This window comes from Mizuhopecten yessoensis, unplaced genomic scaffold (assembly GCF_002113885.1).
Source record: "Mizuhopecten yessoensis strain PY_sf001 unplaced genomic scaffold, ASM211388v2 scaffold8071, whole genome shotgun sequence".
NCBI classification, from domain to species: domain Eukaryota; kingdom Metazoa; phylum Mollusca; class Bivalvia; order Pectinida; family Pectinidae; genus Mizuhopecten; species Mizuhopecten yessoensis.
In genome coordinates, this window is record NW_018407364.1 from 732,264 (window position 1) to 789,752 (window position 57,489).

At 37.0% G+C, this 57,489-nt stretch overlaps 2 protein-coding genes across 7 annotated transcripts; one reads left to right on the forward strand and one right to left on the reverse strand.

The window, feature by feature from the left end:
* Positions 1 to 2,206: 2,206 nt before the first annotated feature.
* LOC110454842 (trafficking protein particle complex subunit 2-like) lies at positions 2,207 to 10,754 on the reverse strand. Of its 2 annotated transcripts, none has more exons than XM_021504580.1 (5): positions 10,675 to 10,754; positions 5,931 to 6,061; positions 5,470 to 5,617; positions 4,579 to 4,664; positions 2,207 to 3,533 (listed from the first exon to the last, which is right to left on the reverse strand). In XM_021504580.1, the coding sequence occupies exons 2-5, from the start codon at positions 6,024 to 6,026 to the stop codon at positions 3,435 to 3,437; spliced, it is 429 nt and encodes a 142-aa protein (XP_021360255.1). In that variant the 5' UTR covers positions 6,027 to 6,061; positions 10,675 to 10,754; the 3' UTR covers positions 2,207 to 3,434. The 2 variants fall into 2 exon arrangements, with proteins under 2 accessions (XP_021360255.1, XP_021360254.1); XM_021504579.1 differs by lacking the exon at positions 10,675 to 10,754 and adding an exon at positions 10,363 to 10,539.
* Positions 10,755 to 11,166: 412 nt separating this feature from the next.
* Positions 11,167 to 54,178, forward strand: LOC110454796 (pericentriolar material 1 protein-like). Of its 5 annotated transcripts, none has more exons than XM_021504503.1 (38): positions 11,167 to 11,266; positions 13,510 to 13,670; positions 17,269 to 17,505; positions 18,158 to 18,286; positions 18,989 to 19,090; positions 22,374 to 22,466; positions 24,013 to 24,147; positions 24,434 to 24,646; positions 24,878 to 24,973; positions 25,470 to 25,566; positions 26,075 to 26,253; positions 26,826 to 27,036; positions 27,637 to 27,781; positions 28,013 to 28,171; positions 28,504 to 28,722; positions 29,311 to 29,511; positions 30,660 to 30,777; positions 31,156 to 31,309; positions 32,167 to 32,347; positions 33,008 to 33,123; positions 33,692 to 33,886; positions 34,181 to 34,245; positions 34,582 to 34,783; positions 35,073 to 35,628; positions 39,131 to 39,183; positions 40,131 to 40,344; positions 41,111 to 41,354; positions 43,193 to 43,288; positions 43,512 to 43,697; positions 44,852 to 45,022; positions 45,599 to 45,834; positions 46,047 to 46,188; positions 49,049 to 49,198; positions 49,895 to 50,022; positions 50,222 to 50,474; positions 51,383 to 51,445; positions 51,691 to 51,831; positions 52,159 to 54,178. In XM_021504503.1, the coding sequence occupies exons 2-38, from the start codon at positions 13,521 to 13,523 to the stop codon at positions 52,186 to 52,188; spliced, it is 6,060 nt and encodes a 2,019-aa protein (XP_021360178.1). In that variant the 5' UTR covers positions 11,167 to 11,266; positions 13,510 to 13,520; the 3' UTR covers positions 52,189 to 54,178. The 5 variants fall into 5 exon arrangements, with proteins under 5 accessions (XP_021360178.1, XP_021360177.1, XP_021360180.1 ...); XM_021504502.1 differs by lacking the exon at positions 22,374 to 22,466 and adding an exon at positions 22,763 to 22,855; XM_021504505.1 differs by lacking the exon at positions 22,374 to 22,466 and adding an exon at positions 22,763 to 22,855 and having other exon boundaries at positions 51,691 to 51,811.
* Positions 54,179 to 57,489: the final 3,311 nt, after the last annotated feature.

A 57,489-nucleotide genomic window follows, 5' to 3' on the forward strand; every position in this document is an offset into this window, starting at 1 on the left:
AAAGTTGTGAGTATGTACAATCATGACAATAGATTAATAGCATTTGGGACAACATTGGTTGATAGGTATTCTGATACTTAATAAGTCTGTCAAAGAATAAGAATCTCCCAAAAGTTGCAGTGCCATATAGACGAATATTGTCTTAAAAAAAAATCTTTTTTTTTTTTCTTCAGATTTACATTGAAATTGAGTGTTGATCAACAAAATTAGCCATTTTCTATTGGATAAGAATTATATAAAGATTCTACAGATATGGTAACTTCCCACAACTATACAGTAAATCTAAGTCATTGATTGGCCGAGGATTTTTTTTAACAATATTTATCATTCTAAACAGGTAAATAACTTTCTGGACACCATCGATGACCTTCTGTGTACCAACCGATATATTTTGAACATGGTCCTTTGTTGTTATAAGCTATAGAAATGAGTATTCATTTCAAGTGATCTGACTGAGTGCTAAGACCATGAACTGTGAACAAGTTCACTCAACAGTGCTGGGCATTGTTTATTCTAGGAACTTCAGTTTTGAACATAACTTGATTTAGTTCGAATGAGGTCGGTGTCTTTGAACAATTAAAAAGTCTGTTTCAATCCTGTTTTCCCCAGAACTGTTACATAATGTTGTTCAAAGGACAAAAGAACTTCTGAGTTATTGTGTATTTTGTACAGGTTGGCTAAGACAACATTTAGCTTAGACTTTTTTCTACACTATTGTATGATATTATTTCCATGTAATAATAAACTTACAACACACTCATTTGTTTGTTTTAATTGTATCTTTTTTTCAACTGTTCACCAACAAGTTGAACCGAAACTGAATAAATTACACAAAGACGAATTTCATACTATAACAAATTTTACTGACACACTATATAACATGAAATCCTACAAGGATCCTGGTGCCCACCATGAAAGGATCTTTAATAGATCTACAAACAAGAGGTCCAGAGGGCCTGTATCGCTCACCTGAATATGTTTAAAATAATTGGTATGAAGTAAAGGTATAGCACTCCATGGTAGGTGCTGTAAGTACATATAAAATTTCAGAAAGATTCATCCAGTACTTGAGATATAGCGAGAACAAACTTCAAACAGAGCCCCACCCCTATGCCCCTAGGCGGGTCATACCCACCAATTATAAAAAAAAATTGAGACCCCTTGGCCCCAAGGATGCTCCAGACTAAATTAGGATAAAATCCCTTAATCCCTATGGTAGAAGGATTTTAAAGGTTTTACCTCTATTTCCCCTATTGGGCCCCACCTCTCTGCCTCCAGGGGGGTTAGACAGACCATTTATACAAAATTGGTTCCCCTTCACCCAAGGATGCTTCTTACCAAATTTGGACAAAATCCTGTCATTCGTACAGAAGAAGGTATTTGAAGAATTTGCTATATTTCCCCTATTGAGCCCCCAGGAGGGCCAGACCCACTGTTTATACAAAATTGGTTCCCCTTGACCCAAGGATGCTCCACACCAAATATGGACCAAATCCTTTCATTCCTACAGAAGAAGAAAGATTTTAAAGAATAATTTGCTATGTTTCCCCTATTGGGCCCCACCCGTCAGGCCCCTAGCGGGCCACACCCACGGTTTATACAAAATTGGTGCCCCTTCCCCTAAGGATGGTTCTGACCAAATATGAAACAAATTCTTTCATTCCTACAGAAGAAGGATTTTAAAGAATTTGTTATATTCCCCCTATTGGGGCCAGCCACTCAGCCCCCTGGGGGACCAGACCCACCATTTATACAAAATTGAGTCCCCTTGGCCTAAGAATGCTCCAGACCAAATTTAGTCAAAATCTGCTTGGCCGTTCAGGACAAGTAGCGTTTTAAAGGAAAAGTTGACGGAAGACAGACGCTGCGGTATGGCATAAGCTCACCATGTTGAGCTAAAAATGATCTTTTGCCTTTTTTTGCTGTTCAGTTTCCTCACGGATACCATTACCCATTCCCATGCTGGAAATCCTAAAAGGGAATCTTGCACATTAACTTAAACCTCGCAATTCCATGTTATGCTACTACGGCAAATGTAACTGTAACAGGAGAAAGAGAAATGCAACAGCCAGACTGAGGTTCGAAATGGTAGACGGATGCTTTCCAAATGTTGACTGTCTCTCAGCAACACCAGTTACTAAATGGGTCCCTTTCTTGCAATACTTTTAAATATATTCTTACCAAAAAATAAAATTGCAACAACACATTTTACATTTGACACATTAATTTATTCAAATATATCTTACTTCAACTTATCATTCTCTTATGATACCTATTCTTGAATGTGTTGAGTAATAAGACTGCATGTCTTTACCTTGTCGTCATTGAACATAGAACTACTAGGCTGTCGGAGCAATGATAATAAATAACAAAACATTATCGAGACCACAAGTGACTACGGAAAATCCAAGCTTTCTTGCATTTGCTTAGTGTAGACTGAATAACAAAATGACCAGTTGAGAATGTAGACATGAATCTGTTTAGCTTATGTAAATTTGAATCTCGGTATAAACCTAGGACCTGCATTTGGTCAAAGCCTGATAACCTTTCGAGTCGTTTCAAAATGTGATTTATGAGATATATCTTGAAATTTACAACAACAAAAATTATATCGTTATCTTTATATAATCCCCTTTCATTTAGTGTCAGTTGTGAATTTTAATATTCTTATAAAATATGAAAATTTTACCTTATACAAAATGCATATGAATCACTATCTAGAATCGCTTTCCATTTAGTGTCAGTTTCAGTTTGGAATTTTAATATTCTTATAAATATGAAATTTACCTTCGGTTTTGTTTAGATAAGCAGGTCTATGAACAGATGTAACTTAATTTTCTAGCATTAGTGTGTATAGCCAGATGTACAATCGATAGCAAGCATGCAGCTAGGCATATTCAAACAGTAGCAGTGAACCTTTCAAAGTCACAATACTGTTTACATAAACCCCCACTTCAAATTCAATGGGATCCTTCCTTGATCATTTGGAATGATTATGTATGGTAGAATTCAAATATATGATTACACTCTGAAAAATGACTCGGGGGTGGGGGGTGGGGGTGGATCTCAAAAATAGCAAACTCAATTTTCCACTGGGAGACTTTCCCCCTATTGGCCTCCTACCAGGACCAGCTCACACTGGGGATCTACAGATAGAAATGTTCTTACTTGTCCTATGGAGATTGAGATTTGCTTCACCTTTATGCTATGCATCTCTCTAGTTTTCTTCACATGTATACAACATCAAATAATTTATACATGATCTAAAATGTAAACAAAACACCTCACAAAACATTTACACTCAGAATCATACCAAAATCAGAACAGTGTCAATCAATCGTAACATCCATTACACTCTCTAACCCACTATCGACCAGATCATTTACACCATTCTCATTAAAATGATTTTATTCAATTTTTCATTCACAAATCTCTTATCCAATTAAATATCGTCTTCCAAATAACTGGCATTTCTTTTCAAAAGCTGGCGACTCGATAGGCTTGTTTGTTTCGTAGAATGGATTCATGGAATGCTACAAAACAGAGAAACAACCATTAAATATTACAACATTTTTTTTTTAAATTTACCCATACAACCGACAACCCCTTCCCCACACACACACACCCAAACATGCCGTAGGCATATGCAATTTTATTTATTATAAATCATGCTTGGCCCCATGACAATCAGATTTTTTTTTCTTTCAATATTCGAGGCAATATGTCAATGTGCATGTACTGAATCATAATTTTAATTTTTTTTTTTCATCTTCATTTTACCTTATTGTTACAAGTATAGTCAACACTGTAATCAACCTCAAAAGCATTCTACCTCTTAATTAATATCAGGCCCCACTTTTGCTGGTACGAGTATTTCATCCCTTTATCATCATTTACCGACTTGTAAACATAAACAAACGGCCTTTATTGCTCACCTGGATATTTTACCAATCCTGGGAGAAATGTTCTCCATAAAAGTACTTTTGCAAATATTTCCATATATTGAGTCTCAATGGCTTAAGAATGTTCCAGATTAAATTGAACTTTATGCTACTCTATCCCAGGATGCTACTGGTCAAATATTTACATATTTGAACCCTGTGACCATGAAAGTAGGCTGAGGTCATTTATTTGAGGCAACTTTATTGCACTCTGTCCCTACTTGCCAAATATCATGGCCCTAGGTCCTCCATGTCTTAAGAAGTGGTTCAAAGAAAATGTTGAAGGACGACTGATAACACACCACACTACAAACTCAACTGACACTTTGAGCCAGGTTAACTAAAAAGGTGTCCATTACGGCTGTTGTACACATAATTTACCAAAACAGCTAAACATTCGGGGCATTTTTAGGCAGAATACAATGGTAAGAAATTGTTTCCACAAGATTCCTATAATTTTGTGACTGTTCATGAGCTTTACTTGTTGAAATTAGTGTTGCAAGCAAGGCTAATAGGGTGGGTTTTTTTTTTATTGAAATCTGCAAAACTATTGAAGTAACAATTTTAGTCAAGTAGTCCATGGCATACTATGACAACATGATGTTCATACCAATAAAAGAAAACTCTTACAACTTACTTTGATGTAAATCTCATACATTTCCGTAAAGAAATTTCGAATTCCATCTTCATTTTTCGTATCATGCAACATCATAAACCTCATCCCTGGTTTTACAGTCAAGGAACCAAAGCTATCACCATATAAGGTTTAACAGTCGACAGATATTGTTGGTGACCATCAGCAGGATCTTCATTATTTTTCTCCTAATTCTATGACCACGAAGCCTCATTAGTCAGTAACATTTCTTTAGAACAAATGAATAAATCAAAATTGTTCATGATTGAATTTATGTCAAGTTATTTGATTCGGTTTTCAAGTGGAAAGTAACAGTGATAAAATCACCGCAAAAACTTGAGTATCTTTCCAATGTTTCATATTTATATACAGTATACTCATTATCAGTTTAAAACATAATTTTTTTGGAAAGATTGCATGTACAAATGTATATATACAAATTCTAGTGTTTCTTATACATGCATGTACTGGCACCAAACTTTGTGATGTCACAATATTGTGCTGTTACACCGATAGTTATGTCACATAGACGTGTGATCTGATGCTACAAGTATTGTGCCGACAGGAGTTAATATATAGTTCCAATCTGTATGTAATTACCCAGCACATTTAGAAGTTAATAGAGCTCTTTTACTTTGAACAGATAATGCAAAAAAAATGTATGTGTTTCTTGTTTCTGCTTTAAAAAAATTAGGGTCTGTAATTATTTAATTTTTAAATATTTTTACTATGCTTATATAGAGTGCTTATCATTAAATGCCAATAAAACTTTAAGAGTAGGCACAAAAATCTAGGGTCAGTAGGGAAACCGGAAACACACATTGTTTTTGCCTAAGGCAATGTTGATATCTGTTGAGCATCAAATAACAACTTCATTTATCAACAAAAGGATACGACTTGCTGTGACGAAAGCCGAGACAAACCACTCATTGAATTTGTCTACAATTTTGAGGTACATATTGTTAGTGGTCCACATCTGTTCATCCACAAGGTCCAGGGCTTCATGGGCTACAAACTGGTTCAAATGACGATGGTCATCCTTCTACAAAAAACAATTGTCAGCAAAGTTATAACCATACTTAGCAAGAACACCCAATAATTATATCGACTTTTTTTTAATGATAATTAAGACAATTAAAATGGCAATAATTTATTTTAATAGAAAATCTCTGAGCTTTTAAGCAATAGATGAATTTAAAATCTCAATAACTCAATATTCATCAATTACTTAAATTATTCCATTAAAAAAGAGAAGTCTTTTAGTTTCATTTTTGTAGGGTGACACAAGTAGTTTATAAGAATAGATACATTTATTTCACCAGTTAATCTGTTGGCCAGTTTATCAAACAACAAACCTTGGGTTCATTGGCTCTGCTTTGAGGAACGAAATCCATTTCAAACACAGGGTTGTCATGGTGACCAACAACCACAAAGTAATAGTTTCCTGCCATTTCTGTACGTTTTCACTCGGGTTTTTGGAATAAATCTAAAATGTAGGAATCATTATTAGTCAACAGCAATCATTATATACTGGTATATTCAAACATAATAGAGAAATAAAGGAATCTCAACACCAGAGGGACGTTTTGTGTGATTTACTGTCTACATGTCTCGACCTGCTATGCGGCCATCGTCAGGACAAAGGTATATTGTGGCTAAAGACTAAGGTACAGAAATGTGGTACAAACAGATTTATATAATGGTAAGTTACATTCATTATGACGACATAATAGCTATGACTTAAGTAGTGTTAAACAGTTCCTGGTAACGTTGCTTCTGGAATATTCCGTACACAGCTGAATGGTTCGACTCCCTCGTTAAACTCTTTTTGGGGTTGTGGTCTGTGGTCAATTGCCTCCAAGTATCGGTGAGTTCTGTTGTTCAAAATGTCTGTTCGGCCATACTTTGGCGCAGTATATGGGATAGAGTGGATCCGGAAGGATGCAAGGGATAGGACAAATTAAGGTATATTGCAGTTTAAGCTTAGCTATGGTACAGAAAAGGGTACAAAAACATTTAACATATTGGTAAGTTACATTATGATGATATAATATAGTTACGACTTAAGTAGTGTAAAACATATTTTCATTTTGCTTCTGGAATATTCCTTATATGGCTGAATTGTTTGACTCCCTCCTTAAACTACTTTCTGGGGATCTGAAGGATCGAAGAATAATAAATAATAGGTGATCCTACTGATCCAACACTCCTCATATGTAGAACTATGCCGTAGCGTCCTAGGGTGGATCCGTGAGTGGATTCTATAGAGTTCCTTACAGTAATATGGTATATTAAAAGTATCAAGAGACCCATAGGCATTAACATCAACCGAGTTAAAATGTGACAAGTAATATAATCAAATATAACCAAAATTATCTTTCTTACTGTGGATTAGCTTTTACAAAATGATGTTAGAGAGTGACCAACGTTTCTATAGGGCTAGTAAATATCAGTAAAATGATAAAATAATACTGCAATAAAGTAAAATTTACATTTAAAGGGGTTATAGTTACACAGCAATCCTATGATAAGGATTCAAATTAAGTTTGAATTATTTCCCACTGAAATTAACAAAATATACCCAATAATATGAATTCCCTATAAAAAAAAACCACCATAGTAACATTACCTCCTGCCATGGGAAGAATGTGGGGAATATGCAACCCGGGGTTTTGAAATTCACACTTTTGATGAAGAACATTTGGATCTTTCCATCCAAAAGCAGGATTTGATTCTTGCAATTTGAGTCTAAAGAAGACTATTGAGAAAGCCAATTTGACCTCTTTTGGCTCTGCCACTTACACTTGAGTGTAAATTCTGATCCCCATCTCCCCAGAATGATTATTACCACAAAGTTTCATCTAAATATGACAAAGACTGGAAAAAAAGTCAAAAATATTATTGTTTCAGGTTTTGCACTAAGTGACCGACCGCCTATGAGCCCCCTGAAAGTCAGCCCCTCTATTCTTTAGTATAAATTTCAGACCCATCTGGAGTATAATTCTGATCCCCCACAGGCTGATGATTTATACCATCAAAAATCAAGTCTCATTAAAATCTGGCAAATAATTTCTGAAGAATATGTAACCCCCTATGAACCCCCGTGGGAGTCAGTCCCTTCTCCAGTATAAATACTAATCCCGGCCCATCATCAAAGCAAGGATCTTTCTATAAAAAATGAGGTCCATTGGACCTGTATCGCTCACCTGGTTTTATATTTAATTCATTTCAACTGATTGCATTAGTACATCTTTAAATGAAATTTCCTCAAATCCAGACAAGATCTATGTCCTTACCCAACTGGGACCGCAATATCTGACTTTCACCTAATCAGGGGCCTCCATTGAGTTGCCATGTTAACAAATTTTGAAATAAGTAATATGTCATATTACAGGGTGTAATTAGACAATACTTTAATTTTCATTCAACTATAAGCTTTTATAAACCTAGAAACCAATTTTTAACAATTTATAAAAACTACACCATAGAATATGATAATCTTGCTGTACCATTTCTTAGGACCGCAGGGGTCAAATCAACCTCATTCAATTAAGAAATGTTTGCAGGCAATTAGGGGATATTAGCGTCTTAAAGCAAAATATTAGATAATTTTCCTCTTTGGGGCCCGGTCTTCCTAGCCCCAGGGGTCGAACCAGTCTCATTTATTTAGGAAATGATTGCCCTCCCCCAATGAAGTTTCAGAGCAAATTTGGTTGAAATCTTCTCTGGCGTTTAGGAGGAGATGCATTTTAAAGCAAATTTAGCTAAGTTCCTCTTCAGGGCCCCGCTCCCTGGCCTGAGGGGTTGAACCAACCTCAATTATTTAGAAATGATTGCCCTCCCCTAGTGATGCTTCAGACTAAATTTGGTTGAAATCCTCGTTGGCGTTTAGGAGGGGATAGGTTTTAAAGAAAAAGTTGATGACAGACGCTGCGCCACGGCATAAGCTCACTTGCACTTCGGGCAGGCGAGTTAAAAATATATATCAAAAAAAAGGAAGTTTTAGAGAAGTTTTTTGATGGTTTTGCACTCTGTGGGCCCTTATGACCTTGCTCCTCAGACCCTTATGGGGGAAGGGGGCATCTTCAGTATAAATTATGATCCCCACCTTAGACTGATTATTTAACACCATTGGTGGTGGTGGTGGGATTGGGTTGGGGTGGTCAGCCTCATCTTTAATTGATTATTTACACAAATGCACAACGACTGACGAAATGCAATCAAATACCAGAGTGACAGGTGACCTTAAAATCTGCTGTATCACCTATGCAATGCACCTGTTTAGTTGTTATAATTGTCAGAAATAAGAGCAATAATACATTAGTACACTGTTGTAAATTACTATAATCAATCATATAATATTGTTGGCAGCTTAAGCAACATTTGAACAGGTATGATAAGGTATCTGTCTCAAGAAAATAGGGGAGGGGGGCAGGGGGGGCGGGACTCCTTATATTATACATAGTTTAGATCTGTCCCCCATTTTTCTCGAGGACGATACTTGCGCCTTATCATTACTTTTGTATCAAGTTAGCTTTTCCAGCAATGCAGTAATAACACTGGGACTTGCTCACTAGATCAGCAATGTTCAGCGACAGCATGGTCAGTGGCTGGGCGAGTGCCCACCCGTGCATTAAATTTGGTGGCAGCATTCAAATAGTGACTTTTGTGATACCTTGCAAGTTATAAGCAGGTCCAGTACACTCTGCCGATTGAGCTATATAGCTATAAAGACATATATAGCTATATAAACCTATAAATTATAGCTGTATTGAGCTATATTTTCTCAGATTTCAAATTTCATTAAATTAAAGCAAAGTCGCATTAAACATTAAGGTTTATGGTAATGTTGACTACAAAGAGCATACAGTTAGATGTTTATTTTCATTTTTCATAAATGTAAAATTTCCGATTTTTTTACACCATTATTTTTTTAAAAGAATACTTGTATTTAATGTCTTTTGTTATCAACCTAATGATACAATCTTCTTTTAAAAGCGACTTTGTTTCGTTTTCTTTAAAAAAAGAAAATCACTTGGAAATAGGTCAAAAGACCTATTTCAGATAGGTCAATAGAGCTATTATAGGTATTTACAGCTATATAGCTCAATCGGCAGAGTGTACTGGACCTGATAAGGCCAGTTCCAGATGGGTTGGGAAGATGCATTGGAGTGACACAGACAGACAGTGGAGAGTGCACTCAGCAGATGCCTTTTAACAGAAATGCCAGTGCCTGGATTCTCTTATCAGTAATTTGATGTGTAAAGATATGGGGTCACCTATGCCTGCCATAACTTCTCTTAGTCCCACATTGAGCATCATGAGTTTGCCTGTGGATTTTTCTGTTTTGTTTTGCTAGAAGATCAAGCTTCCAATATATAGTGTCTTTTATATAGTACCATATCACATGAATAATACAGCATAGACATTGTAATTATATATACACCACACACAGACATTTCAAAACCAAACCCGAATGTAAAACCCCCTCGAGCTCCCTGCTACAACAATGAATGGGTAAGATTCTTGCTCAAGGATGCAACGTACACAACGCTAAAACAACCAGTCTCGAACCACCGACCCGACAGTCCCCTACCAGTCGGTAGCCCAAGTCACCATCCTCTCTGATAAAGAGTCCAAACCATACAAAAAAGCATTCATCATTTTGCCAGTCAGTCTCACCAGGATAAGTCATAAGAGGGTGTGGTGTAAAATATAAACACCAACTGGGTCAACAAAATGAAATAGCATTTATGTATTACACAATGAAATCGTTATAAAACCTACATTATTATCCTTTTTTGAAGCATACAGGTCACATAACACTGCTCCTTTTCCTATAAAAATGTTGAAACAGGTAAGGAATTATCAGCAATAATTATGTCCCTCTTGACAGGTGTCGGCTGCTGCTTCTGGGCCGCTCTCATTTAAAACCTTCCAACCGATATGAACAGTTTTGTCATAATCATTATTTAAAATCATTATGAACCTAGTCCTTTAAGTTTCTGGCTGTTTCTGGCAACCTGAACATACATACATTGCTATATATAGTTAAGTATATTTATCTATGTTATATTCATTCACAAAAAAAAATATTACCAGTAGGTCCCTCTGCATAAATGAATAGCCCCAAACCGTTGAATGACAGGCTAGTTCGTGTAGGATGTCGTTAATATTTTTTCCATATATTACCTATTCAATTCAACAAATAATTAAAGCTTATGTTATGCATAGTTTTGTTTTCAACATAACATATTATCATCATTTTAATGTGTTAAATTAACGGTAAATCGGGTAAAAATCGGCGAAAATCTGTGATGCTGAATTCGTTGTGGATCATCGAACGCACCTTGAATGCTGTCTGCCAATGATTGACGGTCTAACATCTAACGTGCGCGGCGGATTGTGGGCAACGAACGCAATGAAAATAAATCCCTACGTTTTGTCTTGGATCTAACAAGTGTTTCTGTAATTTATTTTATTCTTCGTATAATCTAACAAATAATTATATGATGCTATACTGAAACTCTTTATAATTTACTTAACTGATGTTTTACGAAAAGTAACTCAAAATCGACAGACGGGATATTAATACGCGGCGTCAATATGGCCGCTGTGGAATGTTTTTAGAGAACGCTGACACTTTGCAGACGAGCCAAAAATCGGAAGTTTTCAGCTATTTAGAGTTCTGGTAGATTTCTAAATTTTCCAAGCACAGTTTTTAACCTAATAACAATGTTCACATTTGTGTATTGCCAGGTTGCATCATGTAACAAATTAGAAAAGTTTCCCGTTTTTACTGTGACAAGATTATTTGATGTTAAATGTGAAACTAAGGACAGTGAAAACTATGAATCATCGGGTTTTTTATTTGATTTTGTGGCATCCCTAGTTATTTTTGTGCAACAGTTTAATATATAAGTGTTTAATGTTGCAATGACAGCTTCTGCGTTGCTAATGTCGGCATTTCATTGGTGCAACCCCCCACCCCCCATCCTCTATATTCGCCCAGCATTTTTGCCGGTCAAGTCATAAGCAAGTGTACGCCCAGAGCACAGGGGCACGCAACTACTATTAACATTCATCTTGTTTTAAACTTGTGTCCAGAGTGAACAGTTTTAAATAGTTCACATGTCCTTTCCACAAGTCAATGTCTTTTCAGTTAAACAAAGCAGCATAAAAGAATTGTTTTTAAAAAGAACATCACTGACAAGTTCTAGCTGTATTATGTATGTTGTAGTTTACCTACCAATGTAATTACATTAATTTCCTTTTTTGACCTAGCAACTTAAGTGTTGACAGAATTGTTAAATATGTGGCAAAAACAAATATGTACACTTGTTGATTTGGTTGCATCAATTTGACTGGTGTATGTCTCATTAGGACCGTAATCCATCTCTTACAATTATTGAATTTGGCATGCAAGTAACCTTATTGGATGGCGAAGTGTCACATACTGAAGTTGTGTCCCATGCCAAACAATATACAGAGTTATGACCCTTTGTTCACCATAAATCATTGTCTAGTGTATACTACATGTATTCGGTGCCACCAGCAGTTGGCACATTTTCATACATGTGATATCTCCTGGGGCCTGTTCGTTTATGCGGAACAACCGGTTTGACCGTTTATAAATGTAACAATTTCAGGTATAAATTCTGGCAGACCTGCAAATGTGTATGCAGGCCTTGCAAGGCTTTCTCGAGGCTCGCCTGAAAGCAGCATCAGATTACTAGGTCCGACCTTGTTTAATAAACGAACAACAGTGGTCCGATCGGTTTGACCGTTTAAACGAAAACGGCCCTGGTTTCAACCATCAAAACACGATCTCCTGTTTTGACATTGATAATAATGAATTCCCATTACTCCTTTTATCGCCCAAAACTTGAGATAATTTTTAATGCTACAGGGCAAAATTTGTCACCACTGAACCACTGACACGAGTAATTGGCCGTGCTAATGAGATAACATGCTAACCTGACCAGTGCTATAATCTAGGTGTTTCAAACGCTTTGTTATCTCAATGATGATACATAATTCAAACGCACGAGAAACACAGACTAATCAAAGGTGATCACGTCACACATGGATTCAGTGTAGCCTAAGCTAAGAGATGTTTTAGATCACTGTTCAGTAATTATTATTTATAAAAGAAGGTGAAGTTATCATCTGAATTATTTTGACACATGTAGCTGAAATTAACACTTCTCTCTGATACAGATATGGAATCAAGATCGGGAAATCACAAGAATTATATCTTCAATTAATTTTATGCAATATTTTTTTCTTGTTATATCTTTATAAGTGATTCCCTGAAACATGATAATACTTGGCAGATTTTTTAATGGAAACTGGACTCATGATCATCAGAAAGACAACAAGATTATGTTTAATGAACTATGTTTAACAGACTTTTAAATATATATACGTAATTACTTTTATTTATAATTAGAAAAAAGTCTGCTAAGTGTCGGCTATATTTACCTACATTTATCATAAGATCTGACTGATTTCATATTATAATGAATGATGTTTAATTTGTGATGAGTATAGAGTAACTGCCATATCTGTTGGATAATAAACTAAAACTGATATTACCTTTGCTCTCTATTATATCTAATTTATTGCAAAAAGACACCATTGTTTTGATGAGTTTTTGATAGTTTAATAGAAGATTTGAAAACATGCACATTGTTCTTTTCCTGAAAATATGGTAAAAATTCATAAATAATAAAGAAATGATGTTATGCCTTAATGCAGTGAAAAATTATCCCTACTTAAAATTCAATCTCTCTACTTCAAAATACAGATCTCCTTACTTAGTGTTCCAACGGCATCACATGTATGCAAATCAAATGGTTCTTTTTTTCATAACATAAATACAAAGGTGTAGAAATGATAAACTCATATTTTGTTATTTGCTTGCAATTGTAGAATTCGCAAACATGGCAACCGGCGGTGGTCGCCAATTTATGAAATCGGCATCCACTGATCCAAAACCAAGAAAAGCATGGCAGAGGTCAACAAGTGCATCAGATAAAGATGATAACATCAGTATACACAGTATTCCAAATGATCTGCGACCAAACAATTGGGTAAGTGAAGTAGATGTCCTGTAGCTGGATTGACCGATATGGTATACATTGTTTTATATAGAACTTGTGATAAACGTTATGCCTTGTTCAAACTCATAAGCTGAAAAAATGAGTGTGTTTAGAACTGACAACTGAAATACAGGGTCTCGGGGTAAACATATGAAGGGCTAGAAAATAAGGGTAGCCGGCTAGTCTCCAGCTAGACTATTGGTTCTTAATACTACAGGTCAAAACTTGATATTACTTATCCAATAATATTGGGTTAGTGTAATTTGCACATAAAGGGCAAGCATGCTCATTCTATTATAAATCAATTCGATTATAAATCAATCACCACCGGGTCCTCTTAGCATGATCAATTTGAGGAAACAACTGTAAGACTTGAAAAACAAACACTTGACACTGCTATTATAAATGAATTTACTCACATCTGATTGCATATGACAACGCTGAAACAGCGTGTGTATTCAGTGAGCGATGGTCGCCAACTTGGGTTGTGTAAAGTACAAAATGGACTGAAAATCTGGATTTAAAATTTTTATCGGAAGAAGGGCCCAAATAAAAAAGCTGTTACACCTTTCATTTAATTTTTTTTTTTTTTTTAATTATAATATATATATCTAACAGTTATATTGCTGAAAATCTACATAAAGAACATATTTTGTTTGTTATCTTTTGTTCTTTATCTTTTGTTTTAAAATTCACTAAAGTTTGGTAAATAAAAGAACTTACTTAAAGAGATATAAATTAAGGGACACATACATTATGACCTCTCCCCCCTAAATTTGATATGGTATTGTTAAAAAATTCTGGAAGAACCTTTTAGCCCAATTCTATATTTTACGTTAGAGTTTGTGAAAATTTTCAATATATGAATGTATTAACATGACCAGTAAATTTTCCAAGTCTCATATGGTCCATCTTGATTGTGTAAATTTGATTCTGATATACCATAGGTATGTATAGGGTTATGTTTACTGAAATGTAATTAGAAGAAGTAAAACAATAAAAGAAAAATTAACTCCCACCTGTCCTTTGTTTTGAAAGTGATGAAACTTGAAATACGGCTGAAATGAAAGGCCCGCACCAACCTTTTTGTTTTAAAATAAGATGCTAATAATTATAAATAGATGTTTGAGTTAGTATTGCATCATATGATCTCTAGATTAAAAAATTTAAACTAGAAATCTTCCTCAATCCAACCTGAGGTTCCCTACAGGACAGGTGAAATAAGGAAATATATAAATTAACTTTCAAGTCAGAGACATTGGATGAAATTTAGTGTGTAAAATGATGTCATCAGTTCTTTCTGTTCTTTGTTTTTGGAGGTACACCTATTGCTTCAGTGTGCTTATGACATTGAATATGGTATAAATAGTTGTTTGTGAATATGAGTGTAACCTTTTGAAAGTAACTTTCTGACATTTGTAATTTTTCCTTGCAATATTCTATTTGCCATTACCTTGTACTAAAGTTTACACATTTTCTTCAGAATTCAGATATACATGTATGTATTGTATATACTCTCTCTCAGCATATATATTTTATTGTACATCATGGAAATCCAGATTTGAAATGATGATCTGTGATGTATTGTTTCATATTTATTATTATGGTAATAGCCCACAGATTTTTGAAGCAATAACCTGATAGTAGTTATTAAAAACAAAATTCATAAGCCCTGACATCAAACTTACCTCTGGGCATTGGGCTATTGTACACCCCTGGTATAATAAATCTAAAATATATATATATATATACTGAATATGTAAATTGATGTGTATGTAAATTAGTTCATTAAATTTAACCTAGAAGAAAATAAGAATGAAATCTTAACTGGGAGTTTGCATGAGATCGAATTCAAACAGAAGATAGCAACTGTCACTGGACTGTTCAAGTTGATATTTGAGTTGAATGTAGCTTTTGACTTCGACAATTATAATTATACCAATACTGTTACAACATGCATTATTTCTAGATACAAAAGGTTTGTAGATCTATACCGCAGTATTCCTGTAGTTCACTGTATTTCCTGTAAGCACATGTAACTCTTATATATGTGTAATTACTGCCAATCTTTTGTAACACTTGTGTCCTGTTACTCTACGTAATTAGTAATGTATGGTGGCTCTCTAAATATTCACTTGGGGCTGTTCCACTTCCAGCATTAACTACATGGAATGGATGGGAGGCCCTTATTTATGGACCCTCCCTATCATAAACTGATTCTTTATGTATATATGTAACGGTAGGCAGCTGTGGATTAACCCCACTACTCCTATAATATTAAATGCTAACTATGGAACAACCCTTATGACAATTTTTGGATATTTTAGGAATCAAGATTGGGAAAAAGTTCTGTACCATTAAAATATTACTGCATGTAGTGGAATTGGTATGGTATTGGCCTAAAGTATTGTTAGAACTTAGATTGTATATATAATACTGATATCAAATTCTATTTTTTTTTCAAAATTATATATCCACAAACTGACATTTAAAAGGACAACTTGCTTTTTGGAAACAAACTTAAGCACATTTTTTTTTAAGTGGATGTATTTTTTTCCTCTGGAAGAAATACATTACGTGTATGAATTGAAAGTAAGTTCTAACCATATTCTTTTTCTTTCTCATAGCTTTTCATTATTAACATCATTTCCATACATGTGCCTGTATGTAAAATTCAACATCCAGATATCGATGACCGTAGGTGCTTAACATACCAGTCTGTATCTAAAATGAAATCATTGCTCTCTCTGTAGGTAGTATTTACCTGCTAGTCATTCAGTGTGTGTTAACACATAGTGTTACAATAATTTCATACCGCAGCTTGTTTTCATATTAACAATGAAGAAACAACATGATTACATTTACATGTAGCATTTTACAATTGTTTACAAGTCTGGAAAGGAAAGAAGTCTAGAAAGGAAAGGATTTTTTCCAGGTACACTGGCATGCATAAATCATACAGTAAAACCTGCCATAGAGCTACATGTTCTACCTGTCTATGACTGTTTTGAAATGGTCTTAAGTATTCTTACATAGATAACATCATGGTATGGTGTATGTCCACCTGCTCAAAACAATCAATGATTGGTGTTCTTGGTCCCATAGGCAGTCTTCAGTATAGTGTTGTTGTTTTTTGCTAAAATATTGGCAAAATTTATGCTCTAACTACCAAATGTGTCACATCATGACACATTTTTTTTTTAATTTGTTCAATTGCACGGGGGTCATTGGTCACAATTCAATATTCTGAGGTGAGCATCCATATATGTATGTAAGATTTATAATTCACACAGTGGTAATAAATCAATATCAGTTACGTTTAGGCAGGATCTATGTTTTTGTTTATCTTACAATTGCTGTGGATGAAATATTATTATGAGAGGAAGTTACGACATTGCATGTTGTTCATAATCATTATTTGTTTATAAATTGTAAAAGCTGTGTGCATTGACATTTATTTCTGTTAATATTCATCCTTTTTGTGGTTTTCACTTTTAATGCAGATTGACATTTTCTAATTAAAACTAACTGGTGTGATGATTTGGTGTGAATTTTTCCTTACTTTTTCCTGGTTCTGTCTAACCTGTAGGATTTTTCTGGCTGGAAACCTAATCCTGGTGTAGATAATACTAAGCGTCGGAAGAAAGGCAATCCAGAGAGAGAAAGAGAACAGTCCCTATCATTGGACTCTCCGCCCCCATCTGAACGTCAGCAGCGCACCCCTTCAACCTTTCCTCGCACTCGCATAACCCCAAGTACACCCACTTCTCAAAGAGTTGCGCTAGAAAAACTCCGCCAGCACATGACATTTAGTGATTTAGAAGATGTAAGCATATGTAAATATTACTGCATCAAATTTAAATTTTCAGCTTTAAACCTGAATAATGGTTTGTAATTTAGGTGGTAAATCTCACTCCCTCATGATCAAAAATTTCCATTCTAGAATTTCACATACCTGGTAGTAAATTTCTTCCTCTGTAGATGAAAATCATTTCTAATTTTGTCTTTCAGTATACCATGGGAAAATTTCACCTAAGCTACTCAAAAAGTATTGCATTTAATTAAACAGCCTTTCTACTATTGTGAATTATCTTATTGGAATGAATGAAATATAATTTATGATATCATTTTCATTTATTATTTATTGAAACCAATTTTCTTCAATGAAAACTTGTTCTTATTTGAAGCAGAAGGTGAAATATTTCTTAAGTGTACATAATCATTTCTAAGGCTTGTAGTTTTTATCCTCATATACACCAGTCATCTCATTCATATTCATTAATGATATTCGATCATTCAATCACTCCGTGCTACTAGTAATATTTCATATTGGTCAGTTATCTTAATTAAAAAAATAATGTTTGATGTAATTTTTCTTCCTTTTCTTAATATATGTTAGGTTTTCTTTGAGATGCCCAAAGTTTTGTCATTTAAATCAAGTAATTGACTGGAGATGGATTCCTGTGGTCTTATTATAGGGAAGTAATGATGGCGAGAGAAACAATGAAAGAAATGTTCTTGCACGTCGAGGCAAGCTGGAAAACTTCACCCGGCAAGACACTTCTAGTACATCAGAAGGGGCTACAGCAGGGAAAGTGCCAGAGCTGGTATGTGTGATGTACCCTTGATATATGAGTTTAGGGAGAGTGTATGCCCTGAACATGTTTCTAAATATTAAGCTGCCAGAATATTTCTTATTCATAGTCCAGATAATTTTTTATGAATGCTGCAATATTTGCATACCAAAAAACAAATTGGCAGTGACATTGTCCCCTTCACAAAGGTTTCCTTCAGCCACAGGACTGACATATATTGTTATTGTTGACACTTGACACTAGGAGTATGATTTGTTCTCCTATGGATATTCTTAAAGGACATTAAACTTCATCTCTATTGAAACAGAATAATATACTAGTCAAATTGAAAGCATCATTTGAAATATTATTTTATTGTGCGTATTTATGAGAAAACTGGATATAGCAGCATGGTAGGAAAATATGGAACATAGTACATGATGCTTGAGGAGAACATGTGGGTAACACATCCAGCTTATCAGCTTCCTATAATGTTTTACTTGTAATGTGTACATTATGGTATTCACTATTGCAGAGATTTGTCATGTACAGCTGTTATGTGTATTGATTGTGATACAACATTACAATGTAGAGAAGAGTACACCAATCAAACAACATTGAAACCTACCTGCTAAAAAGCTGAAAGATTATTGGCCAATCAAAGCAAGTTGGTAAAGTCGCCAATACAACTTTCAGAAAATTGTTTCTGATTTTCTGATATTTTTTCCCCCACAGCAGGGAGAACATGGTCATATTGTCAGTCGACTGATGCAGATCCGGGAGTACATTAAACAGGCCAACACAATGAAGGAAGCTTTGTCCAAGTCTGGATCTCCTGTAAGTTTGGTGTTCAAAATCTGTACATGACTCTCCTGTCAGTCTACTACTATCTCCTGCTAATCTTTTATTGAAACTCTGTCAGCCAAATGTAGTAATCCAGTTGATAGTCTACTGCTAATTTGTTACGTGACTTCTGTCAGTCTTGTTGTTGATAGTCCACTGCTAATCTGTTACGTGACTACTGTCAGTCTTGTTGTTGATAGTCCACTGCTAATCTGTTACATGACTTCTGTCATTCTTGTTGTTGATAGTCCACTGCTAATCTGTTACATGACTTCTGTCAGTCTACTGTTGTTGATAGTCTACTGCTAATCTGTTATGTGACTTCTGTCAGTCTACTGTTGATAGTCTACTGCTAATCTGTTACGTGACTTAGTCAGTCTACTGTTGATAGTCTACTGCTAATCTGTTATGTGACTACTGTCAGTCTACTGTTGATAGTCTACTGCCTATCTGTTACGTGACTTAGTCAGTCTACGGTTGATAGTCTCCTGCTTATCTGTTACATGACTTAGTCAGTCTACTGTTGATAGTCTACTGCTAATCTGTTACGTGACTACTGTCAGTCTTGATGTTGATAGTCCACTGCTAATCTGTTACATGACTTCTGTCATTCTTGTTGTTGATAGTCCACTGCTAATCTGTTACATGACTTCTGTCAGTCTACTGTTGTTGATAGTCTACTGCTAATCTGTTATGTGACTTCTGTCAGTCTACTGTTGATAGTCTACTGCTAATCTGTTACGTGACTACTGTCAGTCTTGATGTTGATAGTCCACTGCTAATCTGTTACATGACTTCTGTCATTCTTGTTGTTGATAGTCCACTGCTAATCTGTTACGTGACTACTGTCAGTCTACTGTTGATAGTCTACTGCCTATCTGTTACGTGACTTAGTCAGTCTACGGTTGATAGTCTACTGCTAATGTGTTACGTGACTTAGTCAGTCTACTGTTGATAGTCTACTGCTAATCTGTTACGTGACTACTGTCAGTCTTGATGTTGATAGTCCACTGCTAATCTGTTACATGACTTCTGTCATTCTTGTTGTTGATAGTCCACTGCTAATCTGTTACCTGCCTTCTGTCAGTCTTGTTGTTGATAGTCCACTGCTAATCTGTTACATGACTTCTGTCAGTCTTGTTGTTTATAGTCCACTGCTAATCTGTTACATGACTTCTGTCATTCTTGTTGTTGATAGTCCACTGCTAATCTGTTACCTGCCTTCTGTCAGTCTTGTTGTTGATAGTCCACTGCTAATCTGTTACGTGACTACTGTCATTCTTGTTGTTGATAGTCCACTGCTAATCTGTTACATGACTTCTGTCATTCTTGTTGTTGATAGTCCACTGCTAATCTGTTACATGACTTCTGTCAGTATTGTTGTTGATAGTTCTTTGCTAATCTGTTACATGACTTCTGTCAGTCTTGTTGTTGATAGACCACTGCTAATCTGTTACATGACTTCTGTCAGTATTGTTGTTGATAGTTCTTTGCTAATCTGTTACATGACTTCTGTCAGTCTTGTTGTTGATAGACCACTGCTAATCTGTTACATGACTTCTGTCAGTCTACTGTTGATAGTCTGCTGCTAATCTGTTACATGACTACTGTCAGTCTACTGTTGATAGTCTACTGCTTATCTGTTACGTGACTTAGTCAGTCTACGGTTGATAGTCTACTGCTTATCTGTTACATGACTTAGTCAGTCTACGGTTGATAGGCTACTGCTAATCTGTTATGTGGCTACTGTCAGTCTACTGTTGATAGTCTACTGCCTATCTGTTACGTGACTTAGTCAGTCTACTGTTGATAGTCTACTGCCTATCTGTTACGTGACTTAGTCAGTCTACGGTAGATAGTCTACTGCTTATCTGTTACATGACTTAGTCAGTCTACTGTCGATAGTCTACTGCTAATCTGTTACGTGACTACCGGCAGTCTACTGTTGATAGTCTACTGCTAATTTGTTACCTGACTACTGTCAGTCTACTGTTGATAGTCTACTGCTAATCGGTTACGTGACTTAGTCAGTCTACGGTAGATAGTCTACTGCTTATCTGTTACGTGACTTAGGCAGTCTACGGTTGATAGTCTACTGCTTATCTGTTACATGTCTTAGTCAGTCTACTGTTGATAGTCTACTGCTAAGCTGTTACATGACTACTGTCTGTCAACTGTTGATAGTCTCCTGCTAATCTGTTACATGACTACTGTCTGTCAACTGTTGATAGGCTACTGCTAATCTGTTATGTGGCTACTGTCAGTCTACTGTTGATAGTCTACTGCTAAGCTGTTACATGACTACTGTCTGTCAACTGTTGATAGTCTACTGCTAATCTGTTACGTGACTTAGTGAGTCTACTGTTGATAGTCTACTGCTAATCTGTTACGTGACTTAGTCAGTCTACGGTTGATAGTCTACTGCTAATCTGTTACGTGACTACCGGCAGTCTACTGTTGATAGTCTACTGCTAATCTGTTACGTGACTACTGTCAGTCTACGGTTGATAGTCTACTGCTAATCTGTTATGTGACTACTGTCTGTCAACTGTTGATAGTCTACTGCTAATCTGTTACATGACTACTGTCTGTCAACTGTTGTATACTGTTAATCTGTCGACAACTCCCCTGAAAGTCAGCTGTTTATAGCCTACTGTAAATAACCTACTGTAACAGTGATAGTCTGTTATAGTCTTCTTTAATAACCTACATTTAATCTGTTTGGTTGCTCCCCCCAAAGTCTGTAATTAAATATGTAAGTCTGTTTATTGTTTCGTGGCTCTCTTCATAGTATGCAGTGTTCATAGCCTACTGTTAATTCCACCAATGGCTCTTCTGTACTTCTGTTTATGGCTTTTGTGTACATGTCTCGTGCTAATCCGTTGAATTTTCTGTAAAACTCCTCATAGAAATCACAAAAATAGTTGTTTCAAATGTTTGAAAATGGCCAGTTTTAAAATTTGAAAATTAAACTCAAAGTGAAATGGATCCTTAAACTAAAGTTCGGATTTATGTGTATAATGGTATATATATATAGTTGAATAATGCCAGTTATGTATATAATAACAGTAATTAATGAAAGAGGATCCTGTGAGTGTACATATCACATGTGTCATTATTTCCTTATAAAATTATTTCTTGTAACATTTTCTATGCCATCATAAAGAACTATCCATTTTTGATGTATTGTTAGATTAATGTCAATGTGAAATTACAGCTGAGTAAGCAATCTAGGAAAGCAAGAAAATCATTAGAAATGACAACTTTACCGTTTTAGACGGGTCATCGAAAAGCGAGTAAATTAGGACAGGTGATTGCATCTCTGCGAGAACAAGAGGCTTGCTTCATGGACATTCTGCAAGACTTCTGGGTCAGTTACAATGGACAACTGTGTAAACCCTTCTTCACATATTGTACCACTGTTCACATACACAAATAACACCTTTGGTAAGACAACAGAATTGGAGATGTAATCTGTCATGCCAAAAAGAAAAAACAAATTTGGAAGTCCTAACTTTCTTGGATTTAGTAATTGTGTCACATTCAGTATGTTGTTTGGTGCATCCGTCAATATCTCCAATTGCAGTTGTCTCCCCATATTTGAAAAAAAATATGTTTTTGTTCAATTATTTTTTTCTTCTATGTGATCTGGTGCTTCTCTCACAGCAAAATAAAGAAGACTATGAGAGAGTATCAAAACTTGTCGCAAGTCTTGAGGAACAGGAAAAAGGCTATGTAACTTTTTTGGCGCAATATTTGGTGAGTAGTGAACATGACACATGTATTCAATGATAAAATAGACTGTCTATTACTATCTAGCATGTGTGTTCTCATCTGCTTTATTCTGTCATGGGTTACTGATCTTTTCATACAAAAATAAAATTGATAACATTTCAATATGCATCTGGTGTTTGAAAATTTTAAGACTTTCCGGTTTTAAACTTTGAAGTATAAACAAAATAATTTGCTGCCATTTTGATTTTATTTAAATATTTAAATTTCCATTTATTATATGTAAATTGATGAAATAATGATGTTCTACTTAAAAGAGTCAGTTGTAATTGGTTTCATCATTGGATTTGTATATTTTTTACCTTTTGTGAATAACAAAAGCATATTTTTTACCTTTTGTGAATAACAAAAGCAGTATGTCCGTGTCTTTATCAGTATCATCTTTAATGCATGGCACAAAGTGTGAATAAACTTACTTGTAAACATGTATAAAGGTTAACCCATTGATTTACTGTAGAGGCAAGTAAACATCTATGTATACCCTTTCATTTACTGTTGATGAAAGTGCCAGGTCACATCTTGTTGATTTATTCTGCATGGCATTCATTTCATTGTGAACGTCTTTCGATTACATTTTTTGCACATGTTTGGGCTGTGTAGTATTGATGTATGGTGGCTATGTGGTTCCTTCTAAACTCCATATTAAGTCTGTTCCAAAATTAACCATATTTTGGGTGAGCTGAGAGGCACTTTATCAGAGACCCCCATCACCATTAAAAATTAAAACTTGATTTCATATATGTAATATTAGGTGGAGCTGGAACCAACTCCACCAACCATAACTATTAAATACAAGTGTCCCTACCACAACTTCCATATGGAATCAATTACAGAATAGCCCAAACTTTGTTATTGAAAAGACTGATTTTTTTTTAAAACATCAAGTTGGCAAAACAATTTGCTTACAAGTAGAATTTAAGCTATATTTATATTTATCATTGTCTCATTGATGAATTGTAAATATTGCATGACTGGTTCTGTGTTTGGACTGTGTTGTTCCCGTGTGTTGTGTGTAATGGTTATTTTGTTCTAAATTTCATATTTAATATTTATCTGTATGTATCTTTCCTACAATGCTCCTACAAGGCTATTAAGAAACTAATCTTTGGTTTGGTTATTACCAGTCATTGAAAGAGGACAGTACAGCACCCGACTGGAGCAACCAGGGTCAAGAGACCCCCTTGGTCATGGAGTCTGCCGATGAGGAAGCAGGCTCTGTAGACCTGGAAGTGCAGTCAGAGACATCCGAAGCTACTACAGTATGTACTCCAATAAAACAGGATGTTTCTGTTTTAATACTTAGTTTTGTAATGAACATTTGTGAATACCACATTAATCCAGATGTGTAAACTTAGTGACAAGGTAGTGGGGAGAAAAAGTCAAATGAAAATTAAATTACATTTATCAGTGTTAGACTAATATGAACATGTTTGTATTATTTCAATGACTAACTCTGTTTTAGTGGAATCAATGAACGTGTTAAGACAGATAATCTGATTAAACTCAAATTACAATAATTTTTGTTGTATTTTGGACTGTTCACAGCAAGATAATGAGACCAGCCCATTAGCTTGGCGTCCACGTATCGAGGACAAGCTAGGACTTACCGACGGAGATGAAGACGAGAATAACGACAACACGGAACGTACAGGTGGCGATGGCTCCCCAGGGCCAGACATGATGGATAACACACTGACTGCAATTACAGACAACCTTGGTGGGGACTGGGACTACATGCATGAGGACTTTGAGCATGAGGTCAGTGCCCCATCCACTAGGTCCATACACCTCTGTGTACCCAGGGCATATGTAGTACTATCAAGTGTCTTTAGAATTACTGAGCAGGAGAACATTATACAAAAAGCAAATATTGAAAGAAATTGCCCCCAACTCATCTACAAGTCGTGGCTAAGCTATTGTATTTTACTGTCTTTAAAGAAATGTTTTTACTGTCTGGCTGAGATTACTTGATCTTGTTAAATGTTTTAGGCAAGAATGGAAGTGGAAGAGATGAGAAAGAATGAGGTCAAATCTCTACGCCAACAACAAGAACTCCTTAAGAAGCTTGTTCACCAGCAGGAACAGGTGAGTGCTTACACTACAGATGTTTATCAGGGTTCTTTTTCCAAATTCACCCCTTTAAAATTCTAATTTGAGAAATCTGAAGAAGTAATGTGTAAAATTTAAATGACTAACCAAGTTTTCAACATGCAGCATATATAAGAAGGACAGACTGATCAAGTTGTGACAAAGATTGGTCTAAATAAAACTTAAACTGTCTAACTTCATGGATTCAGAAATGTTATAATGATCATCCAATTTCACATAATGGTTCTTATGTCAATATTTTTTCTTCCCAAATTCATCCCAGGTGAGGGTCTGCTTCCCAAAGGCCCTTACAAACTATCAAAATACAGCATTTTTTTGGAGTTGAAGCCATTTTCTTATGTAAAGGAAAACAGAAACTTTCAATATATTCAAATGTAACTAATATTAAAAAGTTTTGTGCATTTGATATATTCCAAAACAATGTATATACAACCACTATTGTGATGTTGATCCTAGATTTTTGTACGTACAGATGAAGGCATTAAAGGGAAGACAGACTGCATTATTAGCCCTGCAACAAAATGCGGAGTTAAAATTAGCTGAAGCGAAAGCGGGTGAACGTTTAAGAGGTTTGTCTTTCTAAAGTTCATTTTGTCCTTTAAACGTCCCTTCCTTTTTACTACAGTAACAATACTGAAGATTGTTTCCTGTCTACTTCAGAAAAATTGGTAAAACTGTAGACTTTTTCCATTCCTTCCTACTTGGGGAATCAATAAATTTAAATCACAAATAGAATAAATGTATTTCATTTTAGAGGAACTTAATAATTCAATTCGATCTGAATAAATTCATTTCAAAACTGTTCATTCCTGTCAGATTTTTTATCATCATTTATCCACACACAGGCACAAATATAAAAAAAAAATTAAATTCTGACTTGAGATTTTCATGCATTTGAAAGGCCTTTGCAATTTATTCAAATTTGAAACTTTAAATATCTTTTTTTTTTTGTCTTGATTTTTTTCCCAATTTGAAGTTGAGGTCCGTTACCCCAACAGCTTGATAATTGTCTGTATTACAGTGTTTTGATACTAATCTTATTTACTATAGCAACATTACATATTGTTGTGTTTCTAGCTTTATCAGCACCTGCAACCAATACCAGTCAGAATCATATGTCTGCGAGCCAAAAGCCTGTGAGCCAAGCCGTGGACAACAATCCTCAGGCATCCAGGAACACCACAGAAGGGCTTCCCGGCGAACTACAGGAGATCAGGCAGCATCTCAACTACCTACGGAATGAACTCAAGGAACAGGTGCAGAATACATCAGAATCATTATCAGACTTCAGTGGTGTAAACTTAACTATTTTGAGCACTTTCAAAACTATCCCCAAGACGTACATTCATGCAATGATAAGTTAAATAGCCCACAGCACTTTTGAGGAAAAAAATCTTTAATGTTTTAAATCTGTGTCAATTTTATTTATAGATAATCCAATGTCATGATAGGCATACAGATCCCAGGTTCATTGTTATTTCCTCTACAGTTGACAGCAAGTTTGTTGCTATAAAAGTTACATGATCACAGCTCACTCAGCAATCAATATATGTCACAAATTAGGATTTTGCAATTATGGTATAAGTGCACGCAGTTTATACATTTTACCATTTTTAACTTCGTAGGTGCAGGCAAAATCTTAATTTTTCACCTTTTTAAAGGATGGCATACGTTAAATGTAACTTGAATTCTTATAGATCCGAAATATTAGTTGCTTTTTATGTCTTAAAATAATTTCCGACATAGAAACCAATATGGTTCACTGAATAAATAAAGATTTGATGTAAAGTGAAAAAAATAAAATGTTGTACTAATTGCTGTATGACAGACACCAGAAACTGCTGAGAGACAAAGTAATCCCGAGTTGGAGGCAGCTACTAATGCTGCTGCCCTGGAGGATAACCGACGCCAGCTACAGGACAAACTACTGGACCTTCAGTCCAAAAAACAGCGCATGGACACCTTGCTACAGGAGCTACAGAATCTGCGATCACAGCGATTTGATGCTACTCTCAATAACATGCCTCCACTGGAGCCAGGTGAGTTATTGAATTGATGGCGATACAGAAATTAAGTTAAAGTCTGTGTAAGGTTATGACATTGTTTCACCTTTAGATGTCAATAGACCAAATTAATTGTGGTTTCTTTTGATAGATACTGTTATGTTTTTATTTCTATGAAAAAGAAACACTGTAGTTCTGATATCGTTTGATTTTAAGGATTTAAAACAAATTACAAGATTGAAGCTGAAGTGTTTTGGTAATCCAGGTGTATTGGTAATAATTTTGTGCATAAATGGTATCCGTGCTATTCCATAATTTATTGTATGGGGGAGGTGGGAAACACCAGTATTAATGTATTATAGGTAGTGGTGTTAAAACCAGATCTGCCTACTATTCCTTATATTAAATCACTTTTAAGATTTTATGGGTGGTGGGGGTCTCTGAAAAAGTGCATCCCCCCACCACGGCCACCCCAACATTTAAAAGTTAACAATAATGCTGAAATCACAAAAAATATGTATGACCTCATGCTTGTGTGAGGTCTCTTTTATCTATATACATTACTGTCTTCGTATATTGCCCTGTGAGAACGTAAAATCTCAAACAATCAACCAATTAATATGTGATGTGTTGTAGAAATACCTGTTGCCGTGGCAGCCCCCGCACCCAACACCGCATTGGCCATGTTAGAGGAGAGTAAGACGGCTCTGGATGAGGCAGGGAATACAGAATCCAATGCACAGGAAATCCTTGACATTCTGGATGCACAGGAAAAACTAAGGTTGGTGTTTCCTGATTTAAGGACAGGAGTGTAAGGTTTTCTTCAGATTTATAGATTGCTCTAAAAGTATGAAAATAAAATGCTTTTTTATACCCTTTAACTGCTACATTTATGCCCAGACTTCATGGAAATCTTGTTTTCTGGATTATTTTATATTAAATGGAACTTCACATAGATCAAGGAGAATGCTAAGCATGATCTTAAGTGATTATGTCTTTATCTGTACTACAGAAAACTGCAAGAAGTGAAACAGAGGTTGAATCAGCTGCGGTCCCTGGTACAATACTACCAGAGTGAGACGACAGAAGGAGCATCAGAGGAGAACACTGCCTTAGCCTTTCGGGCACAACTTGACCTCATGGAAGAGATGCACAACTTGGGAGTTTCTGGGTAATTGTTTTATCTGTAATGGAAACCTGTTTAGTACCATCATGTAGATCATGAAAGGCGGGCAGGTTACCTATCAAAACAGTTAATGATATAATTTCACTGTTTTCCTTACAAACTCATTATACTATCTCCAATTCATTTTCCTATAGGTTTGTTATGTCAAGTATATATTTGCATCTCGGTTTGCTTTTGTTTTAAGTGGCACATGATACCATTCCCTTTATGTACAATTCTGTGCTATGTTGACATTTAATCAATTCTGTGAAACCTGCAGCCTTTGGAGACCACTGCTTGTGTCAAATGTTGACTTTTACCGGTTGCACTGTTTGTAGTCTGGCTGAAGGTGAGCCAGAGAGTCAACCATTAGAACCTCCCTCTAGGAAACCCTACAGTATGGCACCATCAGCAGGAGCTGCTGCTGCTGCAGCTGCTGCTCAGTTGAAGTCAGATGAGGACAATCGCTCAGAGGACAGCAGATCTTCCGAGTCGGAGTCCCACCTGTCCAGTCTCGGACCTTGGGGAGATGATCCTGAAATTCAGGAAAAAGTCCAGTAAGAATGGGGAAATCAGCAAAATACTTTGGCATTTATCATTACCATTAAAACAATATTGCAAAATATGCAAAATGATTGGACATTGGACTTAATGTGAATGGAGTTCAAAATGAAAATCTTCATTAAAGATTAATAGTATTTCATTGCATTTTCTGACTATATTGATGTACCTTAATATGAATGTACATCATTAGATGATCCAGTTCTATGTGTCAAGTTTCAAACAATCCAGAGAAAATTGTTCTAATTGTTCATAATAAATTCTTGTTAAATTCCATTTGAAAATCATTATAAACTCTTGGTAAAGTCCTTTTGAAAAGTCATTATAAACTCTTGGTAAAGTCCTTTTGAAAAGTCATCAAAAACTCTTGGTAAAATCCATTTAAAAGTCATTATAAACTTTTGGTAAAGTCCATTTGAAAATCATCATAAACTCTTGGTAAAGTCCATTTGAAAAGTCATTATAAACTCTTGGTAAAGTCTATTTGAAAGTCATTATAAACTCTTGGTAAAGTCTATTTGAAAGTCATTATAAACTCTTGGTAAAGTCTATTTGAAAGTCATTATAAACTATCTGAATTACAGAAAATTAAAGGAAGCAAAAGAAAAGCTGCGTCAGTTACAGGACCTGGTGTCTATTGTTCAGCAGTCACCAGATGGGGCTAGAGGTCTCCCGGACAGCTTGGCTGAACTTGCTGCCAGTCTGGAATGTGATGAGCCTCCCCCTGCTGAGCCTGAAGACCACCTGCTCTCTGACGGCGAGGTCCCAATGTCTCAGACAGAAAGGTGAACTTTGGTGAAGGCAGAGATTTACAGAGTTTTATAAACATTGATAACTATGAAACAGTTTTGTATACCAGATTTTTACCATTTGTAAACAAATTTACATTTTCAAAAATATCCACTTTTCTCATTGATGAGCAATATTTATCACGATGTTGACATTCGACACACAAGGTTTGCCCTCATTAGAATGGTGTTTACAATTCAAAATGGATCTAACATAGTGATGTCATGGACAGTAGATGATCAATGATGTCTTGATTATAAAGGTACAGTTTGGCAGAATTTAGTCACTGGTATCCTTGTAGATGTGTATAAGTATACATAATGAATCCCAATAAATAAACAAGACATCAATAATACTTCTTTAACTGATCGTTGCCAATCAAAGGCATCGCTCTCTTTACTTAGGTCCATTTTGAATTGTAAACTCTGTTCTGATGATGGCACACCTAGTGTGTCAAACATGTCAATATTGTAATAGATATTGCCCATCACCTTCAAGTGGATGTTGTCCAGTCATCCTTACTTCAAGTTTTGATTACTCCTTGTGCTAGACTACTGAATTCTGTTAGGAATTCATCCACAGAAGGCTATCGAATGTTTGAAACTGATGGAACATGGGTGTTGGAGTTCATTTGCTTTGTATTTTCCAAAATAGGGATGTCAATCAGAGATGAGAAAAAGTCGATGAGACAACTGCATCATGTATGGAACAGTTTAGCTTCTCATTATATTTACCTTATTAACTGTCATTAAAAGAACAAATGCAGCAGCCACATCGTTTTGTATTGAAAGTGAGTGTGTGAACGGTGCAAAAACGAGAGAGGAAAAATCAACGATATGAAAGGAACCCTGAAGTGATCAAAAGGAGCTGGCTGATTGACATGTACATTTTGATGATATTTAAAAATGATGAGAAAGAAGAGTAGGGTGTATGGGGATTGGATTACAGAGGGAGACCTTACTACTTGACAAAGAAAACAAGGGCCAACACTTTATAGCATCCATTTGATGGAGTACTGAGTTTAGAGGACCAAAGATATTGATAGGTTGTTAAGCTTTGTCTTGTGTAAGACACAGATAAGCATATACGGTGACAGTTAAACCTGTAAAAATCTAGATTTAAATGATTGATTTCAACATTCCAGAGATTCATTGGAAGAAGCCAAGAACCAGTTAAGAGAATTGGAGGCATTGAAGGATGAACGAAGACGACTTCTCACCATTCAACAGGAACTCCAGGCTCTACAGGGACACTTTGCTGGGGTGAGAAACAGTCTTCTCTTTATTTAAGATCTGGTAGCAAAATTTGAAGAATCGTTGTATAAGAAATTGGAAAAAAAAGTTAGGAGGAGCCGATTTTAGCTTGGGGAGCCAAGGTTCCCATTGGGGGATATCTTTAGATATTTCATTCTTGCTATTTGTTTTTCCATTGATTGAATATATTTTGACTTGAAACTTCAGAACATCTTCTTGAAAACATAATACTGTGAGATTATTGTATTTTTGAGCAATTTTATTTCACTTGATTTTAAGCTCTGCTGTCTGCGTATGTGTTTTTCATAATACATACTGTAGCTTAACAGTTTTCAAAAAAAAAATAAGTGTGTTTGGAGTAATGCAAGTAGTGTCTTGTATATTTAGGTATCTGAGAAAGGTGAGGATGATGAAGAAGATGGGAAAACTGAAATGAAAGAAATATCTGACCCAGCTGCTGAACAGGATGACGATGAAGAGGAAGATGAAGAGGATAAAGAAAACCAACGACCAATTAGACTTAGTGCTCCTGTTGTCAAATGTAAGACTTATGACTGGACTAAAATCAACCAGCAACAATACTTGGTGAAGTTCTTAATAATGTAAATATACTGACTTAATAATGTAAATATACTGACTTAATAATGTAAATATACTGACTTAATAATGTTTGTTTGTAGTAGAAAATCAAAATAATGTGCAAGCAAAAAATATGTGGAAGAATGCTGTTTAAAGGAAGAATTACTGTGTATTTTGAAAGTATTGCTCACCCAGTCATATAATCCTTTGTCACGTGGAAATATCACCCCAGTATTACTCCTGTCTGTCCTATGGAAATACTATGTTAAATAATTTGTGTACTAATAATCTTTGATGTCATTATTTCAGTAAATGGCAAAAGATGAACCATTTAGAACATTTCTCTGTATATGGTATTTAATAAAGCTACATTGTGTAAAAAAAGATTCCATAAATTCAAATTGAATTCAGAATTTGTGGGGAAAAAAGTTCTTTGTCAGACAGGCATAGAAATATATATATTATTATTATCTTGTCACATGTCCCATTCGATTTCTGAGCTATTACAGTAAATTTAAATAAAAGTACCTCCACACAAGGCTCTGAAATAAACAACTTCTGTCTTTGTTTGGGTTTCCTGCCTTTTTACCTCTATGCAAATTAAGAATTATATTTGATGACATATACAAAGAAAGCGTAGAGTCCAGGGGTGGGATAGGTGTTTTACTGTAATAGTCCTTAATGTGATGCCTACTCACCAGTTTCCAAATACATGACATTGTTTATAATATTGCGCTACTCCTACTTATGTTTCATAAACATTGTATTGACATGCAAGTTTCTTCACTGTTTCTGTAAGAAATCCACAATATTTTGCAGTCTCTTCGAATGATGAAGTGTATGGAAAGATGAGGAAGCAGAGGATGATGAGAGAAGAACTTCGGCAGAAGAAGCGAGAGCTGGAGGCTATCATGAAGAAGGACAATGGCAACAAGAAACATTACTCTAAAAACCAGGACAATCAAAGTGACACAGTTTCCTACTCTACAGATATGTATGGGTAAGTCAAACAGTAGTGGTCTTCTACAGTAGCAGTGTACAGTAGCGTACGGTGGCCATGGTGATATTTTTGTACAATGAATAACCCCAGTGTAATATTACATGTATCAAAAGTTCAAAAAAAAATCAGCTCTAAAATTGACATACATGATGAATTGGACTATGTGGGCTTCACATTTAAAAAAAAATAGAATTTGGCTTGAGGCTACATTTTTGGCCATTTTACGAATCTGTGTCTACACAACAAAAGCTAGCTTTTCATGTAGTCTATTTTTGTACTCGGCACATGTGTAAATATTGTGAAAAGTGTACAGTTTGGGGTTTTGTGACAAATAAATTATAAAAGAATTAAAAACTGTTTGTGTTTCTTTCACATCTGTACTAAATTTTATGACATGTGCTAAAGTAGATATGTGAATAGACCTTCTTTTGGGTAGAAGTAATGAAAAATTACCATAGCACTTTGGCAAGGCATGTCCGGACCCCTTCAAATGTATTCACATGCCATATTTTCCAGAGATCCGCCTACATTCAGATCTGTGCTTGCTGTTTTCTGTCGGGGTTCAAATGAATGAAACAGCTGAAGCAGATATAAGAAAGTGTCCTATCAGCTGTTTAGTGTAAAAATAGTATATATTTGTGACTCTAATGTGTTTTACAGAGCCAGTATGAGTGCTGATGCTACGATGGCCACCTGGGGGGGATCTACAGTAGACAACCTGGAGAGTATCACCGAGGACAACGATCGACTGGACAGGGAGGAGGAAGATGATGATGGTATGAACAGATGATAAATTTTCAACAGTAGTGCATTTTATTTTAATAAACAATATGCAAACCTACACAATATTTATTTACATAATAGTTAAATGCCATATTGAGTGTTATTCACTTCAACATTCTGTGAAACAATTCAATCACAAAATGAACAGTTGAGTCGGACAAGACTCATTTTTGCTACAAATATTTGCAACTGATACAATTTTTTTAATCAAGTTACACAAAAATAAGCACCTTACAAGTTGTTAGTGGTTGACAGTCCCAATGTACAATTTTGTAACCGAAATTGTATTCAGCCTCAGTGAACCTTTTCTCACATAGTCATTTCCTATCAAGATCTGCAAAGCAGTGAGTCGTGCCATGTAAAAAATCTTTTCTTCAATTCTTTCAACATCCAACATAGTGTTGTGAGGTTTATTTATATACAATATAATTTAAAAAAAATTACAAGTAAGGGAAATTTCATGAGCAACAAAGTTGTGAAGGAATAAAATGTCAATATATGTATCTATTTCATACATAAAAAAAAAAATTGATAAATAAAAATGAAAGTTTTCTGTCTTAGCTTACCCCAGTGATGGAATCATCCAGGTAGAGGAGGAGGAAGAGGAGAATGATTCTGACAACAACACGTACACAATAGAGGAGGACGTAAGACAGCGACGAGAAGCACGTACGCAGAGACATGTGGCCACGGGGGCGTCACGGGCACAGGACAAGAAACGGCGCACATTTCCAAGGGCTCGAAAAGATCCAAAAGGTACATACTCGCAAGATTACAAGCAGAATTCAAAATTCATCATTCACTGGTAAACAGCTTAAATGACTAAGTGAAGATGTTGACTTTCATGAGTTTTTCATGGCTGAAAATTTGAAAATATATACTGATATTAATACATAATACTAATTTAATTTCCAGGTAAGACAATATCAAATCAAGGTATACCCCATGTGTCCATTGAAATCCACTTAAAATGACGTGAAATTGCCACAATGCCTTAAACATATTAAAAATCAAATATTATAGATATATTTCTCTTTAATTGCTTCGTAGATGGAGCAAGACCTAAACAAGGAAGCTGGTCAAAGAAGGCCAAACAAGGAAGGGTCAAACAGGAGGTCAGTACAATAAGTAAATTTAGATAGTATTTTATTCTCATTAAGCTTTGTTTTGATTTTCCTGATGAATGCTTTATCAGAGGTTTGAATATATATTAACAAGAAAGTGACTTGGACAAATCAGGGCACAAGTTTGTCCCAATTTTCATTGTAAGCAAGGGAAAATCCTCTTCTAGATTATTTAGATTAATCTATTCCTGTTTCTCCATCAGGCAATTGTAAATTTGACAAAAAATCATGACGAAATTCATATAAATAGTTTGTGTCAAGGAAAATATTCCCTTTTTTATGAAAGTGTTGAGACATTACAGTGAGAGACCTGTGCTTTACTTGTAGAACTTCCGTTCCCCCCAGGAGTTAATGCAGGACGACTCCCCAGATGGCAGTAAGCTGCTGGACACATCAGGCAGTCAGTACGAAGCCCTACAGTTACAGCTACAGAGGACAGCCTCAATGTGTCAGACACTGATGGGTGTGGACCAAAGTCAGAATCTCCCCGGTATGGGACTGCTGCAGACCAGTGCCATGCCTTCTCCAGGTAACACTGGTTTAAACACATACGCTGTGAATTGTGTCCGGGATTTATTACTGATATTTTATGATTTAAAAGCGGCCATGGGCATAGGTAGAACAAAAATATGCCATCCGCTAAACCAAACTTTGTAAAATTCAACTCTTAATACATTTGTTTTTCTGTAAATGACCATCTAGTGTAGAAATCTTATCATTTGATTTACAAATTTCATCAATTTTAGTGGTTGCATGTAGCTACTATGGCTGGTAACCAAGAGATGTGTATATATGCTGTATCTCGTTTCTGTTTGCAGGCTTTGGTTACAGGGCAGGTGCAATGCCTGACTTGTTTCAGCAGCAAATGCAGCAGCAGCAGTTGATGATGAACATGAGCCAGTGTCTACAACAGATGTCTATGCAGCAGATGGAGATCCAGAATCTCCAGAGGCAAATCCAAGGCTTCACACCAGACGAGCTCCGTCTGCGTTCTCTCACTTCGCTCTCTGCACCTGTAGATAGTCGTGGTCTGTCACCTAACATTGGAGCGCTGCCTCGACCAGACAGCTTCAGTCAACCCCCACTAAGTTTTCTCCAGCGAAACAGCATGGATAATCTTCTCTCTGGGCAGATGTTGAGTGAGGACAATGTGTTTGAATCTGACAGACGTTTAGGTGATGGCCTGACTCCGGGAGAACAGAACGAGAGGAGCAGGTCTTTAGGAAGGTCTTTCAGTACACAGAGCACTGGAAGTAAGCAGAGGGCACACACAGAGCGTCTGATGTCACGCAGGAATGAATCTCTACAACAGACTAGCAGAGTTAACGAGTCAATACCCTCACATCCAATCTCTCAGGCTAGAAAGAAGAAAAAGTGAGCAACACATCATGAAATACGATTCAATATATATCCTAAATCAAGAGTTTAGCAAAACACATTTACAATACAAACTGCAACATGTATAGCACTTAATAATTTCATTGGAATTTATTTTCGCTTGGAATAGAAACTTGCATAAATGTTGGAAATTTTGTTCAAGAAAAACAACAAAACATAAAATTTGACTTTGCAAAACTGAAGTGCTGTTAATTATCCCCTCGCAACGAAAGTTCGAGAGGATATAGGATTCCGTATGTATGTTACACTCTTTGTCATCACTCTAGCGACTTCATTCCTCAACGGAACTTTATGAAACTTAATACAAGTGTGAAGTATGACAATACCTTGAACAAGTTCGCGTTTCAGGTTTCTAAGGTGAAAGCCAAGGTCGACTTTTTCTTCTCAAGAACCAGTGGATGGAATTTTTTCAAACTTGGTCAGAATCGTCCTTGGTAGATGAGGCTACAAAACTGTAAAATTGGGATTCCTACCCCAATCCCAGGGGCCAGGGTGGGCTCCAAAGGGAAAATTAACCAATATTTCAAAAATCATCTTAGGACTCCAGACGCAGATGTACTACAGTCAATTTCTCTGCATGTATGGAAAGACCATCATGGGCTTTGTTTAAATTGTAAATTTCAGTACCCCCAGGTTATCCGTTTTACTTTAGGGAGGGGATAACATTTACTATAATTTATATAGGGAAATAACACTTTTGAGTATATTTTGTCCATTTTCAGCAGGAAATTATTCAAACTTGGTTGGAATGATTATGATGCCAGATGGCAATTAGATGGTATGAGAAAATAAGATCCTGCCCCATCCCGAGGGGCTGGAGGGGTGGAGGCCCAAATGGGGATTATGGTTAAAAGTTTAGATAAAATCTTCATCAGACTCAGTTACCTTAATTACCTTAATTGTAAATTTCATTATCCCCCAATAATCACTTTTTTCATATCGGTCTGTCGTCGATTAATGTCAGAACTCCGACCCTCTATAATATGCGGGAAATATGTGACCCGCGCCCGAAGCGCACTTCAAACTGATATTTTGGAAACAAATCGTCACTTTCACACACATGTCGCACATGGATCGAAAGATCCAATAGATTCTCAATAGCCAAATAATTTATTTGAATAGTTTTTAACTCACCTGGCCCGAAGGGCGAAGGGCCAAGTGAGCTTATCCCATGGTGCAGCATCCAGCGTCCGTCAACTTTTTCCTTTAAAATGCTACTTGTCCTGAATGGCTCAGAGGATTTTGACCAAATTTGGTCAGGAGCATCATTGGCCAAAGGGTTCTCAGTTTTGTATAAACGGAGGGTATAACCCCCCCTGGGGGCAGAGGGGCGGGGCCAAATAGGGGGAAAATAGGTAAATCTTTAAAAATCTTCTTCTTCTCAACCAATAGAAGAATTTTGACCAAATTTGTCCTAGAGCATCTTTGGACAAAGGAGACTCAAGTTTGTATAAACGGAGGGTGTGGCCTCTTTGGGGGCAGAGGGGCAGGGCCAAATAGGGGAAGTAGAGGATTTTTTTCTCTCCTACTATACAAGTGAAGGGATTTAAACCAAATGCAGTCTGAAGCATGCTTAGGGACAAAAGAATCAATTTTGTATAAACTGAGGTGTGTGGGTCCCCTTCTAGGGGCAGATTGGTGGGGCCCATTAGGGGAAATAGAGGAAAACATCCAAGATCCTTCTCCTTTTGTACTGATGAAGGGATTTCAACCAAATTTGGTCTGGAGCATCATGGGCCAAAGGGTTCTCAGGTTTGTATAAACGGAGGGTATGGTCCCCATGGGGGCAGAAGGGTGGGGCCAAATAGGGGGAAATTAGGTAAATCTTTAAAAAAAATCTTGTTGTCAACCAAAAGAATGATTTTGACCAAATTTGTTTTAGAGCATCTTTGAACAAAGGGGTTTCAAGTTTGTATAAACGGAGGGTGTGGCCCCACTGGGGGCGGCAGTGGAGCATGTCTTAATAGGGAAAATAGAGGACATTTTCTCTTACTCTACAAGAGAAGGGATTTAAACCATATGCAGTCTGGAGCATGCTTAGAGACAAAGGAATTAATTTGGATTTATTTTTAGGGGGCGGGGGGACAGATGGGGGGGCATTAGGGGAAATAGAGGAAAACAGTCTCGTTCTGTACAGTACAAATGAATGGATTTAAAACAAGTGTGGTTAAAAGCATGTTTATGGTAAAAAGATGCATTTTTTTATAAACTAAGGGCTCATAAAATCTATGTTAATTACTTTAAAATGTAAATGGCAAGATGTGCTCATACACGTAAATATACTTTGTCCGGAAATCTTTTAACGTTTCGGAGTCGTTCGTTATCGTAGCATTGAATCCAGGTGTTTTCAATGATTGCATCAAAGCCGAGACTTTCAAACATACTTAATAATCTTTGTCATCAACTTTTCCTTTAAAATGAATTTATCCAAACAACACTTGTTCAAGTATGCTGAAACAAAGCAAATTTAACAATGCACATACCAAGCCATCCTGTTGCCTTTCATTTGCCCCACGCTACCCGATCAATGTATCATCAAAACTTTGAATACTTATAATTATTATAACAAACCAACAACTGCCTTATTCCCCATCAAAAAAACCTTTAGCAAAATTCTTACAAATACTAACATGTATACACCACTCTTTGCCCAATACCTACGTATATATAACTCTCTACATTGATTCTCATTATAAACTTCTCCCCAGTTTTCAAACTTATATAAACTGACAATACATGTACATTATTATATTTACTGCACTCTCATATGTATATCCAGGGTTTTCAGTTACTTTTTGCATAGGTGGTTAAAAATCTATAATAACTAATTAAAAGCCAAAGACCCCGGCCAAAGCACTGGAACAAGTTTGCCCTCCTCTCATGATCATCACTAATTTTATACACGATATTCATGAACAAAACTAAACATATTTTAACTATACAATAATCCCAGGTGAGCTATTAAGGCCCCTGGGCCTCTTGTTTAAGTTCTTATCCTTTGGTGACATGACAAGTATTGTATTTCACTTTGTTTACATGTTGTTTTCCACATTTTGTACACCTCAACAATGGAATTGAGCCACTAGAACTTATAATATAACTCAGGTGACCGCTAAATAAGGCCCTTGGGCCTCTTGTTAGAAAAAACTTTGTCATCGCTCTAGCGACTTCATTTCATGCGAGGGGATTTGTATCACTTGTGATGCCTTGTTTAGTTTTAAAAGACTGAATTTAATAAGAACTCATTTGTTAAACTCATGACTGAAGTTAACTTTCATTACAATGAACAGTACAAGAGAATGCATCTAAACAGGAGTTTCTGGAGTTTTGTTGTTAGTTTGAAGGAATAAAAATGATAAAAGCTGATTTTACAAGACTTCTTTTAAAATTGGAATGGTAGGTAGTTATGTTATGTAAAACGTTGGACTAAAGAGATGTCAAATTTTGCTTTATGTATGTAATATTTTGTGTGTTTCAGACCAGCCAGTAACCAAAGAGAGTGGTCACAAGCCTCGGGTAGTAAAGATGGAGGTTTGTTATCATTGCTACATCACACACATTTGCCCTCTGTCATTTGTTCCCTACCACTATCAAGTCTAACTTTTTACTGTGTCAATGAACCAAGCTGTTGCAAAGACAAAAAACCAAAGCCAAACAGACCCTGTAATTTTCCACTCCTTGAGGATATTCTGATGAAAATAGGTGTACATACACTTGTCAAATGCTCAAAGTACACACTTTCAGACCTGAAGTTAATTATGAAAAAATGTGTAACGTGCAGGCAGTCACCCATCCAACTACTGACCACGCTCGACGTTGCTGAACTAGTGAGCGGGTCCCTGGGGATACCACATCGTTGGAAAAGCTAGCTTGCCAATATATAAAGGCATTTTTTTCCCCTCAAATTCCTTTATTGCTGTTACAAATGATTAAATTAAATCATATCTTTATTCTATATTCTAATTATCAAGTTTTATACTCACAACTACTGCAGAGGGAATTTGAAATTGTTGTTGAAATCATGGATGTGTAAAATATATTTGAAATGTTCCATTTACAATTCAAAAAAGATCCAGCATTACTGGTCTTGCAGGACAGGTATTTCTGAAATAACTTAAAAAAAAAAAAAATTACCAAGAAAACCTTTTTGTGAATATGTTGTACATTTAGGACATTTGCTTTCATACTTGAGTCATTAATTCTGTTGTTTCAAAAACTTGTGGTAAAGTGATGTTTGTCTGCCTAAGTTTTACAACATGAATTTGGGAAAATGGAGCATTCTTATTGAAATTGGGAAGACACTGTTGATTTTTTCTTCTTTTTTGGGAAAATCAAACACTTTTTTTGGTATGAGAAGCAGCTGTATTTGGGTGTAAAACTTGACCAAAATAATCACAGTAATTTTGACTTTCTTTTTATGGGCACCTCAGTTTATTTTTAAAAGTAACATGAATTTAATGTGTTTCATTACTTTGTAGGTGCTGCACTATACACAGGCAACACTTCCGATATCCTCAACTCTCTAACACAGCGAGTGAGGCCAACTGGCCAAAGAGCGAGTCAGCTCGGGGAGAGACCAGGCCTCAGTGCCGGGATCAGTGGGGCAGGCTTTGGGGACGAGGGCAGTATTGCCAGTACCCTTTCCAATAGACCGCAACGAGAGGCAGCTGCTGGTCGCAAGAAAGAGTCCAGGTGAAATACAAACTTCTCGGCTAGATAGTAGCAATCTCCGTACATAGTGAACTATTTCAATATTTGCATGTTCTGTTGTCTTGGATCATAACTTTCTCCTGAGGTTTTAATATAAAAGGAAAATTGCATTAATCTAACTTTTACTAGGAGCTGTTCATACATGAATCGACAATAATAATATAGAAAATACAGAAAACAAGTTCTGGGAAAGTGAGGCATTGACGCCAACGGTATAAACATTTTGTTTGTGTCGCCGCCAGTTAGTTTCATTGAAAGTATCAGTGATAGACCAACCAAACTTGCACCATAGATGCATCTGAGGTAGTACATCTCAACCCATGCATCAAATGCTACCTTTCATGGTCCACTGACTTTGTCAGCATCTTCTTCATCAACATTAAGTTTTTGCGTTTAAGTTAGTTTCTCTGAAACCAACAAAACTTGACATGTGCATCGATGATCAAAGCTGGGTACAGACGAGACATATCAATCCAAATGGCTTGTTCCATGTTTATATCCACTTATAAGAAATTATGTATCAACATAAACTATACCAAACTTTGAAGAATTTTTAAAAGAGGCATAAAGGCAAGTGACCAATAATTTAATGTTGATATCAAAAGAATATAATGATTGACAGTTTGATATTGGGAAGGAATATTTTAGCTCCCTTGGGTTTCTTATGTAGATATTTTCCCTGCTCTTGGCTAGTACAGATACCAGGTCATGATTACTGTGATTAACTAATTTGCTATTGTGGTTGCAGGGAAGTGGACGATCCTGGCGACCTGACTCTGTTTGAAGCTCTGAGAGAATCTATTTATGCAGAAGTAGCCACTTTGATTTCACAAAACGAGAACAGACCTCACTTCCTTATCGAACTCTTTCGAGAACTTCAGAAGCTCACCTCAGATTATCTGCGACAGCGTGTTCTGTACTCGATCAAACACCTGGTGTCCATGTTCCTTACAGAACAGAGTGCTGGTCCTTTGACTGCAAACACCGATGAGGTGAGGCAACGTGGCAGGATTAAATTATTTTCAAACTTTATGATTGTGAAGTTGATCGAGTGCAGTATATACGGACTGATTTGAGACATTTTGTTACCGGTAATTCAAGTTTTTGTCTGCTTTTCTGCTATTGCCTGGTTGTAGTTAGTCCCCAACCGGTTCCTGGGAGGAACTATAGATTTGCACTCTGTCAGTCCTTCTGTTCTTAAAAGGTTGTCTGTGACATATCTTCTATAGTATTTCACCTGGAGTTACCAGATTTGGTGTAAAAGGACATCTTGGGATGGCAGAGTGCAAGAAAAAGGTCACTATGACCTCACTGTGACCTTTGCTTTGACCTTTGACCTTAACTTTTTTCCGATCACTTTCCGTCCTCATCTGTCGTGCGTAAACTTTTTACATTTTCAACTTCTTCTCAAGAACCAGTTGATAGAATTTTTTCAAACTTGGTCAGAATCATTCTTCGCGGGGCCCCAAAGGGAAAATTAACCAATATTTCAAAAAACTTCTTCTCCAGACTCAGAGGTACCACAGTTAATTTCTCTGCTTGGATGGAAAGATCGCCAGGGGCTTTACCACAGTCATTTTCTCTGCATGGATGGAAAGATCATCAGGGGCTTTATTTAATTTCAGGACACCCAAGCTATCCGTTCTTCCTTTCGGGAGGGGGTAAAATTTACTATAGTTTATATAGGGAAACAACACTTTTGGGTATATTTTGACAATTTTTTGTAGGAAATTATTCTTAATTGGTGAGAATTATCCTTGGAGGAAGATGGTTTTAAAATGTAAAATTGGGATTCCTACCCCAACCCTAGGGGCCAGGGCGGGCCTGAAAGGAAAATTTACCAATATTTCAAAAATCTTCTGCTCCAGACTCTGAGGTACTACAGTCAATTTCAGGGCATGGATAGAAAGATCATCAGGAGCTTTATTGAAATTGTCAATTTCAGGATCCCTCAGCCATCAGTTCCCTCTTGGGGAGGGGGTAAAGTTTACTATAATTTATATAGGGAAACAACACTTTTGGGTATATTTTATCCATTTTCAGCAGACAGTTATTTAAACTTGGTCAGAATCATCTTTGGTGGATGAGGGTATTACATTGTAAAATTGGAATTCCTGCCCCATCCCCAGGGGCTAGGGCGGGGCCCCAAAGGGAACATTAATCAATATTTAAAATTCTTATCCTTTGATGACATGACAAATATTGTATTTCACTAAGATTACATGCTGATTTCCACATCACATCTAAACAATAAAATAAAGCTACCAGTACCTATGATATAACTCAGGTGATCGCTAAGGCCCTTGGGCCTCTTGTTAGAAAGTTTGTCCGGGGCATATCTACTATACAACTTCACCTGGAGTAACCAGATTTGGTGTACAAGGACATCTTGGGATGGCGGAGTGCAGAGTGCAAGAATTATGTCACTGTGACCTATGACTTGACCTTTGACCTTAACTTTTGAAAAAGTTTGCCCAGGGCATATCTTCTGTACTATTTCATCTGGAGTAACCAGATTTGGTGACAAGGACATCTTAGGATGTCGGAGTGCAAGAATAAGGTCACTATGACCTCATTGTGACCTATGCTTTGACCTTTGTCCTTACCTTTTAAAAAAAGTTATAAATCATTACTGCTGGGGGACTATGGATTGCCTTGCAATACTTTCCCTTGGTTTTTACAGCCATTGCCTCGTTGTAACTATTTTGTACTTATTGACGGCCATTGCCTGGTTGTTGCTATTTATACCTATTTACAGCCACTGCCTGGTTGTAATGTTAACTGTTTTGCAGCCACTGTCTGGTTGTAACTGTTCCAAAATGTTTTGCAGCCACTGCCTGCTTGGATGAATAGTGCTGGCGTAGGTACAGCCTCGGAGCTCACCCCTAGTGAGAGTAATCTAACCACAGATGACGAGGAAATCACGGTATGCATACATACTTAGTGTTTGTTATCTGTCTCCAAGCCAAATGTAGTTCTTTCATCTTAATGATATGAAGGTATTTTTTTTTTTGAAATATAGAAAAAAACTAAAAATAACATATTTTCTCTATTTAAGGCCAAGCTCTGATATAAATATGAGTACAAATGATCGTAAAATGGAGTGGAGTAGTGAAATGGAGAATATGACACGGATGTTGTCTTTGTAGATGCAGTTACGAGACCTGACAATTGAGAAACGACGTGCCCTGGCTAGAGGAGAGTCCCTACAGAATGACCAGTTTGACTATGTGGAGGCTGCTGACTATGACAGCAGTCTGTCCACTCCCTCCACCAGTTACTGGGACAACCCTTTCTCTCAGGACCTGGGCGACACCGTCATCCACCTAGATAAGGTAGATAATACTGTAAAAATAATCGCAGAAACATCATGGCAAACATTTTCAGCTTCTGGTATTATTGTAAGACCTAGTTTGAGACTAAAGATAAAGAATATTGGTTTCAAGAATAGCCAAGTATTGTTGTTCAGCCATTTATATGCTGAAACTAATCAAGAGTCATAAATACATACCAGGGTATACACTTAGTAATGAAATTATTATGCCTAGGTCACTTTTTCGAGTCAAGTTTCAACCAAAATAGCAGAGACGACAGACTTACTTACTATCCACAAATGTGCGAAAATCAGTTGCCTGACAAAAACACTGCACATAAATTCAGAGCTGTTTACAGTGTACTGTTCATGATTGATCGTAACTTTCCTAGTGGCCCAAGAGATTCAGAACACTAGCCAGGAACCATGGCCCTTGTCATCATTCAGGGTGCAAAAACTAATCAGATTATGGATTATGAAAAGTTTCTTGTTGCACAACCAATAAGTGTTTCTATGTGATGTTTCGATGACTAGTACGGTATGTACGTACTCTGTCACCTTCATCAGACGAATGACTAGTGAAGCATATGCACACAAAGGTGTAAAATGTGTACGAGTTGTCCACAAATCGATGTTGATTCAGCTACATGTACGTTGTAAGCGTGTGTACAATAGTTGTTATATTATGTACCTAAATGACTACGCTTTGTTTCATACTTGGTCATAGATGTGCGAGAATCTATGAGCCCCCTCATCTCGATTTAGAACTAACCCACTGCGGCAGATCCAGATGGCTTCCTTTATCTGCCGCTTGAACAGATTGCTCTCATAAAGTACTAGTCATCAAAACGTCACATAGAAACACTTAATGGTTGTGTAACAAGAAACTATTAATAATCCATACTTACCAACATGAATATAATGTTTAGAAATAATCAGATAATGTTTTTGATTTTCATAAAACTTGAATAAAAGAGGCCATTTATTAACAATAAAACTAGAAACAAATAGATCAAAAATATGAACATGCAAGGGAGGGAAATAATACTGTAGGCAGTCTACCATCAGTAGTCTCAATACTACAACAGCAACTAATATGAAAATGGGGCATTAGGTAAATATATAGTTTGGCTCTTTAGAGATCCTATTTTACTGAAGTCAATTTGATATTGCAAGGCACTTAAGAAAATGAGAGAAAATGAATCCAAGCAGGCGGCTACAGAAAAAGCTTGGCTGGATAGCAAGAAACAGAAACCAGAGCAAGCTAGGCCATCTCGTCCCGTTTCTGAGCCAACCAGTAGTTCTGCTGTGGACCAGGGTAGTGAGAGTTCAGTCTCTTCCACATCTGTAAGTACGGTAACACCTCGGAGGCACAAACAATCGTCTTTAAATTTACTATTTCTATTTTATACATTAGGTATTTCCATTGGGGATTCTCGTTGGTTCAGATAAATTTAAATGAATTTCAATGTATTCATTCCTAAGTATTGTATTTTCTCCAAATCAAAGAGAGGATGTATATATATAGTAGTCACTCTGTCTTTTCATCCATACACATGTTCACATCTTGTCTGGATTAAAAATACCGAACTAGGGCCGCTTTTATTGATCATGATCCAAACGATTTGACCAAAGTACTAGTTGTTCGTTGATGAAATATCTGCACTGCACATGGCCATGTCCCTAGATTATTGTTACCGGTTACTGCAAGGGGTTCTAGTCAAATTTATGTATTGTGACTTAAGATGATGAACTACCTTCAGCTCATCACATCTGTGAATTGTACAGTTTTTCCAGTCACTACTTTTTTTTTTTTATATATATATATATAAAAATTGCAAAAACATTCCCCAAAAGTTTTTAGAAGTAAATATCGGTCTGCATCTTGCAACTATTTCTTACCAGCTTGCATTCTTTACACAGTACTCAAGAATCGATACTCAAGAACTGAACAAGCAAATAAAGATGATCATGAAGGAAGTAATTCCGGTGATTAAGGAACATATAGATCATGTGTGTTCCTATGAACTGTTGGCCTACATCAAACGTCTTGTGCTCAGTCTCACACGGCAGTATGACAGCAGTCAGTATGCCACCTTCTTCCACGCCCAGCTGAGCTCTGCACTGCATGATACACTCAGCAAGTTTGAAGGAAGAAAGTAAGTCATAAATTCCTATCATACAGAAGTTAATCTTTCATACATTAAATCAGTAAGTCTACTCTCCTGAAATATTTCCAATTTTTTTAGAAAAACTTGATTATCATGAAAAGTGTATGTAAATAAGCAAGTTTGATGGTCCTTTCAATGATCAATCCTATTCATACCATGGGGCGTGCTGCTAGATAACTTGTGTATTTTGTGTCTCGCAGATTAAGAATGTGTGGGGAAGACCTGTTGGTAGACATGTCCGAGGTCCTGTTCAATGAGCTGGCGTTTTTCCGACTGATGCAAGGTCTGAGCGAGAACCCTGCAACAGCGAGTCAGCAACAAGTACAGTCTTCAGGCACACAGGTAAGTAGTGAACAAGTACAGTCTTCAGGCACACAGGTAAGTAGTGAACAAGTACAGTCTTTAGGCACACAGGTAAGTAGTCCTATCCTGACAACGAGTACAGTCTTCAGACTCACAGGTCAGTAATCCTACCCTGACAATTAATACAGTCTTCAAACACACTGGTCAATAGTCCTACCCTAACAACTAGTACAGTCTTCAGACACACAGGTCAGTAATCCTACCCTGACAACTAGTATAGTCTTCAGACGTACAGGTCAGTAGTCCTACCCTGACAACTAGTATAGAGACACACAGGTCAGTAATCCTACCCTGACAACTAGTACAGTCTTCAGACACACAGGTCATTAGTCCTTCCCTGACAACTAGTACAGTCTTCAGACGCACAGGTCATTAGTCCTTCCCTGACAACTAGTACAGTCTTCAGACGCACAGGTCATTAGTCCTTCCCTGACAACTAGTACAGTCTTCAGACCCACAGGTCAGTAGTCCTACCCTGACAACTAGAATAGTCTTCAGACATACAGGTCAGTAGTCCTACCCTGACAACTAGTACAGTCTTCAGACACACAGGTCAGTAATCCTACCCTGACAACTAGTACAGTCTTCAGACACACAGGTCAGTAGTCGTTCACTGACAACTAGTACAGTCTTCAGACACACAGGTCATTAGTCCTTCCCTGACAACTAGTACAGTCTTCAGACGCACAGGTCATTAGTCCTTCCCTGACAACTAGTACAGTCTTCAGACCCACAGGTCAGTAGTCCTTCACTGACAACTAGTACAGTCTTCAGACACACAGGTCAGTAATCCTACCCTGACAACTAGTACAGTCTTCAGACGCACAGGTCATTAGTCCTTCCCTGACAACTAGTACAGTCTTCAGACGCACAGGTCATTAGTCCTTCCCTGACAACTAGTACAGTCTTCAGACACACAGGTCATTAGTCCTTCCCTGACAACTAGTACAGTCTTCAGACACACAGGTCAGTAGTCGTTCACTGACAACTAGTACAGTCTTCAGACACACAGGTCATTAGTCCTTCCCTGACAACTAGTACAGTCTTCAGACCCACAGGTCAGTAGTCCTACCCTGACAACTAGTACAGTCTTCAGACGCACAGGTCATTAGTCCTTCCCTGACAACTAGTACAGTCTTCAGACGCACAGGTCATTAGTCCTTCCCTGACAACTAGTACAGTCTTCAGACACACAGGTCATTAGTCCTTCCCTGACAACTAGTACAGTCTTCAGACCCACAGGTCAGTAGTCCTTCACTGACAACTAGTACAGTCTTCAGACACACAGGTCAATAGTCCTTCCCTGACAACTAGTACAGTCTTCAGACACACAGGTCAGTAATCCTACCCTGACAACTAGTATAGTCTTCAGACGTACAGGTCAGTAGTCCTACCCTGACAACTAGTATAGAGACACACAGGTCAGTAATCCTACCCTGACAACTAGTACAGTCTTCAGACGCACAGGTCATTAGTCCTTCCCTGACAACTAGTACAGTCTTCAGACACACAGGTCAGTAATCCTACCCTGACAACTAGTATAGTCTTCAGACATAGAGGTCAGTAGTCCTACCCTGACAACTAGTACATTCTTCAGACATACAGGTCAGTAGTCCTACCCTGACAACTAGTATAGAGACACACAGGTCAGTAATCCTACCCTGACAACTAGTACAGTCTTCAGACACACAGGTCATTAGTCCTTCCCTGACAACTAGTACAGTCTTCAGACCCACAGGTCAGTAGTCCTACCCTGACAACTAGAATAGTCTTCAGACATACAGGTCAGTAGTCCTACCCTGACAACTAGTACAGTCTTCAGACACACAGGTCAGTAATCCTACCCTGACAACTAGTATAGTCTTCAGACATACAGGTTAGTAGTCCTACCCTGACAACTAGTACAGTCTTCAGACATACAGGTCAGTAGTCCTACCCTGACAACTAGTACATTCTTCAGACATACACGTCAGTAGTCCTACCCTGACAACTAGTATAGTCTTCAGACATACAGGTCAGTAATCCTACCCTGACAACTAGTACAGTCTTCAGACACACAGGTCAGTAGTCCTACCCTGACAACTAGTATAGTCTTCAGACATACAGGTCAGTAGTCCTACCCTGACAACTAGTACAGTCTTCAGACACACAGGTCAGTAGTCCTACCCTGACAACTAGTACAGTCTTCAGACATACAGGTCAGTAGTCCTACCCTGACAACTAGTACAGTCTTCAGACACACAGGTCAGTAGTCCTACCCTGACAACTAGTACAGTCTTCAGACATACAGGTCAGTAGTCCTACCCTGACAACTAGTACAGTCTTCAGACACACAGGTCAGTAGTCCTACCCTGACAACTAGTACAGTCTTCAGACATACAGGTCAGTAGTCCTACCCTGACAACTAGTACAGTCTTCAGACACACAGGTCAGTAGTCCTACCCTGACAACTAGTACAGTCTTCAGACATACAGGTCAGTAGTCCTACCCTGACAACTAGTACAGTCTTCAGACACACAGGTCAGTAATCCTTCCCTGACAATTAGTCTTCAGAAACAAGGGCTGGTAGTCCACTCAGAAAACAAATGAAATCTAAAGATACATGACAATGTGTTATTAGTCTAATACAGACAAACAAATGCTTGATGTTTTGCCTCCATCATGAAATAAAACATATATTTAAGAGGCAAACATGTCTTTCATAGGCATTGCCTAGATATGACTGAATTAACTGAATAATTTCCTATTAAAACAGTTAAACTGTCCAGGTCGGAGGATACATTTCTCATTGCAAGAATAAATTTCACTGCAAATCTTCTTATCTTACTACCGATTGCAGACGAGGGAGGAAGCAGACCAGTCTGTGGAGGAGGAAGATACACAGACCCAGGAGTCTGACACGACCGAGAGTACAGTAACTGATGACGACGATAGTGAACAGGATCCCTCACTTCGCCTTAACGCTGCCGAAGAGGAAGAGCTTGGCAAGGTCAGGGGTCAAATACATACATTTAAGGCAACGATCATGTAACATTATAACAAGTAGAGGTTAGAAATTAAATACATACACAGAACAAGAGTTATGAATCATCCCGTCTTGAACAGGTTAGGGGTCAAATGTAAACACAAGACTGGGGTCATGCAACATGTCCACAATTAGAGGTCAGGGGTCAAATATACACAAAGGGCTGTAATCATGTAACGAATAAAGATCAGTGGTCAGATATCTCTACTACTGAGGTCTAAACTCGGGCACATTAGATGAAATAAACACTTTTTTCAGAATCTGTGACCTTACTTATTAAACATGTGATTTGTGTTAACGTTGGAGCTATCTCCCTTAAAACTCAATGATGAGAAAATGTTAAGGAGCGGAGGATATCATAATAATGTATTGCAACATGTAAAAGATTTTCCCATAATTGTTAGGAGAATGATTCAACATCTCAAAATATGGTACAGGTATGGTTTTAACTAAAGGTAAATGAAGTCAACAATGTACATATATCCCAACTCGCTGAGTAGATCTAGTAAAGAAATAATTACAATCAGCAAAATACATATATAATCAATTGCACAGAACATTTTAGACAGTTGATATCTGACTTCAGTAATGTGTCTTCAACTGATAGAATTACATAGAATTACATTTTGTAGTTGAAGGTGGTTTTTTTATCTCTTGTAGTTGAGGGATGACGAGTTTGCCAGTGAGGTACAGATTCAGGATGCTGATGACAAGGATGATGACACAGCATCTCCTTACAAGGCAGTCCAGATAGAGCTGGCTGTCAGTGAAACCAAGCCCTTCACACGGTAGGCACTATCCCACATCTTAATCACAAAATACTTGTAAATTACCAAACACTGAAGTTTCTGTGAACTATGAAAATCTTAACAGTAGGAATGTAACGCCAATATAAATGGCCGGAAATAAACAGCACAATTGTATATGTATTTTATGGCTTCAATGAGTTGACATTTTACATGATTATATTACACTGTGGTTGTACAGAATTGGAAGTGATGAGGATGATGAAGATGCGGACGAGTCACAGAGTGCTGACGACCCTTCAGAGACTGCAGTGTCACGTGACGCCATGATGGAAAAGTCACACTCCTTGGAAGATGGAGATGATCTTGAAATGCCTGAAGAGGAAACGCAAGTCAGCGATGCCAATGAAGGAGATGCTGACCAGGGTGCCAATACTGTAGGAGACAGTACTGGAGACAGAGACAGTGAGGGAGGGATCAGGATGAATGGAGAGGTGAGTAGGGATTCCAAAGGGTCAGGATGGATGGAGAGGCGAGTAGGAATTCCACGGGGTCAGGATGGACTAAGAGGTGAGTAGGAATTCCACAGGGTCTGGATGGATGGAGAGGTGAGTAGGGATTCCACGGGGTCTGGATGGACTAAGAGGTGAGAAGGAATTCCACAGGGTCTGGATGGATGGAGAGGTGAGTAGGGATCACGGGGTCAGGATGGACGGAGAGGTGAGTAGGAATTCCACAGGGTCAGGATGGACTAAGAGGTGAGTAGGAATTCCACAGGGTCTGGATGGATGGAGAGGTGAGTAGGGATTCCAGGGGGTCTGGATGGACGGAGAGGTGAGTAGGGATTCCACGGGGTCAGGATGGATGGAGAGGTGAGTAGGGATTCCACGGGGTCAGGATGGATGGAGAGGTGAGTAGGGATTCCACGGGATCAGGATGGATGGAGAGGTTGAGGAATAATGTCAGAGGAAGAGACAGGGTGAAGGGATGAACAGAAAGATTTCGGAGTAATACCAGGGGGAAGAGACAAAAAAATAAGGATGAATGAAGAAGTTGAGAGGAAATCAAGGGATGGGGATGAATGAAAAGGTTGAGGAGATACAGGGGAATGGAGAAGTTCAGGGGTTATTACACGGGAAGAGACGGGAAGATCAGTATGAATAGAGAAGATAGCGGTGACTTAAATGATAGTAGAAGGGTTAACCTTAGGGGCAGGGAGAGTCAAGTGGATTATAGACTTAATTAAGGGAAATTGAGGCAAATGGGGGTAAACGAGCAAATAAACGTGTCAGGATATGACTATATATGTGGAGGTGTCTTTTATTAAAGACTGAATCTCATTGCAGCATATAAGTATTCATTTAACTGTGGCATAATATTTGTGTACATCTTTGTATCACAGGTGTTACAAAATGGAGAAATGACCATAGATGACCTTCCAAATTCCTTGAACTTGGCACCAATGGTAGGTACTGCATATAAAATCACTGTGGTAAACTGTCAAAACTTGCATTCTGCAGCACTTGTTAAAGGCTGACTAGGTGGGATATGAAAGTTGAGATTTTTCTTAGTTGTCTACCAGGGTATGTTGCTTCTATGGCTAAAGATGTATTGATGTCGGATAATTTAAAGATGTGCTAAAATGTTTAACTCTAATAAGATTAAAAAGAAAAGCAACAAAAACGTTTAACGTTTTCTATTCCAATTCAGGTTGACATACAGAACAAGATGTCAGAGGAACAGCAAAACAACTCCAGTGTGGAGGCTGTCTTAGCCAGTATCAATGTCCCGGAGGAGTTAGCCGGAGATGGTCAGTCTCTCAAGGAACCAGGTCCCCCCACCTACCCGCCGGTCAGTCGCCAGGTGTAGCTGACTTGTGGTCAATTCGCTGTTGTGTATATTCTGTAGGGTTAACAGAACCTTGTGATACTGTATCAGTAGCGTCCTTCGTACTGAAAATATTACATGTTCATATGATATTGCTCATTGTGGGCAACTATAATCAGTGGCTGAGGATAAGAACACTGAGATATGTACACAGATACCTGGTATGTGTATCAGGCCTATAATGTTGATATATTGAGTAGAATGTTATTTTACAACAATTATTAGCGCATCGCTATCTAAATTGAACTGGCCTCATATATATGGACTAGCTTTTCATTCTTATCATTTCAGATGCATGATGCAACAGTTAAGGATATGTAGACTTTATTTAAACAGCTTGTGTCTCGTGTTATAGGCAGCAACTGTCAAGTCTTCATTTGTGATAATGACTCGGTACCAAGTGGACGGGTTTGTAGTTTTGAGTCGCGGAATCTATTGTGCCATCAAATGGAAAGTCCAAGGTGTAGGACATTCCTGGACGGCTGTGAAATTGTGTCTCATACGTATACAGGCACTGTGATTCTTATTTATCCACACAAGTTTCTTGTTCAAAATTAATGGATTTAAAAAGTGACTTTCGTATTCCAATATTAAGAGTGTGTAAAAATATTATTGATACATTGTTGAAATTGTCGATACTATACTTGTTGTGATCGTTAGTATCTGTTGAGTATGCTGTGTAGCAATTGTTTGTGAACGGTGATTTATTTGAAAGATGTCTCGTTACTTTTGTTTTCCTGTTAATTTTCACTGGGAAAATATTATTATTATGATGATTAATATTTACAAATGAAGATGACAAAAATACATACAGCATATATCATAGAATTTCTTTAAAAAAATATTTGCTCGATTCCGTTACGACAACAAAGATGTAAGCCCAGGTAATGTCAGAAGTTCAGCTGCACATTCCTACTAATTATAGCTTAGTAATAAGGTAGTGAAACAACATATACATGTATGTAACTTGTGTACAAATAAAACCCTTACATGTACATCACACGTTAGATATTGAGCCTTCATCTCGTAATGAAAATATTTCAGATCTTGTCTTTTTACTGAGGCAGGATCCTAATCTTCAGAACTCAGTTATATTGACATTTTTTCCTGAGGGCAAAGCTTGAGGGCTACAACTGTACAATTGTGTGTGCCTGTAACTTGAGTGTTTTAACATGCTCAACATGTGTAAACCAAATTATTTTGATGTAACCAAGAATCTATGCAAACATGTATTTATTTTTATCTAGTATAAGAACCTGTCATTCTAGATATTATTTTTAAAACAATCCATGCAAGTGAAGTGATCAAAATTTTCTTTCTTTAGAGATGATGTCAAGTAAAGTTTTAATGTTTTTGTGATATTTGTAATGAAATTGTAATATTATGACAGAAATCTATGTATATTTTTTACAGATTTCATTGTCATGTTTTACAACTAAGAATGTACTGATCAACTTATGATTAATAGATACAAATGGTGTGGTCTTTTGGCTGATAATTGTCCACAGGTATACACGACCAGACGTTTTAGAATGACCGACTATAAACTTCTACATACCAGATTTATGTCGGAGAGAATGTGTAGAAACTAATATCTGCACCTGGTCCAGTCACAAATGAAATTTCTCACCTGTTAGTTAGTTAGTGCATAATCACAAAGATTTATGTTTTAAAGATCTGAAATACATTAAATGAAACAAATTGTATTTAGTATCCTCAGATCTAGGGTCAAACTAGACCAAGTGATAACTGTGAGGTAGGGTAGACATTCCACAATATGATGACTGTTGTTAGTGTGTTGTCCATCTGATGTTTGTTGTACATGTGTCTTCAAAGTGCTTCGTTAAGTCCGTCCACAGACAGCCAAATTCTGCCGATAGGCTGTTTACTACACACGAATATGTGGAGATTTTTCCAATGTTGATCAGATGCCGGTACATGAAATGATGTCCACACTGCTTGGTCTGGGTGGGTGGGGAATCCTAGAATAACCTCATTTTTGTTTTAGAATTACGGAAGGAAAAAAAGTTTCAGTTCAGTTCTCAAATAGGTAACCGCATGTGATAAGTAAGTATTCCCTGTTTTCATAGAAGCTCTGTTTCTCTAGATTTCCCCCCAAGCTATTTCACAGTATGACAATGCTTTATTTTACATCTGAAACTTTCTCTAGCAATTTTCCAGAACCGTAATCTATTTGAGAACTGAAATGATATTTCTTTTTGTGTTGTGATATTTTCTGATTTGAGTGACCTAGAACTGTACTGTACTGATCTAATGACAACTGGGAATTATATAGCGATGTGCTTGCTGCTCATTTGCACAAAACTTTATAGAACTAAAGGTGTCTGTATGTACAGATAGATACTATGTGTGCTGACTGCTTTAAATCTGATTATCAACAGGCTTTCCTTCAAACTCATGGTTGTGATACATGGCTGTAACACAGAATCAGGGGAGATTACTGTGTTTTATCTCTCTACCAACATGTTTAATTTACATGTAGATTGTTTAAATTTATTACACCTGGAACAGATTTTTCATTACACCAATTGAATTGATGTCAAAATTATTTCCAGAAAAATTTTCAAGAATGAATTTTATATTTCATTTCATTTAGTAAACTCTGTATATGTGTATAAACTCATTGAGCATTGATCTGACAAGAGGTGTTAACTTATCTTTAATATTCTTCAATTTATTGCGTGTATTTTTCGGATATCTGTTTTATTTACTATCATTATGTCATCATTCTCTAGTTTTAAAGGATTGCGTTAAATTAAAAAAAAAATTATGCATTTGAAAGTTTATAGTATTATGTGAGATTCCTTATCCATTACTGATATACAACAGCAGTTATTAGGAATGTTACGTATACAGTGAAACCTGTCTTATCTGACACCCTGTGGGACGCAACAGATTAGACAGAATATCACAATATACAGGTATTATTTTGTGCCTTTTAACAGGAACATGATAACAGCATTATGTTGAAGAATTAAGCACGACATCAGATACTCAGGGGTCCGATTAGACAGGTTTTATTGTATCTATTATGTGTTTGTGCTTCTTAACATAAGATATTGCTATACCAAGTAATTTGAAGCATTTTATTTAAAAATTCAATTGTAGTTGATATGTTAGATTTTTGTTAAGTGCTGTTTGCAAGTCACAAGTTTTAGTATATCCGATCAATTGTACAACAATAAACTTTGTGTTACAGATGCATTTCACGGTATTGTTTTACTTGTTTTAATGGTCAAAATTGACAGAACGTGTTTTGGTGTGTTGTTGTTCGTCCATCTGTTACCTATCTTGAAACTTCAACAAGTTGTGTTTTCCATGAAAGGATTTAAATTCGACAATTTTTGAAAGAGTTGTCGCCCATTGTTTATATTAACACTTTCATCCTGAGTAATAATGATGTACATGGAAGGGTGTCGTAGTCAAGATGGGACTTTTAATTATATTGGCTATAGGTTTGCACTCCGTCCGTCCTTCCATCCGCGAAGTTTGTCCGGTACATATCCTCTATACTATTTCACCTGGAGTAACCAGATTTGGTATACAGGGACATCTTGGGATGGTGGAATGCAGAGTGTAGGTCACTATGACCTCACTGTGACCTATGCTTTGACCTTTGACTTTAACATTTGAAAAAGTTTGTGGAGGGCATAATTATCTTCTATTCTATTTTACTTGGAGTAACCTGATGTGGTGTACAAGGACATCTTGGGAATGGGGAGTGCCGAATGGAAGAAGTAGGTCACTGTGACCTATGACTTGACCTTAACTTTTAAAACATTTTGTACGGGGGCATATCTTCTATACTATTTCACCTAGAGTAACCATATTTTGTGTAAAAGCATGGACATCATGGGATGACAGAGTACAGAGGGTAAGAATTAGGCAACTATGACCTATGACTTGACCTTTGACCTTTACTTTTGAAAATGATTGTTTAGGGCATGTCTTCTATATTATTTCACTTGGAGTAACAAGATTTGGTGTTCAAGGACATCTTGGGATGGCAAAGTGCAAGAATTACGTCACTGTGACCTATGACTTGACCAATGACCTTTATTTTTTTTAAAGTTTGTCCGGGTCACACTTCTATACTATTTTACCTGGAGTAACCTGTTTTGGTGTTCAAGGATATCTTCGTTTGGCGGGGTGCAGAGTGCAAGATAAAGGTCACTGTGACCTTTGACCTTTACTTTTGAAAATGTTTGTCTGGCGCATTTGATTTAAAATGATGGTAAACCTGTTATGACACCAGCTCTTAATGTTCCTGTAGTAGAATAGTTATTATCATGTCCGGCGCATATCTTGTATACTATTTCACCTTGAGTAACCAGATTTGGTGTTCCATGACATCTTGGGATGGCGGAGTGCAGAGTCCAATAATTGAGTCACTTTAACCTATGACTTGACCTTTGACCTTTACTTTTGAAAGTGTTTGTCCTAAATATATCTTCTATACTATTTTACATGGAGTAACCAGATTTGGTGTTCCATGACATCTTGGGATGGCGGAGTGCAGAGTCCAATAATTGGGTCACTTTAACCTATGACTTGACCTTTGACCTTTACTTTTGAAAGTGTTTGTCCTAAATATATCTTCTATACTATTTTACATGGAGTAACCATATTTGGTGTACAAGGACATCTTGGGATGGCAGAGTGCAAGAATTACGTCACTGTGACCTATGACTTGACCTTTGACTTCACTTTTGAAAGTGTTTGTCCTAAATATATCTTCTATACTATTTTACCTGGAGTAACCTGTTTTGGTGTACAAGGACATCTTGGGGTGGCAAAGTGCAAGAATTATGTCACTGTGACCTATGACTTGACCCTTGACTTTTACTAATGAAAATGTTTGTCTGGTACATATCTTCTATACTCTTTCACCTGAAGTAACCTTTTTTGGTGTGCAAGGACATCTTAGGATGGCGGATTGCCGAGTGCCAGGAAATGTATTTTAGTCCAAATAAAACATGACTTCAAATAAACACGACACCCAGGTATAAATTGTCGATAACACTTGACATAACTATATCTTATATATTCCAGTTAGGAATTCAAATATGAAATTCAGAAATCTGTGAGGGAACACCTACAACCACAGNGTCATCCTGAAGGCTGATACACCATGGTTCACTTCCACTGGAGATATATACGGTCCTGAGGAAGTGTCCATTGTTCCCGTCAATCAGCACCACTGATTTGGTTACTTCCTCCACTACGAGAACATCTCCAGTACCGTCAAAGCAAACATCCCCGGGGTAGAACTTGGACTGCTGACCTCCACCTACTTGTGATGTAATATCACCAAGATGTTTGCATTGAAATTTCAGTTTCAGATGTTTATCCATCACAATGACCCGGGGTTGTTTTCCTGGTGCCTTACCAGCCACGTAGTCATCAAACGATACATTGTCAATATCAGTAACAGCTATATCCCCGGTCTGTCTACAGTACGTCATGTAACGGGGAATTACCGCCTCCTGTCTACAGACACCGCCCGCTCCATGCGACACTGCCCGCCCGTCACTAGTGAACATCACTATTCCATCATCCATTCCTACCACCAACATGTCTTCCTGTGTGATACACAAACTC

Coding starts and splice junctions, on each gene's coding strand:
- LOC110454842 (XM_021504580.1), bottom strand. CDS start 6,026: ATGGCAGGAAACTATTACTTTGTGGTTGTTGGTCACCATGACAACCCT. Junction 5,618..5,930: donor GCAGAGCCAATGAACCCAAG/GTTTGTTGTTTG, acceptor TGTTTTTTGTAG/AAGGATGACCATCGTCATTT. Junction 3,534..4,578: donor TGTATGAGATTTACATCAAA/GTAAGTTGTAAG, acceptor TCTGTTTTGTAG/CATTCCATGAATCCATTCTA.
- LOC110454796 (XM_021504503.1), top strand. CDS start 13,521: ATGGCAACCGGCGGTGGTCGCCAATTTATGAAATCGGCATCCACTGAT. Junction 27,782..28,012: donor GATGCACAGGAAAAACTAAG/GTTGGTGTTTCC, acceptor TCTGTACTACAG/AAAACTGCAAGAAGTGAAAC. Junction 34,246..34,581: donor AAGGAAGGGTCAAACAGGAG/GTCAGTACAATA, acceptor CTTTACTTGTAG/AACTTCCGTTCCCCCCAGGA.